Here is a 60,282-nt window from a genome sequence, read left to right on the forward strand (position 1 = left end):
TTTCACCTCCCACCCTGCCCACCACCCGCCTCCTACTCCTCGTAAAACATCATCACATCCATCTCTCGTTGCTGCTTTTCGTCAACACCTTCATCCACATTGCTCTGTATCTATCTGATTCAGTGTGATAGGACACATGTCATCCACTTTGCCAAATGGAAAAGTGTGAAGATTCTGGTTTTCGGTTCATTCAAAGTCCCTGGTAGATATCCATTTTAGATAGTGTATCCCAGTTGATGTATTTCAGTTTTCAATGCTCTCAAAATAATAAGATGAACATATGTGGTATTTATGATTTCTTATTTCGTGTTCTGAATGGACAGTTCGAAATTTCATTTTTTCAGCTTAATTTTATTTTAAACTATATCCACTTCCAACAAGTTAAGAAAATAGGTCAGTGTTGTCTTGGTTGTCCAAAGGAATTTTATTTGTTTCTTCCAGCTCAATTTCATATTTTGCACTTTACACTTTGAATAATTTCAGCCTCTGGGCAGGGCGAGTTCCTATTTCAGAATTGGGGTTTTCTTGAAATGTATCTTTCTACTCTTTGCTTTCTCTTTCCCTTTACTCTTCTGGGTTTTTTTTTTTTTTTGCTCTTCACGTTTCACTAGTCGATGTGTATCTGTGCATTTTGTAAAGTCAGCAACACAGATATTCTAGGAATGGAAATTTCATATGTAAAATATCTAAGAAAATAAAGCTAATTGGAAACAACTTTCTACATGGAGCATAACTAATTTCAAACAAACTTGAAATACAGGAGAGGAAATGGATGTCAAATTGAACTGAACAAACCCAATTTTGGATCCAAATTTGGTCATGCCATTGGAATGTGACCCTTTGACCTTGAGACATTGAAAGATGGATGCTAGTTCAGGGGGACCTTTAGGGTTAGTCTGCAAGTACAGACTTTATTTGACACTTAAACAGACATTCTTAAAGTCTTGAGCCTAGCCTAACTCTGTCAGTCTCTGGTCGTGTCAGGAGCAGCTATTGTACGTTGGCTATGGGGTGATGTAGACTGTGCAGTCAGCATAGTCTCTCAGTTCAGACACTGCGTAAGGCATTATGACCAACAAAGGTCTGTGGTTGCAAACTACTTGTATGGATGCTTGGGGTGGCTGGGTAGGTAGCATTCCCATTGCAAGGGATACCAGGCACGCACCTGTTCCTGTAACCCCCTTTTTGCAGGGGGGAAAGTCTCAAGTTCGTGAGGGGTATTTGTGTAGTGACCTGGGACCCCTCATGCTAGTCTGTATTCCATCAGACCCTTCACAGAAATACAGTCACCCTATTAATTATCCTACGTGTCTGGACATCTTTGAAAAGCTAGAACTTGTTCTGCATACTTGAGTTCAACTCCTGTCTAAACAAACTTTATTTTATTTAAGTTAAAAATATGTGGATATAAAAATTTCTGTTTCTTTAGCCCACTTTGGTTTTCTTGTCTAGAAAATCTTTGACAATTTTCTCTTCTCTTTCGTTCTATTTGGAATAAATGTAGGCGATCAGTTTGAATTTTCATACATAGGGATTCTAGAAGAAATATGGTTTCATTTGTAAACCATAAATATGTAAAATTTAGGCGATCAGTTTGAATTTTCATACATAAGGATTCTAGAAGAAATATGATTTCATTTGTAAACCATAATTATGTAAAAGTAAAACTTTGTACCATGCCTGACACAAGTATTTTCAAAGTTTATCATTAACAAAAAATGTTTGGGGAATGAAGTACTCTCTCAGCAATTTGCTGTATGCCTATCCTGTACTGTAACAGCAAACTTCTAGGGTCTGAGGAGACAAGACTATGGCACACTTGACATTGTTGTTGGAGGAGCTTCTTACTGAAAATATTGCCAACTCCTTTTGCACAATGCATTCACAAGAAAACTTCGCCCAAAGCGGAATCAAACTTGTGACAACAGCGCTGGAATCCCACAAAAGTATTGAAGCAACTGTTCAAACAAGGCACGACCCATGGTAAAGATTCCTATACCATGGGGGATTCCTTCATAGCACTGGCAGTTGTTCCATCTGTAGTTGTTCGGAAGTTGAAGAGGGTTTGGGGTAGGGGCGGTGATCGATGGATATTGGATGAAAGGTTTTTTTTTTTATATTTTGAAGAAGAAGAAGACGAAATCAACATTGTTCAATTCAAGTTTGATATTAATATCATTTTGACAGTTTGTGTAAAGTGATCAAAAGACAATTTTTCATTTTCTCTAATGTAAATGGGTCTACGATATGTAGTGATTACAAGGAAATTAGCTTCTTATGATGAATTTTCCTATCATGACAGAAGAGGAAAAAACAGATGATGTATGTGATATTAGTTTCATTCTATATTTACTCTCTTGTTTTGACAAACTTCCTTTTCTCTCTTGTCTTGCTAGTTTGCAAGTGTGTACCTTTACTCCCAGGGAGTTCAGACCACAGGTATGAAACTCGGTCAAATTGTGGTTTTTAAGGGGGAAAAATTGAGGAAACTTGTCAGCATTTGAGGAATTATTTCCTCATAAAACAAATTTGTCCTCAAGAAATTGATTTTGGTTCATAACTCTTACCTCAAATTAAAGTGCTGTTGATATGAATATTTTGAGAACTTAAATATCATTATCAACATCCCGATTTGCAGCAGTACCAAACAAAGTTGTCTCATTATAATAATAATAATAATAAAAACGTTATTTATAAAGCGCTTACCACCGAAGTCTCTAAGCGCTATACACACAAAATAGACTGATATACAATTACATCTTATACAAAACTAAAAATGCAAATAAACATACAGGTCACATGACCATCACAGCTGGAGATCAGGTGACCATAATTGCCTAGAAAATTAAAGCACCAACAGCGTGTTCGGACAGGTTTAATTATAAGAAGGGCGAAGTGATCCATTTATCAGGAAATTTTTAATGAATCTTCCGGAATAACATCTAATAGTAATATTGCCTGGCATGGGGGTAGACAGTCCCACATGCTGCTCGGGGTGTCATCCAATTTATAAGTAATTACTGAGAGTCACCCCGCCCCTTTATGCTAATTATGAATTTATGATGTTGGCTAAGGGTCAAGGGTACTTATGAATTTATGATTATTAGGCTAAGTATAGGTTAGAAAAAAAACTCAGAATGCATTTAATTACTAAAGCTAAGCAGCTTGTTCTAAATACCTATAATTTAAAAATTATCCAATTAACTGCTCAATAATTTAGGGTTGATGCAAAGGCATGGCATTGTTATTTTATAAGGGGATGGAGAGAAAAGGGTTTGATATTCCTTACTCATTGAAGAATGTGTCTGATATTTTATTCCACCAAAATACCGGATTTTTTTTTTTCTTCAGGTGGGGGGAGGGTGGGAGCGGGGGGCTGACAAGAGTTGTTAAGCTGTCTAATATAAAAATAGACCAAGTGTTCATTTTCTAGGATAGAGTTTCACAGGATGAAATATTTTCCACAGCATGACAGAATGTTTCTAAAATTAGTGAGGTGATCTCAGAGAGCGACTGCCGAGTGCCAGGTGTACCTGTTTGGGGCGTCGTTTTCAGATGTCTAGTTTAGATGTCCTAAATGATTTTGACAATAGTCAGCGGGTAGCCTTCAAGGGCAAACCCCAGCATCGTTGTTGAACCATTTAGCTCCATTTTCACTCACGAGAAATAATGATGTCTTGTAAATATAATGTTTTTGCTGCATGTCTACAATATGCACTCCACTCACCTTCACATTTGGCAAATTACAACATGTATATGAGCACATCTTATTGGTGTTCCATACTTTCTTATACTCCATAATTTCTTATACTGATCAAAGATGTCTCATTTCTGAGGTATACTCTTCTACTTTACTGCAGTGCTGCGCTATCTCGCTTGTACCGATACTGTAATCATAGATTTGAAACGTTAATGATTTTTCTCATGATTTGGTAATAGCATAGTATTACATGTAGGTAATAATCTATCGATGACTACTGTTGTGTGTTATACCTGGTCTTATTAAACCTTGACCTAAACATCAATCAGATTAATGGCTAGTAACTAAACCTTATTAATTAAGCAAATAGTATTCTTTAACATTCCAAACAGTAATGTTCATGAATATGAAAGAATCTTCAGAACATTATGGGATTTCTTCCCGCTCCCCCCTCCCCCCTCCCAACAAAATTCGACAAAATTCCTACCAGATAATTTCTGGACAAAGTCACTACTTATCAATTCTAAAAATGACAAGTGTTACAATCACACCCTCAAAAAAAAATATGGAACAAATTAAATGAATTTTCTTATGAATTGCCACTTAGCCGCTCAAGGTTCTCTTGTATTGTGATCTTTGTTCTTAGATGCATGAAATCTTGTTTTTTCTCTTCAAGATAAACTAGAAGTGTGGCTTTCATCAGTTCTGAGCGGACAGTTTGATTGGGGTTATAAGGGTCAAAAGATGTTCCTCGGCTTCTCGCTTTGGGTGGTAATGCAAGATTCAAAGGAATACTTAGAGTATTATGTGTGAAAAGGAGATAATCAAATTGAAAACTAAGATAAATTTGCAGTTTATAACCCTACTATCAAGAATGAAATTGATGGAAGCCTTGCCGGTGGTCAATGCCATTGTGCTTTGGAATTTTTCACTACTCATCTGAAAACATGTTTTGAATGTGTGATATATAGGCCTGCTCTCTCGTCTGTAGAATGAAGGTGCAGCTCACAATGGATTTTCCCTCAAGTTATTATATTGTAATGTCTCAAAATCTCAACAGACTCGTATTTGATTGCAGTCCATTTTAAATATATGTATACGCAGATGCTGAGCTTCCATTTGAGTATCTTAAGTCGTTGCAATATTTATGCTAATGAGGGCATCTATTCTGGGCACACGGCCGACTTAGCACCCGCGGCGAGGGGTCAGCATGCAGTTTAAATGTGAGTAGGATGAAGATAGATGGGATATTTAGTTCTCAGCGTGATTATCTGGTAGGAAACCATCGTCCAGCCAGTGAAAGTGACAGAGAGGGACACGTCCCCAGCTGAGATAGATATGAGTCATTGGATGGGATAGTTTGGTGTTGTGTTTTTGGTTACCGGACGGATGCAGCATCCCTCTTTTTAATAATGCATGGATTCAATCTCTTGGTATCTAGTGCAGAGGATATAGTGGTGGTCATCAATCTCTATTTACCTCCCTTTCTTTCTCTTCTGTCTCTCCCTCCGGCCCTATCTGTACCTTTCTCTATAGTAGTTTCATGCTCTTTCTAACTCTCTTCCTCTCTATTTCTTTCTCTCTCTCTCTCTCTCTCTCTCTCTCTTGCTCACCGTCTCTATCTTTATCTGTATCTCTCTTGCTATATTAAGTTCTTCTATGTTTCCTTTTCTCTCTCTTTCTCTCTTTCTCTCTCCCTCTCTTTTATTCTCTCTCCCTCTCTCTTATTCTCTCTCCCTCTCTCTTATTCTCTCTCCCTCTCTATATCTATCTATTGCTCACTGCCTCTATCTTTTTTTTTGTATCTCTCTTGCTATCTTAATTTCTTCTACGTGTTCTTTCTTTCTCTCTCTCTCTTTGTTTTTTGTCTTCTCTCAAACTGCACCTTTCTCCAAATTCTTCCTACTTCCTCTCAGAGTTAAGATATTTTTGTTTTGGTCTGTTTATTCTTTCTCCCTCTTCACCCCTATTTATCCTTATATAAATTTGTATTCAACTCCTACATGTCACCCCTACATATTTTCATTTTCAGCTCTTACCTCTACAAAAACTCTGTACATAACCACCCAAAAACCACTTCTTCTGTAGTTCAAATTTACCTTGCTCTCCACTCAATCACGACAATATTTGAAGGCTAATCGGCAACTGAGGTTGTTGTTATCCCTGCTGTCATGAAGCTCTTTAGAAAGCTTGTTTTTATTCTAGGACGTTCGATAGATGTCCTGCTTTCCTAACTGGTTTGTGTATAGAGGGATCTCAATTTTAAATCGTAAACATGACCACGATGGTTCAGTGACTACTAGCAGTGTTCACATCTGTGCTCCAACTGCAGTGATCTTGTAAATTGCTAGAAAGTAGAAACTGGTATGAACATGATTTCCCATTCTGAGTCTCATTGGTATGGTAGGGATTACATTTACATGAAAAAGGTTGAGGGAATGAGATTTATGAAAGTAATTTCTTTGACATGACAAGTGAAGCATGTCGCAAAGTTGCAGGATGAAATTGAATATTATTATCATGTGAAGTGTGTCGAGCCATCACATTGGATTGTGTGCTATATAAAAAAATATTAAAAAAACAATAGTATTTATGTATGTAATGTATGAAAATTACCAAGCATGTACACAAGGCTCATAACAATTTCTCCAGCCAACTTTGAGTGAATTTTTGATGTAGGTATGTCAGTTTGATATATTTCTGTCTCAAATCACTTTCGAGTGCAGAAAATCAATTATTCAAACAGGCAGAATTTCTGATATCCCCTCTGATTGTCAACAAATTCTCCAAGGCAAATAGATGGGTACGGAAGTATATCATTACTTTTCTCCCTGTCAAATTCTCTCCCCCTTTTCTTTGCTTTCTCTTCTTTAATGCATTATTTTGTATGTCTATTGTTTTCTCCTTGAAAACTTCTCTTCACCTCTCTCTCTCCTGTCCCCTTTGCAACCCTCTATATCTCTTTCTCCCTCTCTCTCTCTCTCTCTCTCTCTCTCTCTCTCTCTCTCTCTCTCTCTCTCTCTCCGTTTCATTTCATGTTCATCATTTCCCAACTTTTTTTCAACTTTTACATCCACTACCAATTTCTTTCATTTTCTATTTCCTGCTCCTTTTAAAATGTCTCTTCTGTTTTGATATTCCTGACCTGTTAACATTTACTTTTTCTTTTGTATTTGCTTTATTTGCTCCCTCTCATCTCTCTATCCATCTTTCCCTTACTCCCTCTCTTCCTCTCTCCTTTTCTGTCTATTTTAATCTCTCTCTCTCTCCCTCTTCCTCCCTCTTCCTCTGTTTTGATCTCTCTTTCATCTTTCTATCTATATTGTGCTTTCTCTCTCTCTCTCTCCCCCCCCTCTCTCTCTCTCTCTCTCTCTCTCTCGGACCTGCTGCCAATCAGGTCTATCATCTCGCCTTCCCATCCTGCCCTGTCCTCCGATATGAGGAAGATATGAGGAAGGGTGGGTCGGAGGAAACATGTTGTGGTGTTTTTGATGGGGTTGTATCATCTAAGCAGGGGACATGTTCCGCAGTGGGAGTTCTATCGGCATGCTCATGCATCAAAAATTCATGACAGACTGTGCGAAGAAACCAGTCTTCCAAAACAGCCAGATAGGAGACAAGCAAACCTCCAATATTTGTGATACCGGAGTGGAGCGAATTTGGCCCACATCGGTGTGTATTGGTATGCGAACTTGTGTGTACTTGGCATGGGACGCCAGTCTCAATATTCAGACTCTATCATATCATTTTTCACAACAAACCCATAGATGTACATGTATTACAAATGCGTTTGTTGTGACTACATCACATAGATTTTATAGTTACTGTAGTACCTAAGCTGGTTTGATTAACACACCAATACATACATGTAGCAAATGAAATTATTACTAATTCAGTACCAAGAGAGGTTTCACAAAAGTGTATCTAATCCTCTTTTCCGTGGGTCTACATACCTTGTACTCCATGCCAAAATGAAATTAAAAATCAATCAGGCCTCGAGGAAAAAGACTGACAATTGTGACTGTGACCTCTTGTGTTTGTATGTGTGGGTGTCCCCTTTCTCTTTCTTCCTCTCTCTCTCTTTCGTTGGTTGCCCATGACTGATGAGAAACCCTCTATTACCAGAGAGAGAGAGAATGAGGGCATAGGGAAACCAACCAGCAGAGAGTCCATAGATCATATCTGAGTCATTCGCATCTAGAGGCATGCACGGGGTAGGATGTGTTTCAGTGGCTCTCGGATATAATACCACCACCACCAGTACGAGGACTAACCATGCTGTGATGGAATCGGCAGAGGAGAGAAAACAGTTCTGTGGCGTGAGTACAGAGACAGTTTGTAATATCCTCCTTGGTATAGCCATGGAGATATAAGAAGAGATATCTCCATGGTATAGCGTTGCTTGTTTGGATGGATGGGTATAGATTGAGTCTGTGATTGTGTGTATCGGTATGTGGGACTGTTGAAAGAGACCGATGGGTTTATATATTCTCCATCATGCATAGCATGGTGTAGAAGTCCACTGTCATATTATTTTGTGTAGGGTTGAAAGCTAGTTGTCAAGAAAAGTATGAATATGTTCTTGATGATATATTCGCAGGACCCATCAAGAAAAAGAGTCAGATTTTGGTATCTTTTGATATGGAAAGAAACATGTCTTATGACTTTTCCATATGGTTTTTTGATATTTTTGTACATATAGGCTTATATCCACAATCATTATCAATAACAATATGTTGATAATTGAGCATGGCTACTATGATAACAATGGTTAGTCATGATTGTTGCTAATGATTCTACTAAATTTGTTGCAGTTATGATTAAGTTAGGCATCATAATTTCAAACGCTACATTAAATGATTGATCATTATCATTTTGTTCTTTACTAGAATCTTCTTGAGTACATGTACATATTATAAGTGCATTGTATTTTTTTTAAAGAATTAATTCACAAGTTTTTCCAATTTTGTGTTCGAGAACATGTATCACATTTTCCGTCTGGTCTCACATGAGAATGGGGGAAATTAATGGATTGATGTACCAGGTCTCGATCACCCTTTCTTTCTTTTCTTCCAGTGATGAAAGATGAATTCATGAATGCCAGTCAATGTATGAGTTGATGATTGATATTACAGTCTGCTTTTCTCATACCTATCCACAATGCAAAATGAAGCTTGCATGTTATAAAGCTATGTAACACATGGTACAGTGTAATCAAAATGACATCAGTTTCTACCGAGAACAGTATTCCAGGTTTCTTTCTACCAGTCTGTCGGTTGCAGAAGGAAGTTTATGCTATGTGTAGTATTGACTACATGTATACTGTTGTGCTAGTGTGTGATTACCATGAAGACAACTTCTTTTTATATCGGTTGTTTATAATGTTGAGATACTAGCAAGTATTCCTACATGTGTAACTGTAGGCTATTGGGTTACATCGAAGGAAAGATGAATTCACTGAAAATGTTTCTTTTTAATGCACCACTTGTACAACATGAATTGTATGATGTAAACTACATGTACATGTAGCTGTCTAGTATAATCATAAATAGTGCTGTATAATGTTTATGAGATACTTTTATTGCAGATATCTTGTTGAAAAGTAATTATTGAAACAGATATTATAATCATTACCATACCAGCCATCTATCCGACCATGAAGTCACACAATCAACTTTGCGCGATTCATTGAATTAGCTTTCATTCATCGTATCTTTTCCACGCTACAGTGCATATCACTTCAAGTTTTTCACGCTACGTGCAATTCCATTGACTCATATGACATCATCATGCTTATCAGTCCGGGATATACCAGCCGCCTGGTCCAAGCTAGCTCATTAAAGAGGGAGTGTTAGGGGGGATGGGAAGGAAGATGGTTACTATCTTCTTGAATAATCAATGTCCTTGTATGAGTCATACAGGACTTGACGACTCTTCTCCTCCTCTTAAGCTCGTTATTGATTTGTTAATCTCCCTTCATCCCTTTCTTCTTGGCCGGCTTGGGGTTGTAGATCGACAGTTATAATCAGGCAATTGTCTAAGTGAATTCGCTGTCTGAGCCAGTTACGTTGGAGTTAATTCAATGGATGGTGATACTCCAGAGGAATGGCCTTTCGTACGAACCATAGTCTTGTTGAGCAGTCTTTGAGTCTGAGGTTGTTTCTTGGGACTCTGTACTAGCTTAAATCTGTTAAAGATAAAATCACATACATGAAAATTACAAATGGAAACAGATATTATAAATTCATTCATTTTGTTTGCTCTCATGCATTGATAATGAGTATGAAACCCATAACAGATATGCTGAATGACATAGGAATGTGCAATTTTAGCGTGATAAATCGGGTTTCTTATATTGCAGGCTTATTATTTATTTGTAAAGAAAATATCCATATGCCAAAGAATATTAGGTTAAAAATCACTGGATAGTGCATTTCAAATACAAATGGAAAGATTTCCAGATGTTTAATCTTTTACTGGAAAAGTAGTAACTGCCTATGATGATGTCATCATGACTACTCGTCTGTGACACACATAATGTAGGACTATATTGAACATTTCTATTTAAAATTTTCTCGGAATATAACTATAAAGTCAAAAGGGAGACCCACTTTTACATCTCTGACTAACGCTTGGCTCAGTGTGTACTATGACCCCCTGGTCCACTGAGTACAAGTTATGGAATTTCTACTGAGGGGGTGGTATTCATTCTCTGCCATCCTTCAGAAACTACCAGTAGGCCTTTCCCCTTGTACACAATGACACACAACTTGACCTTTGTATAGTTTGCGGAGTGTATACATGTGGGATCACTATAGTTTGCTTGTAGAACCCATGTTAGTCTTCACAGCTAGAATAGGGTCTGAAATCTGAACAGGGAGACTATACAGAGACTGTAGCCCATAGGCCCTGTAATGTAATCCTCTATTGACATAACCAGTAGGAACCTGGGTTAGGTTTGACTCAAGACACAACATATTTTGAGAAAGTGTCAAAGTAGGGTCTGTGCTTTAGGATTTAGGATGCTGATGATGATTTAGGATGCTCTTTGGATAGTCCGCAAGATGCAGTTGACTTTGTACTTTGAACAAAATCGTGAATGTCATAATTTTGAGGGGGTTATGGATTTTCATGCATTGTGATTATCTGATTTACTGTGGTCGGAAACAATGGGGAAACATGACAAAGGGTTGCCAGACCTTTTTTTTTAAGTCAAGAAAAACAGATTCTGTTTGTTTTGTTACTGTTGGATATTGTTTGTGGATACTGTAAATCATTCTTCCTCAGTCAAAACATATGGTTTTGTTTAATGAAAACAAAAGCATATCATTTGTTCAATATCTATTTTTATGCTTGTGTTTTGATGATGAGTTTCAGTACCGATAATGTGCTCATGACATATTTGTTGGCCTTGTTATGTTTTGCGGTGTCTCACAAAACCATGATCAGAACAAGATCGCTCAACTTCCCCCTGACATCCTTTTTAGGAAAAAGTCAAACGTTTTTCAAGAATGGAGAAAAAAATGTTTAAAAAACGTGGAGAAATAATGAGTTTAGTGCTAGGGCAGAGAGGGAAAAGGGAAGAGAATAGAATAGACAAGAAAAGAAAAAGGGAGAAGGAGAAAAGAAGAACGATTAGGAAGGAGGAGAGGGAATGGAAAGAGATCTACTAGGGAATAGGGAGAGAATGGTTTAGAATTCAGTGGTTTAGCAATCAACATCACCTGTACATTTGTAGAATATTTGTTGGTCAGTTTCAATATCCAATATGAAATCAACTAACGACTTTCAACACCTCCTCGTAAGTGATTAAAGCATTCCAGTACACTGGGTTTACATGAAAAGTGTGCTTTAATTCCTTCTGACAAGGTTAAATGAAGGTATGGCGGCAGCACAGCCAGCATTTTATTACCTGCGAGAGAACAAGTTCATGAGGACTTATTAATAGCAGTGAAGGCTGAAGGTCTTTAATACTAGAATGGACTAATTGATTGCTATACCATTTGGGAGGGGGCTTGTACTTGTACTTCTAATTAAATAAAGGTCATTATACGTGTACGCTTAACGCCAACCCTTACCTCTTTAAGTTGATTGAGTTGTGTAGGGTGATGAAAAACAAGTTGGTTAGAATATTTAATTTCATATCGAAGGTTGAATTGCTTAATTATCATTCCATACTTCTATGTACTTTTAAAGCAATGTATTGCACTTTGCCGAAGGTTGAATATGAAGTCGACATACATTTATTCGGCAGTAGAAGTAGGGGGTGTTTTTTTCCCTTTAATTTTGTTTCATTTTACTCGGTCGACATTGTGGAGGCTTCAATCGTCTATGTCTTTATATTGTTTTTCAAATTTGATGTCATTCATAAATATGTATTCCATCAAACAAACAAACAAACAAACAAAAATGGCAAATTTGTTTTTGTGCATTCATGAGACCAAATATCAGTCAATATGGCGAGAATGTGCGACATCAAATTTTAGGTTATTAACTCTGTCGTGTTTGTTTTTGCTATGCCAATGTAAACATAATTGATCTGACTCATTATAGTGTGTCTACAGCTTTTAATGAAAGTTATTGGTCTGGGAAATTAAGCATGGAAAGAAAATTCAACCCTTTACAGACCCCCAAAGAGGTGTAAGAAATGACTGCTTCAAGCTTCACTCTTGTATAAAAAGGAGTTTTTCAGCAAATTAGAGAGCAAAAATTGGGAGATAATTCAAAATTTGAATTGATGCATTTTTAAATATATGTATATTACATTTAAGTTCGTTTGAGGGTTTCTTGAAACAATCATTGACACAATCAATTTTTTCACCAACAACAAAAACCCGGAAAATTCAACTGAAACACCTACAAAACATTATTAGATATTAAATGGATTGTTTATTCCGGTCTGTTCAATTCTTTTCATGTTTTAATAAAAGAAAAGCATAACTGAAAGTTAGTCAGGCTTAGAGATGGATAATTATGAAGATTATGAAATTGGAGCTTTAAAAAAAAGAGGCATTGTTATTTGTCAACAGCTTCATGGTCAACTGCATGCATATAGGAAGGTATGTACATGTAGGTGTTTTATTATTTTATACATCATAGCTTTTGATGGTTTCTCGTACTAATTGTATAAAATGAGTATCAGTTTAATTTTGTTGTATTTTCAACCGTGAAGGGTATCAAAGTGTGGGAGAGATAAACAGATTGAACGGGGAATAGAAAAGGAAAAAAGGGGGGGGGGGGGGGGGGGGGGGGGGGGGGAGGGGGGGAGGGGGGAGGGGGGCAAAGAAGGAGAGTAATATACATATATTTTATAACTTTATAATTGGACAAATTAAATCATAACTGACAATATGAGCTCCTTTTTAAGCTCAGTCAATTAATAAGTGTATTAATAGAAAGAGAGAGAGAGAGAGAGAGAGAGAGAGAGAGAAAAGGGGGGGGGAAATGAAAAGTTGCATTGAGATATGGACAAATCTAACTTTCATTTGTACTCACTTAATATTTGACTGTATTTGTAAATGTTATCTCATTCAACGGCACTAAACAACCCTGAAATACAAACCCATCCTCAGTGTATTCTGGTTTATCATATCAAAAATATCATATCACTTTAAAAACTATAACCAATTTCCGCTTTCTAAATAAAGAGTGTTAATTATTCAACATGGCAGAGAAAAATCATATCCTGAAACAATTGAACTGGCACACTTTTTTTTTTATTGACATAGGACATTTCCAGCCACACAACCTTGCATTTCTTCTATGAAAAAATCAACCACTGGCAAAAAAACTCATAATAACAGCATAATTTCCTGGTTTCATTTTAGGTTCATTCTTTATTCACAGAAAGAGATAGATAATTTTTTTATAGAAGGCCATGGCATATCCATGAACTCTTTGGCCACTTTTTTGATAGTTTTTGGTCTAAATTTGGACTTCATTAGATGCCAGTATGAAATGAAAAATTAATGGCTTATGACCACTTCACAAACAAATGGCAAATTTGTAATATATAATTTGGATATCATATTAATATACTTAAGTAAGTGATGCTTTGCAAAATAAAAACCTTGTGGTTTCTCATATCTACATGTAAACGCTTCACACAGACAGGGAGATGGGATACAATGTGAATACATTTGTTATCTTTAATTTTTCTTACATCTCATCATTAAATTCAGACTACGGTAGTTTAGTATGGATATCCCTCCATGAATATCAATTATTAGTTATATTTGTAACTTGGCCCTAATATGCATCCATCATCTTTTCAAGTGCCTTGCATAAGTTGTGTTAAAAGGGGACAGAGTTCGCCATAACCTCGTAGCATATCATACAGGTACATAGTATGCTTGTATTGATTTCAATTGCACACTGAGAGCCAAAAAGGCATTAACTCTGTGTTTAAATATATGAGTTAATGCCCTTCTTACTCCTCCTCTGGAAATCAACGCAGTGTGAATGCAAACATTGGTTATAATGGTGGTAGAGACGCGGACAGACATGCCATTGACACAATGCTCACCACACTAACCAAGGCAGTAATCAACCTCTTTGTTAATTGCAAATCGGCATGAATGGGACTTCCTGACTTGGAAGTGCACCATGTATATTCATAGTTTCATTCAAAAAATATACACTGCCGTATTATGACCAAGCACTACCTTCAATTTGTTTGGCAGTCATTCATGCGAATGCTCACTGCCTGTGCTATGGATGTTTTCTAGTTTATTTTCTTGAAGTCATCACTGAGCACTGCACTCAACTCAGTTGGTGGGACTAGGATGAAATATTTTGCAACTATAATTTTGTCATAAAAATTTTTATCTCAAAAAAAGTGAAGAGATGTATAATATATGGAATGATGGAGCAAGTAAATTAGTTATCAAGAATATTTGTGCAGTCATTCAGACATGTGAAATAGTTTCTGAAGCAGAAATATGAATACACCCGTATCTTTGGTTTATTATCTGCTTACTTTTTGAATAATTTTCATTATGATCCTATTTCCTTCAACTTCTGACCTATATGAAATGAAATTGTGCAATCCAACTGTGCAAACAATGTCTATTATGTTTGTGGTTAATTTACTGTATGTATCGTTTTATCGGGCAATACCAAATAAAATGCCACAAATCATCACATCAGTCACGGAAACAACATCCATGAAAATGACCATGTTCTCAATTACGAAGTTCATGTGAACTAGATGGTTAACCACACAAGGACATATATGTCCAGTCATTGCTTTGAATGTTCTGTAATGTTGAATATTAGGTCAAGGTCAGTGGAATGCCATAATCACCAGGACACTAAGGAAAGACTTTCATGATTCATTATCAAATCAATAATTTTATGAATCATAATATCCAATAGTGGAATTGATAATATGGATTTGTCTTTCACTTGAGAGAATATTGAGGGCAGGTTATTTTACCGACATCGCTACCACTGTTGTCCTGATGTATATTAAACTCCGCCTCTTTCAGTAAAGGTGTACATAGAGCGATTTCCGGTTCCTGTACCCTAGCATCATCACGCACGCGTTATAAGTTGGTGATGCATTGTGGGACATTGCTGTCAACTTATCATGACATTGTGAACAGCAGACGGCAGTATGTAAATCTGAAGTAGTGTCAGTAGAATACCTTTCCTTTGAAACAGAGCTTATGGTTTACTTATTTCTAAATGCTAGCTGGAACATATTTACATCATTTTCCTCATTTTTGAGGTTTGATATCTTTTAAAGTATTTAGGCTCCTTTGATTTAGTAGGCCAACATAACATTTGTACATGTAGACAACATAATTACATTATGTAACAAAAATGTGGTTAGGCTTATCTATAGTTACTAGTTAGGAACAGTTCCTAGTTAAAAATAAAAGATTCTAAAGTAAGGTTTACCCTAACCATGAATTACCCCTATCTTTTCACCCTACTTAAACCTCTTACAAAGGTATAGAAAGCCCAAGAATTATTACAATTCTGATTCAAATTATTTTGACTCTAATACGATGTGAATGAAAATGGATATGGCCATTGTGGTTAAGCCTCCCAATACGCATGCACACCTGCTGGGCACCCCATACCAACCGTAATTATGACAAGTCTGATTACTATTTAGATCAATTTCTCAGTTTCATTCAGAATTGAGCAATACTTACTAGGGACTAGGGAGACTACAAGGAAAATCCTGAAAAGCATATCAACTTTTACTCATTGCTTTCGACTTATATGACCTTCAAGAAAATCATATCCCAATTTGATTCAGAATTTAGCGATAGTACTACTAGGGGAGACCATGATCAGAAAAAATCCAGCCTGTGTAGAAATTCTGCTCATTGCTTTCGACTTAAATGACCTTCACAAATGCTTCACCAGCTCAATACGTTGTAAAATTTGAGATTAGGAAAGACATACAAATGATATCCTTTTGTACTCTCCTGCACCAGTTTCTTTTGTGAGATGAGAAATTACTGTAAGCAAATAATTGTGGCAAAGCCATAGGGGTCATCTTAAAAGGTCTATTGATAGAGACATGTCTGAGAAGAGTTAAATAGATGTCTCCACTTTCAAGGCAACAATGAGTCTGTTGTACATATGCCATGGTGTGAGGTGGAAGTGCTTGTGAACTTAGCGGTCATGAAAGAGATCGATAAAAGTGCATATCTATCGCAGAGGGGTCGAAGATGAATAATGCATTTGTCATCCTTCGTGTCTGTTTGAGAGACGGAGAGACAGAAGGGCGTTATGTGATGTGAGTTCATACGCCCTTCTGGCTATCAGCATATGAGGGGGGGGGGCTGTTACAGGCATGCTAGAAGCTAGTCCACAGCCTGGACTGTTTCCGTGTCGCGTGCCCAATCAGCTGAGAAAATTACACACCATCAACGCTGAACCGGAGACAGTCCTTGCATCTCATTCTCTACCCGAGGATTGTTTTGGTGGATCGCGCGATGACTGGAGACACAGCGCTGTGTGTGGGTAAGGGAGGAGATGATCGAAGAATAGAAGATATCAAAACAGACATAATCTGAATCTAATAGTTTGAAGTTTGAGGATTATGGATAAGAGTGTTATATTCTTAATAGTCTTAATTGCTAGATATTTTTCTCCTTTCTTTTAGAATTGATAAGTTGTTGGTATTAAACTGTAATATCTAATAGTAAAACTGACTAATCTTACTTTGAAACAAAATGCATTAACTGTATCAAAGTAAAGCAATTTTTCGATTTACCCCAAGCATATTGAACAATATAAATCAATTGATGAGTTACATTACGACATCGTCTCTATGCCAAGATGACGCGTTCTTCATGTAGCATATCATCTATTTAGAGCCAGAAAGGCATTGACTATTATCATTTTACACATTGTTAATGCCCTTTTTGGATCCCAACAGATGGAAATTTTGGTACATACTACATTGTGCTTTCTCTGATAACGTATACCTATATGCCTATGTTTGGGGATATCACTTTGTGGTTCATATCAGTATATATTCCCAGTAATAATAAAGAAAGATATTGAGCAGCACTCCATCTTGTATATATGACTGAGATATCATATCAGAGCACAAATAGATATTACTTGAAAGGTCTGTTTATCTATCTGGGTGTTGAACCCTTCCCGTACACACTGAGGGGAGGGGGGGGGGCACATCTGGCCTGTGCCCCCATCCCCTTTAAAAATGCAACCGTGTTTATCTTTAATAGACACAAAAAGTTAACCCACATTACCCACCCCTTTCAAAATAAATCTAAAGAATGTGCAGGATTACCCCTTTTGATTTGTTTGGTTTCCTTTTTGTCTGTAGTTTTATTTTGCATTATTTTGTTGTCACAATTTTGGGGTAATAGTGTCCCCCCCCCCTTTTTTTTTAAAAGAAAATCAAGAACCTGCCCCTGAATTACGATTCATCTTACTTTAGGGGCATGAAGGATGCTCACAAATTCCTCTTTATAAGATTAAAAAACACATAGCTACATGTAATATTAGTCCAAGGATTGTAATTAGATAGCATTATAAAAAAAAGGAGAAGAAAGTGGCCTTTTCTGTGAATCTCCAGGTTCCAGTAGCTAATTGAGGCTAATGTCTCGTTTACATTCTCAAAGGAAAGTTAGTATTATTGAATTTAGTGGCGAAAGAAAAGTCTATTGAGCCTTGGAAGAGGTTATCAAACTAATTGCGAAAGAGGGAACTGTTTGTCTGTCGGTACTCTGTGAAGTTGAGTTCATCTAACATGTCAATATGCTTTCAGCTGCGTGGCTAATAGCTTGTAAATAGTGTCAGACTTCATGAAGATAATTATTTCCTAAATTTTGATTACACCCATATTGATATAACTTTTGATATATTGATATGGCTGTAAAGATCATTCTGGCAAGTGTTGAGGATAATAAATTAAGCATTCAGTTGATGCCAACACATGCGGTGTTGTTATTGTATTGAATTGGTAGGAATGAAGTGAATAAAGGATGAGATTGAAATATCATTTCACAGCTAAAAACTTTTTTTTTTAAAGCTTTACCCCCCATGTTTCTTTCTCTTCTTAGTCTTTGACCTTTTAAAGCTGTATGTGAAGCATGATTTCAATCTCTCATCCCCTCTCTCTCCCTCCCTCCCTCCCTCCCTCTCTCTCACACTCTACCTACTTCTTTCTTCCTCTCCCTCTTCACATGTCTCCCTCTCCACCGATTCCATTGCCATTGCCAATGTTCCAGACTAGAATCGAAAGCCTGGCGAACTCATTCATGAATTAATTGGGTAAATAGCCCGGAGAACCTTGCCATTCAACCCCGTAACAGTATCTCCTCTGTGTCTCATTTGAATTGATCAAACTTGAAAGGGCTCTCTTCCCCCCCCCCCCCCTCTCCCATTTTGCATTCTTCGATTGTGGGGTTTATTTCTAGTCTATTATTAGGATTAATCGAGGGGTTTGGAATGAGAGAGAGGGAGAATGTGGCTAATGTAGCTTGGGAACCAAAGAATTTTCCCGCTCCTGGGCTAGATTTTCGTCATGTTCCCTTTTTCTTTCGGAGATGAAGTAAAATGCGATGTAACTCAACCAATCAGGCAATCACATTATATCTTAAGAGGTATTACATTTCAGAAAAGTCTGGATTTCTGAAACTTTTTTGGTTTAATTTTTTCTTCTGTAGATGAAAAATGAGAAAATGTAGTAGGCCTATAGCCCTCCTAATTTTTTAGTACCGATACATATATATACACTGTTCATTTAATTGCACTAGACATTTTGTATGTTTTACAATTTATTTTATACTTTAGCATTGTTTGTGAATAATTGATTTATTTCTCATCAAATTTTGTATTTACTCATCTTTGGTTTTATGAAAAGCTTGCATGAACAGCTATTAAAAGTTATCACTTGAAATATCTTAAACTTTTTAATGTAAACTATAATGAAAATAGACCAACCAACCCCCCCCCCCCCCCCCACCCTCTTTCAGTGATGAAAGTTCATTTACCATTTATACCTTTGTGTTGCTCTGTCTGTTTGTCTGTGTTAAAGACAAAGGTGAGTGCTGGTTAAAAAAAATGAAAATGAATTCTCACAGAATCAAATGAAACTTATACTGAATGTTCAGGATTACAAATAAATGTCATTTGCCAAACAGTTTTTGGTAAAAAATGTATAATGGCTGAGTAATGAGCATAAAAAGATTAGGAAATCAAGGTAGTATCCCCGACACCATTTGTGTAGTCCCATATCATTCTGTGTACAGTGCTTATTACTTTACTAAGACTGGGCCAAATTTATTATGATTTTGATGACTCCAGAACTTTGCAGTACACACCAATACTTACATGCTACATGATCGACTTTTTCTGATCCATTCCACACCTTTTCTTTCACAATGCAATCGCATGACCAGAACTCACCTTTATCTTTAAAATGACAAAATCAAATGCTAAGGATTATCGCATGTGTGCGGATGTCGGGCGGAATTACAAACCGCCAACACGCATGTAACTTCCTTCCTGTAATGCTATCAATCTAATGGCTAATGATCACTTTGGTAACGAGGACATCTACATGTATGTCAGTGTCATAGGTTCATGGTGTCATAGAGGAATTCAAGCAAAGCTACATGGAGCCTGTATAATGTATACAAATATATATGCTAATTCATTCTTATTTTACTTCTCTGACTCGACTTGATATCAGTGTGTGTATAGGTTTTTTGAAATAAATAAGTTCAAAAGAAGAAAATTTAGTTAGTGTTTATCAGTGCACAAAATATCATACAATCATGTTGACAAACTGTTAAAATGACAAGTATACTTCACTGTTTTTTTCATTCTTTCCAGATTAAAATGTCATAAAAAAAGTTGAATGCGTCACAAAAATTTGAAATGTAAATATTTTGATAATTTGTTGTCTACATAAAGCCATAAAGAGGAAACAAAATGTAAATGTATTAAAATCAGCGATCCATGTAGATCCCGAAATAAGTAATGTGCCAAGGGCAACATAAACTAGTTTTATTCACTACAGTTGTACTATCAATCATTTTTGTTATAATTCCAGAAGAGTTCCAAGTGCTATATAAATCATGTCAAATTATACATTCTTTGATTTTCATCTGTTATTTATCATTTAAATTCATTGGTTTTGGTAGATATGTTGACATGAGGCCCTTTCTGTTGGTTAAACAAAATATGGGGGGGGGGGGTGCTCGGTGACGTAGTAAGTTATGATTCGCAGGGGTCCTTAAAAAAATGTTTTTGCACAAAGGATTTGAGGCCTTGACAGAGGATCATAAATCATGCTTGGTTTTCCTGGAGGCTTATATGTTTGGTATTTCTGGATCATCCCTTGAATTCAAATTCGCCCCTTTTTTGTTGTTGGGGGAAGGGGGGAGACGGAAAGATTTGAAAAGCATTAGGAAATAAGAAATGCCTGTGTCCTAGGGGGAGTATGCAAAAGAATGTGACTTATGACCCGTAATGTGGAGACTTTTTAAGAGGATATAAAAGAAGAATTTGAAAGGGGGATAGAGAAGGAAACATGGAAAACAAGAAGGAAAATGAACCATAGCGGATACTAGAGGGGGAGGATTGAGGGAGGGAAAGAGAGAGAGAGAGAGAGAGAGAGAGAGAGAGAGGGAGAGAAGGAGAGAGAGAGAGAGAGAGAGATAGTGAGAGTGAGAGAAAGAAAGGAGGAGATCAGAAAAAGAGAATGAGATGGAGAAGGAAGACAGATAAGGAAAGAAAGGTAGAACAGAAGAAAGAACACATCCTGTAGCTGAATAACCCAAATGCTATGCGTTCCGCCTCTGCCATTGATCTTGAACCGGGACCATGCAAAAGAAAGCTTGACATAAAAAAAAAGAGGAAGATGATTGGGTAACAGCTGATAAGAGACCAATCATTGGACCGGGTGGAATAATGTTTATTTGTGTCGAGTTTGGTGTCTGGTTTCCTGGTAGATCGTAGGAGGACATCCAGTATGACTGTGACACATCCCTTCTGCAACTCTGGGCCATCGTCCTGTGCCGTTGTTGTCTTTCGTCTTTCCCTATTGTCTGTCATATGATCACCAGCTTGTGAAATTAAGTCGTCCTACCTCTTTGTGATTGACGATCATTTGTGGTCTGGTTCATGGATTTCATGTCAACAGTGGGAAGTTTATATGTGACGTAGAAATATGGATTTCAGAGCTGCCAGAGTTTAGGATTTCTTCTAAACCAGAAAGCGACTTCATAGATTGAACGTGGCATGCACATCCTTCCGTTTTCCATATTTTGTCAAAATATTTCTCAGTAGGATTTAAGATTGAGTGTTGTCGTTTATATGGGAAAGCATTGTTGTTCTTTGCCATTTTGAGTTGTGAAGCCAAGTCAGGAACTTATATGTTACGAGCCAAGTTCCCAGGATTGTAACACAGCTGCCTTGTATTGTGGAGTAGGATATCATCAGTTTCTGTTCGTAAAGGATACATCAAAGTTGACACATATAACTTGAAAAGAGGAAAAGTGGCATCTCGTGCGCACTGCAATATTTTTGTTTATAATTTATGTGCCTTTCTTCTGATTTCAACATATTGGAGGATTATTTCAACGTGAATTAGGCCGCTTTTTGTAGAATTCTAACTCGGAAAGGAAGTGTGATTCTTGGAAAGTCTTTGGGAATCCCAACGACTCGGACTTTGACTCTTAATTATCTGGAATATTCAACAATATAATAAATTGTTCCTCTCCGATGGGCAGAACTGCAATAAAAAGTGCTAATCGGTTCTTGACTGTTGCCTGTTCATTTTCCAGCTATTGATGAGCAGATTGATCTATGTTTTGCTTTCGCCTTTGTGTGACAGTCCTACAGCAGATCATTAAATGTACTGGTACACGCGAATACTTGGATAACTTGAATGCAGTCATATATGATATGTTTTGAAGTTTGAGACTTTGAGTTCTGTATGCCTTTATCTTCGCATTGGATATGGAGGATATAAACACTACATCTATAGCTTCCACAGTACCAACAACAACAAGAAGAAGAAAAAGCATGCCCGAATCTGCTGCTATGCCAGTCATTTGTGGCTTCTATTATCACGAGGAGGCTAAAGAGGTAACATTTTGAGCTAATAACTTTGTTTGGATAGATTTATGATTATAAATTCTATATCTTTATGGCTTACAACACAAACCAAGAAAATGAGAAAATTTCTTCTTGTTTCCTGTATATTTACTCAGGTATTATACAAAAACAGCAATGCTTACCACTTAAGAAATAGGCCTACAATGCTCCATAAAATTTTGACCAGCTGAGAGTGCGCTTTCATATGACCCCATGAAAATATTCAACATTTTTCACTGACAATCGCTTACCAGAAAACCATTTACAGTTGGGGGGGGGGGGGGGATTTCAATAATTAATTCTTTACAGCATGCAGTCGTGCGATACGTGTAGAATCAAAGCTTTACACTTGGGATGTAAGCACAGCAACTGGAATATTTTTTTGATTGTTTCTGCAATGTACCTTTGAGCATTTACGATTTACTTTTAATTCTACACATATCGCACATCTGAATAGTCATCGACATTCATTAAACCAGAAAAGCATTTACAGTCCTAGGGGGGATTTCAATAATTAATTTTTTACAGCATTTGTGACGTGCGATACGTGTAGAATCTAAAGCTTACACTGGGGATGTATAAGCACAGCAATTGGAATATCTTTGAATGTTTTTCTGCAATGGACCTTTGAGCATTTACTATTTACTCTTACTCATCGCTAAAGTCATGTGCAGACATTCTTGAAATGGTTTCGGGGAAATCAAAGTTTGGGTTATCGGACTGTCTGCGGCAACCGTCAATGAAACTGTAATCGACAGGAAAACTGATTGCTGTTATCAATGTTAGTTCAGGGATGAATTCTTAGTAGTGAGGTTATTTTGACTTAATCACTTGTAATTATAACAACAACTGTTTTCTTGCATTTGAATTTGACATTTCTTAATTTGTCTGCAAATAAAACAATTCTTGTAAATCAAATTTATTTTTAGACATTAGCCTTGCCTGCAAGCACAGACTCTAATTCTTACACCTCCCCTCAATTCCTAAAGCTTTGAGTAGAGCCTATATCTAACAGTTTCTGGCTGCTTCAAGTGCGGCTAAAGAACAGAGCCTTCTGTAGTCTAGTTACAGTGCAGACACTGTCATACACACTGACCGACAAGAGTTTTTGCCTGCAAACTAACATTAGTCTAAGAGCATGCATTTTTTTTTTTGTGTGGTTGTTGTTGATGTTCCTGTGACGAGCTGACGGCCTGGTCAAAGACGAGGTTATCGTTAATTAAGAGATAACGACCCTACGGCCAGCCGGGCGAGACTCTAGGTTAATGATGGCGCTATCTTACCAGGAATGAAGGAGATATTATCTGGGAGAGCCAGAAGGGCTTTAAGTCTGTATTCAAGTATAAAGGTTAACACCCTCTTCGCCCCAAGTAGAACCTCTTTATGTAGCCAGAAGGGTGTTATGTCATTATATCGTACACCGAGTTAATGCTCTTCTAGCTCCAAACGAACAATATCATCTATTTAGAACCAAAAGGCTGTTACTCTGTGTAAAATGGTTTGAATCAATGCTCTTCTGGCTCCGATTAGATGATATAATCTGTGTGTAGCAGCTGTAGCCAGAAGGGCGTTAAAAAGCTGCGAATACATGAACTCTCTTACACAGCGTAAATACCCTTCTGGCTAAAAACAGACAATATCATCCATTTGAGCCAGAAGGCTGTTACTCTGTGTAAAATGGTTTGAACTTATGCCCTTATGCCTACCAATAGGTGGTATCAGTGATCTGCTTGTAGCCAGTAGGGCAGTGAACTCTGTGCAAGAAAGTATGACCTCACGCCCTTCTGGCTCCAAACAGACCATATCAGGATGTGTATGAATTGAAGACGAAAGCATTATGACATCAGAAGTTGTCCTAATTTGGGTAGATGTTGTCTATGGCTGTTGGTATCTACGTAGGGACTGGTAGGTAGAATGTTAGGGTTTCCTCTCACATAACCACAAGATTGTAATGGCTTCCTTGCAGTGCTGTTGATGTATGGGGATGTGTTCACACAGAAATTATTTATTTTACGCTTTTTATTCTCTTTTCATTACTCTTTTTCCAGATGGTTTCTTATTTATGATTTTTTTAATTTCATGTCCGTAGCCATGAATCTTTTCCTTAAGTTGTCAAATTTCTGTCTTCATACTCGAACTTGATTTTATCTTTTTCATACAAACTTTCTATACCATATTTATCACATTTATTGGATGGTGTGTTCATGTCAGTGTCTAAACCAATTGGCTTCCATGAGTATAGCTAAAATTGGATGAACACCATAACAAATATGTATTAACAATTGTGTACACTGTTGCAATTTGCATCATGTTTGTGCATTTCCTGATAAATACACATAACTTTAAAATATGGTACTGCAAATATAGAAAGAATATACTGTTTGTTGGTTACATTCTTGTGTTAAATTTCAAATTTTAAATCAATATGAACAGCATGTCACCTATGTTACCAACTCACCACAAACCCATAATGACATGTTTGACAAAAATTAATGTATTGACTGGATTAAAGCAGGAAGAAGAAGAACAGAAGATCTACCGACTAAAATTTTTAATTTGCAACATTTGAGAAGTTGTGAACACAGTAAACAAGCTCCCCATTTTGTATTTCTATTCACATTGAGATGTTATTAACTTGAATTCTTTCGTCCCATTTTTCAAAAGCCTTTCCACATAAAAAAACAAAATCATTTAAAGATCCTTCTGGGAATTGCTGTGTAAATTGAGGCCTGCTTCCTCCTGCGTTCATTCTTTATTTTCGGCGTTGGTTTGTTGATCGTCAGGAGATACTTTTGGGTGACAACGCTGGTGAACTTAAGACACTTCCTGGATGTATTATTAACCACGGTGATGGCACGACAAGAAAGTTTGTCCAAACGTCCCAAGGAGCTGCGTGTTTGCGTCACAGGAAGGTGAGCGTAGAGATGTTGCGGCGATAGCCGGTGCGCAGCGCGATTTCTCGGACATTGAGGATACAGGGTCTAATGTGCTGACGGCATACTAACGTGATTCAGCTATCTATCGTGTGTGACAGTCGCTTGAAGTGCATTCAGGTCATGACAGTTGTTGTTGGATTAAGGTTCTGGTGTATGAAGAAAGAAAGAAAGAAATAAATAAGGAAGGGGATAGAGGAAAGATAAATTGAGAATTAGGTAAAAGAGTAGAAAAATAATGTTGAGGTTATTAGGAAGAGAGAGAGAGAAACAGAGAGAGAGAGAGTAACAGACTAACAAACGGCGAGGAATAAGAAAAAGAGGGAGAGACAGAGGCAGACAGAAAGACAGACATAAAGATACACAGAGAGAGAGAGGGTAGGGTGCAAACTACTATCGCATAACCAGAAACTTTTTGCAAATTGGAACTTTTACAAATTATTAAGAATTACCATTTTTGTGACGAGAATCTTTCATAAATTGCAAAATTTAAGTGTTGTGTCAATTATGATTAAATCATTTCATGCATCTGAATCACTTTCAATGTTTGCAAACATTTCAAGAACTCAAAAGTTTCTAGTATTACAGTGTATATATGTCTCGTGTGCAGATCTTTGTTGATATGGATGTGTAAATCGGCCTTTTGGATCTGGACCAAAAAATAGTTTGCCAGTGGGTAGTGATTCACATGTTACTTGTCACTCAAATTGTCATCCTTAATTTATCAATCGAGCAGATAAGATTGACGAAATTGAATTTTACAGGGAGGAAATGTTTGAGAACTACCCTTTTCTGTGAGAAAAAAAATCACTTCTTGTTGAACTTTTCACTCTCAGTTTAAGAACCAGCGACTTCTCAGACTCTTTTTAGTTTTGTTTGTGTTTGACAGCACTTTCTGTTTATCCACCTCAAACATGAAAGAAACATGCGAGACAAACTTGTTGATGTTTTGCCCCAAACAGTTAGTTGTCAGGCAACCTCAGGCAATTCATAGATTTTATATGTGCATCATCATCATCATCATCACCAGGTCTTGTCCATGACTGACGATCAGGACTTTCGCTCGTGAATGTCACCCAATTTGTTGCGGATGTTACGCTTGCCTGTTCTGTGTTCATACCTGTTTACACCCACACTGAAGGGGGGGGGGGGGCTGAGGTAGCAGCTACATTGAACAGTTTCCTTCAGAAAAGACATGCCCTTTTCAGGATGCTTTTAGCTATTTGACAGTGGGTGAGAGAAAGTGGGATGGCTTACAGGGGCTCTGGATCGAAGGACAGTCAAACTTTCACAATGTCTTGAGAGTTGAGACATCAAATAGAAAGAAAGAGGGCGACAAAGAGAGAGGATGAAAAGGGGAGGAGTAGAAACAAGAACAGATGAAGAGACGGGCAGAGAGAATACAAGAAAGTGTTATATGTGAAGGATATGTGAATGAATAAACAGATTAGTAGCTTTTAGAAATGACATGAATAAATTGATTTGTATGAAAGGAGGAGAGAGTCTGTCATTTAGAATTGGAGGATTTTCATTTAGGATGAAAAGGAAGGAAGATGAAATAACAATGAGTAAAGTTGTTGACTGCAAAGTGTAAATTGACAATGTTGAAGTAGTAATAGGGATTATAAGAATGATATTAGCATAATCTTGTAAAGCGATTTAGAAGGAAAAGAGGAGAGGATAGAAAGATAGAGAGAGAAAGAGAGCGATATTTGTGACGTCAGATTCTCAAGAATGACCTAGGGTAAGGGGAAGAAGAAGATCTAAATCTCTCCCGTTTGGTTTGCGTTAGACCTTTTTAAGGAACTCCTGATAACAATCAAATATTGCCTAAACGAGTTAGAATGAGGGATTTGTCGTTAAGTGACGGCGATAGGATGTACTTCGTTTCGAGAGTCTGTGTTTGCGTGTAGGTCTGCACACATTGCGTAATGTACGGCTGTCTGTGTGTATTTGTGCTCGAGCTCTGTGACAGTTCATGTACAGTGTGTGCGTTTGTCTTTGGACAGTGAACTCGATCGCACCCCGCCCTGACGTATAAATATGAAGCTCCTGTCTTGCGGTTGGCACAAGTTTTGCCTGTTGACATCTCTCCTTTTGCGGGACAAACAGGAGATATTTGGAACAGAGTCAAGCAAGTGTTTAGCAGCAGGTGCCTATCTTGTGTTGAGGATTGTCTAAGAGTGGATGAAGGTGGTTGGAGTGATTCCAGATACCTCTGTCATCTTCTGAGGGTGCAATTTGTTTTTCAGAAGAGGTGTTGCTGTTCTCCTTTAGATAATTTGCTCCTGCTGTGCGGGACTGCATCTTGGTATCACAATGGTTCATCATGGAACTCGTTTTGTTTACTATATTCGGGATATTTATGCACATGTGGTGAGTTGATCGATGCCTTAAAAATACTTCTCATTTCTGCCTAGAATCAATATCGTTGGTTAAGGAGTGCAATGTCCAGAATATGAGGACTTGGTGGTTTTGCGTCTCTGGCTGGTGGTAGGATAATTGATTTAATTGTGGTCTCAAAGTGAATTAAAAGTTTATTTTCTCTGCTTAATTGTTGTTTGAGAATCTCATTTTAATCAGACATAGCGAAGATGTGGTTTTATATAATTTAATGTTACTACTTTTCTTATTCTTTTATCAGGGGATAAAATGAAACACATTTAATACTTTCAATGCAAATGTGGTCCAACCTAAAATAGTCTTAGAGGTTAGGAAGTACAGTTTCCTAGAAATGTTGATGACCCTAACTTGAAAGGAAAAGAATGTTTGTTTGAACTTGTGCTATTTCTAAATTCTAAAAGAGATCTCAGCTCATTCAGAACTTGTTTGATTTTATTTTGCTGCAATTTATCCAAGCAGGTGTGTTGTTCTTTTCCATTCATGTGTAAATTTATATACTCCATTGAATTTAGGTAATCTGATTTCCACAAAATGCGGTAATTGCATTATTAGATCTGAATATATTCACCTGAAATCTAGATGGTAAACATGAGGGTGGCATACCAAAGCATAGCATCGATCTCCAAGAGGTCGACGTACATGTACGTCAAGCAGTGATGACAATCACCAACTTGGCAGAACAAATAGAATCAGCAAATTCTGACAAATTTACAAATCACATCATCTATCCAGTTGTATAAGAGGTGGTTTTTCCAAGAAAGTAAACATGATCTATTCTTCTGTTAAAATGTTTTGACGTCTCCCCTCAAATCCATGCTATTTATACCCATTCAACAATTGCCTTGCGGTTAAGGTGTGCTAGGCAGGTTGCTAAGGACTTCTACAAGCAGCTTTCCAAATGTTTATTTGTTTCCTACTGAGTTTGTGTCGCATTGTTTAATGATTTCTTGTTTTGGTCTTGTAGAGCAAGGTACGAGATAATTTGTTTTTCTGATTTTGTTGAGTTGAAAGACCTACTTGTTAAATCGGTGTGGGTGTTGTTATTCTCTTGAAGTGGAAGTGGTCTGGAGATAAACTCTGAGGATCGTATAATTGTAGAAACCTGAGTGGGTAGATTGATTGTATTGTTCTCCTAACGATTCCAAACAATCTTCAGATGACTTTGAGTGAAATTCTATTCATGTAGAGTGATGAACTGCTTTGTCACTTAGAGATAAAACTCACTTAGTTACTATTCCAAATGAGTTTGCCTCCTTTAAAAAAAAATCTTATAAGATTTTACAGGAATCTACAGAAAGTTAGATATCAGAACCTCAAATAAAAATTGATAACAAATTTGATTAAACAAAAATCTTACTTCAACCTGTGTTCTTTCCACCTGAAGTGACTTATCTTTTATATGTTTAATCTGTAATGTTTTGTATACATGATCCACACCCTACTATTTGAATATCCTGACTTTGCTGCATTTTTTCTTCTTCACAAAACATACAATAAAGATAACCGTACAAATGTCAAAGTAAATCTGTTTGCAAAAAAAATGCAGAGTTGTCTCTATTAAGTTGTTTCAAGGCACAAAATTATTATGTTACAGTTTTTACAGCACAAGGGAAGTAAATACTTTATTTCTAAATGGAAAAAGAGGGAATTTTATGTAAAAACTATGTTGAAGTAAACAACTCTACATTGTAAGCATGATTGATAGAACAAAATACATTTCATATAGAGCACTGTGAATATTCAATAACAAAATTATGTTTTGAAAGCTTTGCATGAAGCTACTTTACATTTGGACAAATGTGATCTCTCTCGGTAATATGCAGGCATCAAGTTTTTGCACTCAACTTTTATTTTCCCAAAGCCAGAAGGTCGTTAACTGTACAAAAACGATATGACCAAACGTCTTTCTGGCTCACAGTAGATGTTATATGCAAGTTCCTGCTTAATGTACGGCCTATTGAAGAGTTATGAATGTGGCCTTGCGGGAATGTCAATTTCAGTGCAGTCCAATATTCATATGGAGATGGCGCAGACAAAAGGTCGCTTGCCCGATTGCAGCATCATTCCTCATTTTATAAATCCCTCTATATTCTCCCTCCAAAGATCGCCCCATCGAGAGCTCTCTATCTTTCTCCCCTCTTTTTCTCATATTGGTCCCCATTTACCCTGTCAGATACAATGCAGCTGAAAAGCAATTTCATTTTCTTCTGTTTGCAAATTCATGAAAATTTCAGTACACTCTCAATGTTTCTTTTGTTTGGTAGGAATGAGAATAGGTTGGAGAGACATTTAAATAGATGAATTTAAAAAAAAAAAATTAAAATAAATTGGGATGAATGTAAAGAAAGGGAAAATAAATAATTATCAATTTCAATATTGTATGCAACTATGCAGAAGAAAGAGAAAACAAGTGAGAGAGATAGAAATAGAAGAAGAGAAACGGATAAAGGGAGAGAGAGAGTAAGCTAAATTCATTGGCAATGAAAGTAATCAAATTTGTTTGATGTATTATTTCTGTCTACTCTCAAATATTCTGATATGGATTGATTGGTGAAATGTCAGTGATAATTCCTTTTATTTGAAATTTCTATCATAACTTTTTGTTATTCTTGGTTTGTTTTACCTGACTGCTAAGAAGAAAAACAAAATGTATGAAATATTTTAGGCATGTTTCATTAAATTCTGTTGTAATCTGATCTAAATATTAATTTGTTATATTCTTCTTCTTTTTTAATCTTACAGCATGTACTTGCCAAGGCTCTGTACGACAACACTGCGGAAGCTCCCGATGAGCTAGCGTTCCGCAAGGGGGACATCGTGACCGTTCTGGAGCAGAACACCGGTGGTCTGGAGGGGTGGTGGCTATGCTCCCTCAATGGACGACAGGGCATCGCCCCCGGCAACCGTCTCAAGCTCCTGGCAGGCATCTACGAGAGCCCCAACCATCCCAACACCAATACATCTCCTCACAAGGTATGTTGAAGTTTCCGACCTCATGTGAACAGAATGTTTGGAAGTATGAAAGGATGTGAAGCGATAGTGGGTTTTTTTGGCTGATGGTGAGATGTACAGAAAGGAAAGACTTGAATAAAATCAAACTTTTTAGACTTATGGAGTAACTGCGATTTTTTGCAGATTGATGACTACTTTTGATTGATTTGGTTTGATGGTTTGTTAACCTGACCTCTAAGAAAGCATGGGTATGCTTGTAAGTATTTGCAACCAGGGCCCTCCTTTCCGAGGATGAGAGATTGGCGTACATGAGACACGATCATAAAGACTTTCAAAAAATCAACTAAAGGGCAATTTCAATACTCTATTGTATTACCCATTGCCAATCAAACTTGTGTTTAGATTACATAATATGTTACTGTCATGTTAGTACATTTCTATAGGCGATAAACTAGGCTATTGAAATTGCCTGAGGTTAATTTTTTGAAAGTCCTTGTGAGCGTGTTATAAACGCTTTTACAAAGTTTTGAAGTGCTGCAGATCGGACTGCAGATATGGTATATATATCAGAGTTCCACTACACACACTATTCCTCGTAGGTCTTTATCTGTGCTATTGAATTTCTCCATTGAATTTCTACTAAGTAACATATACTGCCTGGACACATGGAACTTGGAGAGATGTTTATATAGCATCAAATTTTAATTCTATGTTTTAATGAGATATTGATTAGAAATGTTCGAATGACAACCTTGGATAAACATTAGTGGGTGTTTAGGGTCGTTAGAGCTGGAATTTACAGATTTTATATCCTTGCAGTAGATTAACATTGCCAATCCACAGGGATTACTGTTCAAATTTTACTCATACTATTTGAAATTGGATGTTTGATAACTTCCCTATTACTCATGCACAGATTTAGCTTGAGATCTCAATTTATTATTGAGGTATAGGAGGGGTGTAGGAGGGGTGTAGGAGTGGAATTAGGATTATGGATGGAACGAGAGAAGGATTTAAGAGGGTGACTCCTCGTCAGCTGTAGAATCATAGAAAGAGACGTTAATCCCGGCTTTCGTCATCATATTTCCAAATGACGTGGAAGAAGCGGGGGAAATCTCCTGGTTTACGATTCATGCAATCTGGGATTTCATTTAAAGAAACGATGGTTTCCTACGATAGCAGGTGTGTGCGTGTGGGGCTTACCTCTGTCAAGGTGCAAAAGGACAACAACTGGGGAGTGAAGACGTGACCTGTTTTACCTCCGTTGCTTAGCAACTCGGAGGTAGTGATGGATGGGCGGAGTTAGAGCCTTGGTGCTGTAATGAAATCATCTCTGCACTTGCTACAATGGCCCTTGAGAATTTAGCGACCAAGCGAAATATTATCTTTGGGTGTTGAGAAGTGTGATAGATCATTGAGCTAGGGTGTGTATAAATAGGCTTTACTATAATATAAAAGGAAATGGGAAAGTAGGATTTTAGGACTCTCATTTAACAATTTTACATGTTCAATATGCCCTTGTACTAGTATTCTGGAATTTCTCGTCAGCTCAAGATATTTGTTTGATTATTAGCTTTGTTTTTGAGACACCATTAATTTGGGGTCATTATATTTATCATCATCATTGTTGACAATTGTGTATTCTTCATGAAAAATGCTTCAATGCTTTATCAGAAAGCTGATATTTTTCATTAGACTTTCTTTTATTTGAGGAAGGTTTTTGAAAGGATGGCCTTCTGAATGTGGTATCTATAGTTCGCAGTTTTAACTGAAATTTGATTATTTGAAGATGAAAAAAGAAACTTTAGTGGCTACATGTATTTTAACAATTAAGCTTATGACTCATATTCACATGAGCTATTTAGTACTCATACAAGAAATTGAATTCCATGTGACTCTACGGCAGTCTATGCTCATATCTCTTCTAAAATGTGGTTGTGTTGTAAGGTCTTGGATTGTATATCATGTCAAATCATGCCTTGTGATGAATTTAGCGGCTTTTCAAAAATAGAACAGAGAATCAAGCAACTCAGATTTGATTTTCATAACTTAGTTTGAACTAAGCTCCAGCAACACACCTTGAAAGTTTCAAAATATGCTATGTCATGACAGGAGAAAAAAATGAGTCACATGGTCTGTCATGTTTCGAGAAAATAGTGGTCACATGGAATACCATGTGCTTATGACTGGTAAAATAGTAATCCCATGCCGTCATTTTGTTATTCTTCTATATTTTTTAACAATATTTAAGAGGATATGAGTCTGTGAATGTCTTTAATCAAAGTATATACGGTATGACGTGTTCAATATAAAAAACATAATATTTTCATTACCTTTTTTCCTCAAAAGGTTGGTCCATTCAGGATAAAAGATAAACTGTTTTATTTTTTAATTCACCCCTTGCCGCAACTATCTCACAGAATCTCCCATAAAAATGATTATTGATATTAAGGCTCTAGTGAGTCCCATTTTGAATTTGAATATTTCAGTCATGCAAGCAGGTTAAAATTGTAATCTTAAATTCTGAATTTACTAGAAGTCATACTTTAATCGTAAGGTACTTGTATTCCCAGATATTTGTAATATACATCCTGACTTTCTTCAGGGAGGATATTGTGAAAAGTAAATGTATTAAACTCTCTAAGCCTTGGGACATATGCTATGTTAGTTCTTACATGTGTTTCTCTTCAAATGATTGCAACCTCCTGCCCAAAATTATCATATTTCAACGGCTAAATGACAAAACAGCTCTAAAGCTCAGGTATCTTCCTGAGCCTTCCTCACTCGATCAAGTCTAAAATTTTGGTCACGTTCTTTTTCGCAGCGTTTAACTTAGCTGAACTTTTGAGGCGACCTTGAATGCTAATGAGCCTGAGCTGGTTCGCTGTCACTCCACGGCTTAGTACGGTGCAGGACTAGAGAGTCGATCGGTCCCAACTTGTCGTTTGCATGTTCATTAACAACGACATGATAGCTTTACCACCATCTGATCATACATCATTGAGAGTGCGTGGGACCAATAAAGGCCATTTTGTCCCCTCAATTATAAACATGCTCCCTTTTCAAGACCCAATTTGCCAGGAGTTATATGATGCTGATCTATCTAAAGCATGTCTTTTCCTCTTTAATGCACTATTTTTTTAATAAAGAGAATTAATAAGGAAAGAAAAGGACATTTTATAATGGCTGTTGATCTTTGGGAAGACAGATGAATTATTCTGTTCTGTATTTTACTTTTATTTACAGTCATCACTGACACTTCATTACCTGTATTTTCATTGCAAATATTTAGTATGAAACTATATTTATTCCCATCGTCATTTTAAAAATAATCTTGAAAAATATTCATCTACATTGAAGATGGGTTTCCTTTGCAATAAAATAAGCAGAATTTATGATAAAACTAATCACCACCAGGTGTTGTGCGGTTGGAAATGTGATTATGGTTGAGAAAGCAATTTCACTTCAGATTTTATAAATTATAAACCTTTGAGGCTTTGATTTCTATTTGATTTTTTTCCCCTTAACGAGAGTCATAGATGAAAACGTTTATGGAAGGTCACAGAAGCAGAAACATACCGGTACAGAGAGACAGAACAGGAAAGTGTGAAAACATAATGAAGAAAGAGATAAAAGGATGGGTAGAGAGTAAGGGAGAGAGATGGAGAAGGATATAGATGGATAGTAAGGGAGAAAGAGAACAGAGAAGTAGAGAGGGGAATGGGGAAAGGGATAGAAAGATAAACAAATATATAGGTGAAAAAGAAGAAGAGAATGAGAAAGAGAGAGAAAGAGAGAGAGAAAGAGGGAGTAAGGGAGAAAGAGAACAGAGAAGTAGAGATATGAAGAGGAGGGGTTTAAAGAGGGGGATGGGGAAAGGGATAGAAGGATAAAAAGATAAGTAAAGAAAAGAGAGAGAAGGAGAGTAGGTGATATATGGTATGTTAATGAACACTGATAACATCAGGAGTAGATCTGAACATACACAGATGGAACACCACTGCATTCTTCACATACAATACAATTGAAAACGAAAGTGGCACATTGCGATCAGAAAATAGGTTATACAGGATGTACTTTGCTTGCAAAGATATTGAATCTAAATCCTCTTCCATGCAGGCATGTATTGTCTATTGAGAGCAAAAAAGGGCATTATCTCTGTATCAAAGAATATGAGTTATTGGCCTTCTGGCTCCAAACAGACAAAGTCATCTGGTAAGAGTCAGAAGGGTATAATGTAACTCAATGCAAAATGTGAGCTAACTCCCTTCTTGCTCCCAGCCGAAGATTTAGCAAAAACCCTCAATACAACCATAGACGTAATACAACCCACTTCATGAGGCTGTACATTTCATGTAATGTACAAATGTACATATACATGTAGATTTCATTGGAATGCCAGAAATACAATCTGTACATACATGTATGAGGAATGTGCATCGTGCAATAAATACATGTGGGTACTATATGGGAAAAGTAGCTCATCTCTCACAGTGAGTTCCCATTTAGCAAAGTGCATGGATTTACTCCTATTGAACCGAATGCATTAGGACTGGTCTCTATTAGGGAAGAGTCTTGTATGTCATTCTAGATGCGGGAGTATGGTTTCCCCTCCGAATATCTGAAGAGTATCGATGTTCAGTTTGGGGTCAGTCAGAGTCTAGACAGTTTCCCATCACTTACTATAATGTCCTATATCTTGTTCCATATCCCACAGTTGAAACGATGAGAAAAACATTGTTTTGGAAATACTATTTTGTAAACTGAGAAAGGTTGCTGTTATCTATAACCAAAGTTAAAACAGTTTAGTGCCTCTATGTGCCATTAATTATCTTCCTTTATTATACTTAACTTTGGTTCATTTTTTCTCATCAATTATCTGTAATTAAAAGGTGGATTTGATAAGAAAAGACATTTATAATCTTAATTATCCTCAAATATAAGAAAATTATTTAAAGATCATTTAGAGATCAACCCAACATTTAAAGATATGTTTTGTACATTACTGCCTTAAGCATTTTTTGAAAATTTACAAGTGTTACTGGTTAAGTGTTAAGTGTTAATTTTGCGAACCTTTAATTTCGAGAAGTTCAACTTTCAGAAGTTTAGAGTTCATTCGTTCATCCAAGTAAAGATGTGTATAGCGTGCTTCTAAGGCAGCTCTGATTACTAAACCATTCAAAGTCTGGCTGGCTACAAAATTTGATGCTGAATGTTCAAAAATATATAGACGAAGTGGACCGAGAAACAGGTGCATAACTTAGCCCAGAATTTCCTGAGAGAAAATTCTTTGGAATTATGTGAACAGTCTTGGAAGATTCATCAAGGCTTAAGACAGATATGATGTTTGATGTGAGGTTTGAGACGTTTGATGCCCTTCTAGTTATAATAGAGGAAGGTATGGATGAAATGCTTTTCTTCCTATATTTGAGAATCATGGAGATGTGATTCCCAAATAGCAGTTATTTACAAGCTTTGTGCAAAATATGGCATCGCTTTCTACTATTTATCTGGTAATGCACAGCCTTAACATGATTCTATTTTAAAGGGAATGTGTTGGCTGATGAGACCTGGGTTGGTTTTAACTTGAATATAATTTTATGCAGAATCAAAAACTTTCTGGCTCTCAGCCGATGAACTGATAAATTTCAAATTCTCAAAGGGAACCAAATTAAATCTTAAGATGTAAATGTTCTCTTTGTAATTCATTTTCTTAAATATTTGATAATTAAAACTGAAATATGTCATAATAGAATAGCCAAACATTATATCTAAAGACTGAATTTTGCAATATAAGTTAGAGAAGAGTTTCCAAAGTTGTTGCCCATGATACTCTTTTAAATGAAATGTTAGACTAAAAAATATACCACACATTGATATTTATTACACCCTAAATGTGGATATCAAATCTGAGAAGTATCCTAAAATTGCAGAATCCGGGGGTGAATCACTTTATCAATTTAAGTCTGGAGAAGATTTCATCTGAGATTAAAACGGGAAGTCTGATTTTTTCATATGTTTGTGCGGATAGAGATAAGCTTTCATCTTTGATTCTCAAATTCATTCCAGTTTTCAAAACAGGAAAACCTCTGATTTTTTTACCCACTCAGATGACGTGCTAGATGTCAGAAGAAATTATTACCAAATTATTTTTGTCCCTCCTTCAACCACTTCTTAAATTGGGAAATAATTAATTGACAGGTGCTAGGAATTTAAGGTTGTTTTTAGAAGATAAATTGGCAAAAGTGCATGATTGCTTTATTTTTAGTTAGATTATTATTTTAGTAAAGGGTTAGGCTCTGTAGAAAAGAGAGGCGTCATAAGAAGGTGTGTTTTTAACCAAAGCTCAACACTAAAGGGCACTTTGACAAATTGGTGCCCAAAATCAAAATCCAAACCCCAAATTTTATGTAGGTCTCATGCACACAGACCATAATAAGTTAAATCTACCCCAAAAAAAGTTAGTGTGGAACTCTGATTTAAAGGCCCGGTCACACAGCCCTCCACGGGCGTATCGCGGCCAAAAATTTCTGCCCGTGAAGCAGACGCTGTTGGACGCTTTGAGGTCGCGATAAAGACGCGATACAGCCGTACTTTACCCGTCGTTACACGCGGTAAGAAATTCACACGCGGTTGGCCGCGCGAAAAAGTTTTGGGCTGCCCAAAAATTTAGACCGCGGGTAATCGCGGGCGGTACACGTGGTACACACGCGGTAAAGACGCGGTACAGATGCGGAACGAACGTGCTAGGACGTGCTACGGCCGCGGTTAAGACGTGGTTACACGCGGAATTGGACGCGAAATTTTAGCGGGTAATCGCGGGTGGAGCACGGTCATAGCACGTTTGTTCCGCGTCTGTACCGCGTTGTTATCACGTGCATTAGCGTGTGTACCGCGTGTAAGCGTGGTAGGCCGCGGTACCGCCGCGCTTCACCCGTGATAAGGACGCGGAACAGTCGCCGGCGTCTGTTCCGCGGGTAAGCCAATTTTGCACATTTTCCACCACGGGCAACCGCGGGCAAAAAAAAATCTCGAAATTTTACCCGCGATACAGACGCGAAAGGCTGTGTGACCGGGCCTTTACATTATTCTAAGAGGAAGTGTCAAAGGTTACAGGTAATTTTAGGGAATATTCTTTCTGACAAATTGTCTTTTGAGAGACAGAAGGATGTTAACTCCTATATATTTTTACACAGAGTTAATGTCCTTGTTGCTTTAAACAGGTGAAATAATGATAATGTAAAGTTTCAATCTGAAAGAGGAAAAGGAAGTGAAAGACAGTCTGATGGAGTGATCTAGCCATTGATTAGATTTAACGTAAGGTTTTGTTTGAGCATGTTCCCAAAACATTGGTGTATGGTTTCAATCACCAAGTGCATAGGGCACTGACCCATTGGGCAGGAGGTTATCGTCCACCCCTATCTTCTAAACAAATTCATTCCAATTTCCTTCCTAATATGGTCATGTTCCACGGCAGCTGTACTAAGCAGTGACCTAAAGTTATGATCATGTGACCTCCATTTTCTCCCCTATTTTTTTAGCAGGGAATGATGCCAAGTTTGGTATCTATAATTGATTTAGTAAAAAATTAGGGCAAGATGTTTGTGATGTTTGCAGACTTTTTGAGTTAAGGTCTTGAAGGTTGTTCTTTTTTCAGGTTGATGGACCAGAACCTTACATTTTCATGGCATTTGCGAAATATTTGTTAATTTCAATCAAAACTCTAATCTAAGTCCCTAATTAGTTGCAAGGAAGGAGGATTGAGAAGTAGATTGAACTACATGTATATCAGGCTCCTTTACAGAAAGAAAGATTGGTATTTTAAAGTCTGTGTCACTTGCACAAATTATAAGTCTACACTTACAGTTTTATCCTCCACTAGATCCCCAAGGTGTGTACATTACAAGAACAATACTTTCCATTTGGAAACAAAGGAGAGAATATATTATAGGATGTGCTTTTTGTGTGTTTTTATATATGCCTAAATAGGTCAACACGCTTCCTGATCCAAAATGTAAATGATACTCTTTCCCAGTGGTCTGTATCAATGTTTTTAAAGGTCCTCACTCATTTCAGAAATAGATATGATTGAAACGAACTTGAGGCAATTATAAGAGGAAGCGTCTCGCTTGATTTGGAAGACAGAGATCCAAGAACCCGCATCATTGGATACATCATCGGACAGATGAATATCCATCTTGGTTTCCAATGAAGGGCCGCACGATGCAGTCAGGTCCAGATTAGATCCAGGTGTTGACAGCTGCTAGAGGATATCCTGTCAAAGGCATCACTCAGCCTGTCAAGGATGGACCAGCTACAAGCGAGTCCAGAGACCCGTTTCACAAAGCCCTTTTTCAATGACAAATTACATAAATCAGTGACAAATCTGCTGATAGCCAATCAGAAGCAAGGATTTCGGTAGCTTATAACAAAAACTGTCATTTGTCACTGATGACAAGTTTTGTGAAACGCCCCCCAGATCACGTGACTTTCCTCCAGAGGCCTTTAGAGTTTGGACTCTCCATCACAATAGTCTTTCAACACCATCTATGGATGATATCATATACAATGCATGAGGGATACCTGACATTTCATTGTCTTGTTGCCTATACTGCGTATCATTGCTATTTGGATGTGCAGTCGTGAGCTGATTTTTGACTTTGATATTGATGTCATCACAATAATATTTCAACATCTACGGACGATAAGTGATATCCTTGATTGCATGAGGGAAGCCTGGCATCTCTTTGTCTGATTACTTGTTTTTATTAGAGTTTTAATATGCTGGTGCAGGGAAGTTTGTGGACAGCTTTTCCTACCTTTACTATTGTTGATATATCCTGTATATTTCAGGAGGAATGTTGTTTATCTTGTTGCCTGTACCACGGCTGTATTGAGGTACAAGAATGAATCAGATTTGTGAACTTTTAACGAAAGTACACACCCACATTCAAACCTCAAGGGCTAGAGGAGCACAAGAACACCTTCAAGAGTCCACACTAAGTTCACCAACTGACCTTCTGTTCCTCATCAGGAGCTATTTCCAGGGGACGATCGACGTCCCAGGGCTGTCAAGAGAACCCAACCTCACCTGTCATCTGCCCAAAGAGGACAGACCTATCAAGTACCTGCTCTCTAGAGGACATCGTTTCCTAACCTTGCTCTTGAATTTCCCCCCACTTGCTTTCCTGTGTGAGACTTCAGTTCCACGGACATCTGTTCCAAGTTCAAAATTGTTATGAGTGAAAGAAGATTCTAAGGAAAGTTTAGCTTTGAACTTCGGTTGATGCCAAATATAACTGTTTGCTTTGTCTCCTGTCACTACTTGAGGTATAAGAAGTCCCAATTTTTGTGAGTGCCAAATCCTGTGAATACTATTTGTTCGCATTGCATTTGAAGTGTGATCTTGAGATACACCTCTCAGTGGATCAGTTACCCTTGATAGATATCCTTTTGGATAAAAACAAATCCTATCAAATGCCAAGGAGATCGATGAGCAATGTTTTCCTGTAATGCCATTGAAAAACTGTTGTGTGAAGTGCTCATCTCAGGATGTTACTCCAGTCACACCGACAAGACCGAATCCAGTCCAACAGCAGACTAGGAATGAGCAATGTTACACCGAATGGTTAAGAATGTTTGGAGGCAGTTTGGCGGTGTGACTGAGGCATGAAGGAGAGTATTGGCCCACTCTTAAAGTCAAAGTTTAGGTCACCACGTAGCTTGTACCTCCTACATTTGTTCCACTTGTACCTACACAAATCTTTCCACTTGCCATGAATGCTCTTTTGGTCACTCCTAAATGTAGAAGCAATTCATCAGAGGACCATTGGCATGTAGCAATTGATTAAGCAATCAATCACGATAACAACCCATCAAGAAATCTATCAATCATTCTTTCATTCACGCTATCGTGATAACGATCTGATGGTCAATCAATCAGATAGCTCATCAACTGGGCAGTAGAATGATTTCATCGAGATGCGATTGAGTTATTGTTGCCCTAATTAATCCATTGATTGAGAAAGGAACTCTTAATTTGATCAATTTATATAGGGAATGTCAAGTGTTGGTAGATTTATCAATTGTAAATTGTGAGAATGGTTGATTCGGTTCCAGGTAGATACTCTTCATGCTTCATATCTCCCTATAGATCAATTCTTCCTGCTGGACTTATTTCTTTTTTATTCTTTCTCTTTCTTTTTCTCTCTCCCATCTTTATTAGATTTCTCCATCTGTTCATGCCTAACACCTCACTTTTTATATAGTCTATGAAATTATAATCCCCTCTCTCCCTCTCTTTCTTTTTCTTTTTTACCTCTCTCCTTTCTATCTATCTCTCTCCCCTGTACATGTTGTATATCCCTCCCTGCCCCTGTCTCTCATCAAAGTCCACATTAGAGCAGACATATATGTACATCTATCTATTCAAGCCCCACCCCCCCCCTCCCCTCTCTCTCTCTCTCTCTCTCTCTCTCTCTTCCTTTTCTCTCCCTCCCTCCCTCCCTCCCTCCCTCCCTCCCTCCAAACCCCTCAATCCGTCCCTTGACCATCAAGTTCAACCCTTCCTGCATCCCACACCAACATGCCAGGCTGGATCAGCACACCCACTAATCCTCTTTGATGGGGCGCTTCCTCTTTGCCCGGTGCCGCGTACCTCGGCACGTTCCGCTGATTAAGGTGGTAGCCCTTCCTTTAATCGTTCGTGGCATTCGCAAATGCCGACGCAACTCGCCATCGAGTCCCTGTGCCAAGAACCTGAGAGTAATTGGCGGCCATGCATGGCTGCAGTAGATATAAGGACAGCTTGCTTTGCCTGTTTCCTTCTATTTATTTTCTGCTTTCAGTTCTTCTTTCACCAATTCTCCATCTCTTTTTTTCTTTGTCACCACCTCTTATTATTCTATTCCTCTACCTATAATTTTTTTCATTTATTTTTCTTCATATCTATCTCTCTTTTCCACTTTTACTTTCTGTAAGTCAGTCACTAAACATTAATCAAAAACATGATCAAAGATTCGGAAAGACGCTTTTCAGCGAGTCACGTGATTTTCGAGGAAATCCAATCAGTGCAAATTATCACGACCTGCATGTAACTTGAATTCCAATAAAGCCCATTCCCTTCGAATGACACGGTACGCATCCAAAGATAAGCAGGTATATCTATAAGGAGCAATTACATAATGCTTTACCGTGATAGTCACGCCACTGTACTTTTCTCTACTCTCCGATGGGATATCTCGATCGCTTGTCATCACATCAATTTTCGCACGAGCCGATTTGGTTTTCCTTTTCTCGCTATCAAGGAGAAATCCAGAGTGAAATGTCACTTGCAGTCATTGTACCGAGCTCTGAGGTTTCCTCCTTCTCCTCCTCCTAACCATGATCATACGATTGTATCGAAATTATATCTGAGTCTAAAATATAAAGATGTCAGATGCACCATGTTAGTTATGGTATATTTGAAATGCTGCATGTCTTGATGCCAGAGGCCTGTATATTTGGTCTCAAAGCTATGTCTGTGCAACATCCTAAGGTTATATTTGAAAAGTAGCCTTTTTATATAAAGACAGGTGGCCTTTTGATACTTGGTATTGGTTAAGTTGGTAACGGGTCTAATTCAACATTCATATTTTCCTATGGAGGTGACAATGATAACTGTAAATAGTTGTATTTGTTATCTAAAGTTATCAATTGTCTCCTTAGTTTCCCAACTGCCTTTCAAGAGAGGCCTGGAAATAGTTAACATCCACTAGCTACAGGTTTATCAAATAATATATCCTTTTTCTTCTAGCCATGGAAATATCTCTCTTTAAAGTTTTTTGTTAATAGTTCTTCTTTAGCTTGCCTTTGCCTTTGGTTGTTTGGTTTCCCCTCCCATGAATATTTTTTTTTTTCAAAACAAATCCAGCAAACTTGAACAGAGTAAACCTTTGGTTGTACACATGTAAATTGAATCAACCAAGCAATTTAATTTCATTTGCTCATGCTTGTTTAACTTAGCACCTTCTCAAGCACCATGCTACAAATCGTGCAAGGTAGAGCAACTCATCTTTAACTTTTGAGTGTTATTTTTAGCAGCTCCTCGTCGTTCAATTGCTTTTCAATTTACAATCAGAGGACAGGGCAGTTGTATCAGTGAAATAGGGAAAATGGGGCAATTTAAGTTGCAGACACGTCGTCGGACGAAATTGAATTCACGAGCAATTTCGTCGCAGAGAGAGCTGATTTGGGCATATTTATGAGCCACATAAATTGTAAAAAGTTGCTTTATCATAGTGTGTCGCGCTTAATTTTGGAGAGGAAATGTTGCTGTTAGGTGTATAGTCTGACAAAAAATGCCTGTGGCTGTGCCGAAGATGTGATATGGAGAGTATGAAGATTAATGTTCATGTTAGAAGGAAGGGTTATGTTTTTGTAATGGGTGACCTTTTCTTCTCCCATGTTTTAGTAGAGAGTAATTATGACTGCCTACGGTATTTTATATATTTAGATTAGCTAACCAAAGTGAACATCAACTTAATCATCAATCTTCAGTACTCTTTATTTTGTCATTAATTACCTGCTCTAAGTTTATATGAACAAGGTAGTGGAAAAACATACCTCTTTGTGTTTAAAAGATGTAAAGTTTAATGATAATCAAGACTAGAATTTAAGGGTGTTTTATCTTGTATGGATCAAAAACATAATGTCTTTTTATCTAATATTTCATAAGATTAATGTTAAATATATCTTGCAGATAGAAAGAGTGCCATCTTTATCTACCCTAATAGGTAATACTGAATGGATGTACTTCAGAAGATGTTTTGAAGAAAGAAAAAACTTCTTAGAAAAGCAGTTCAAGATACTCTAGCATTGTGTATACAGGTAGACTTGCGATAAGGGAGGCATGCCATACATATCCCAACTCCCATTATACTCCATGTACTATCAGATTGACAGATAAACAAAGTTAAAGAGAGATCCACAGGATTTATTTGCCTTTGGTATAAGACCCAGCTTAACATAGGAGATTACAAAACTTGATTGCAGGATAAACAGTACCAGAACACACCTCAGTATCATGAGTAGGAGTAGCACTTCTTTAACCCTTAGAATCTTCCACTATATATGGCCTTCTGTTGATATGTGCTGTTGCTGTTGGGCATTACCCCTTTTCAAAACAAGTTATCAACTGAGATCTACTATGATTAGTACCATATATAGTGAAAAGGGGGGTTGTCACACTTGGATCTTGCTAATCAAATCAGTGTTTAAAATTTTGAAATACAGACTTGCTTGAACATCCAAATATCTGAACTCATACTAATAGTGGGTGTATATTTACAATGTTGCAGTGGGTGTACATGTGTACATAAAAGATCTATACTGTTCATTTTTGCAAGGTACAACTTTTAAAAAAAGAGAAAGAGGGTCTAGATTCCATGTTTGTAGTTCACACATTTTTGTATAGCCCTGCATGTCGTACCTCCGCACTAGAAAACTGAAAAGATGACTTTTTACTTTTTGTGCTCGCAGACAGAAAAAATATTGGGACATTAATGTAAGCCCTCCCCACAGCCCCCCAGGTTAAAAAAAGAAATCCCTAGGAGTCGATGACAGCCAGCACAGATTCATCACCTTCCAATGATAGTCGACAAAAGACACTGACAATGACGGAGTAGAAAAAGCATAAATGCAATTAAGCTTTAATACCTTGCTCCAACGATGAATATATGAAATCAAAACATGTGTTCCATTGTGAGCAGGGTGACAAATCTATGTTTACTTTGTCAGAAACCGCCAAAAAAGGAATTCTTTCCATGTTTGGATTGTGTAAAGCGACCCTCATCGGGCTTGTTAGATGTCTGCTTAGAGTAATGAATATTTTTATTGGGTAAATTGGTGAATAGGGATAAAGGTTGAGATGAAATATGAGGAGGAAGAAGAAGAATGGGCTTTGATAATGAGGTGGGAAGGAATTCATGTGATGTCTCCATTAATAATGAAGTCCTTTTTAATAACTTGTTTTTGAAGTCACAAAAGTAGTGAGAATTGAGCATAGATCTTTTAGTCTACCATTGTAGATATAACAGCATGATGTTATTGATTTATCCCTTTTTTTGTATGAAGAGACAGCAGTTAAAAGTGTCTGGTGGTTCTTACTACTTGTAAAGTACAATGTTATACATTGAAAAATTATATTGTTTGCATGTCTAAGGAAAGTGAGACAAGGAAAAACAGACAGATAGATTGACTTTTGACTCAGACAGAGATGGAAAAAAAACATTGCAATTCAAGTTAATAATGCTATAAAACAAATTCTGCTCCCACTTGAATTTAACAAAGATTTTGGAAGATTGCAAAAAGGAAAGCTCCTTCAATTTGATCTTCAAAAGTTCACTGAAGGTGAAGGAGGCTGCTCTTTCTAAGCAATGTCTTTACACTATCTTCTTTTTTATTGCATCATTGATTTGAGTAAGATGTAGGATTGTCTAGGGAAACCTTCTCCTGTGTGATGACGTCTGAAAACTACAAGCTTTATCTCAAGTCCCTATCAAGATTCCTGTTTTCTTTTCTGTTCTTTTTGGCCAACCTCACCCTTTTTCTGAAGAGGGACTGGGCAAGTCCCAAATGTCTTGCGCCAGACTTTGCCCTTCTCCCTAATAATAATGTTTGCTATGAAGTGCAAGCATGGATGATGACGTTATTACTACTTTATCACATTTCTTTTCCATTTGACGGGTAGGAATGAAAGTAGTAGTGTTTGAGTGGTAATGGCTAAAAGCAAATCATGGTTTAAGGATTTAAAGAGAAGGTTGAGTTTTGGAAAAGGTGAGAACAAAATTGTGAACTTTCTCATTCTTGTTATGTCCCATGTGAAAGAATATCATAAAATCAATGTTACATGAAAGAATTTCTTATGAAATGCCCTTATATTTTAAATAAAATTAAATGAATAGTTTTAGCTTTAGGAATAAATTTCAATGCCACATGCATGTGTATGTAGTCCAGTAGATACCCTTTTCTGTGTCCAGTTCTTTTTACTGTTTGTGATTTTTCCTGCAAGATTGCATCATTATACTTCACAGTAAACAATTCATAATGTACTACATAATCAACCTCTCCAGTACTAGTTTCTTTCACAATGCAATCACAGCACCAAAACTTTATCTTTAAGTGACTTTACAAATCAGAATGCACACACAATTATAGACGTTTGCAGAATGGATTTGACATTTCATGAAACAACATTTGAACGGACATGTAAATAGATTTGAAAGCAAATTATCTTTCCTGGATTTTGGTGTGGCAATGTTGAATGTCAACAGACTGTGGGGGAGTATGGGACCACTCAAAATCTTCACATGAAATTCCAATATTGATTGTAAAAACATCTTTGAGTACATCTCTCTATTGTTTGGCAATGTAATAAGCATTTGAAGATGCTTGAATTGCTGAAGGGGTGGTAGTTAGTACAAATGAGAGAATGCTGTTTGTGTTAGAACCTTGAAGAAAACTCTAGAAAACTGACATTAGAATAAATGTGATTCCTTCCTAGAAATGCACATTCTCTTGGACATTATATTTAGATCATCACATCTACATTGATAACAAATTGTATGAGTTTTGTTGGTTGAACTTATTTGATAGAAAACAGTGGACTGATTTGCGAGAGATAATTTGAGATAATTTAACTAATTTATCATTTCAGAACATACCTATGTATCTCTATTTTTAGGAGCTACATTATCGAAATTAATTATTAAATGAAGACATTTCCTTCTTTCATTCCTTGTTATGATTATCTACCAAAATTTTGGGGTATTCTTCAATTCAATAGGAAAAATGTGATTATCTCATTCTGAGAATTTGAAACTATTTTTACAAAATGTAGGACATGGATAATGTTGAAAATCTGTTATTACGCCCATTATTTATGATATGATTCATTCGCAAGGGAAATGATTAATGAGATCTTGATAGACAAACACACAGGCTTTGGCACCAAGTCTGTTGACTTTATTGACTGTGCACACTGTTTTCACTAGGTATGTGGCACGCAAACATTCAAGTGCATTTGGCATATCCTGTTTCAGTGTTTGATAAATGGGATTATATCTTTGCTGTATCAAAGGTCTTTTATTTTTAGTTTTCATATCAAAAATAGAATTCTAAGAGTTTCAAAATGAAAGTATGAAGGAAGTATACTAAATTAGCTATGTATCATACAAATGGGGAATGCATCTTTATTTGAATACATTATATTTCACAAATATGATTCAATTATGTCCCAAATATAATGAAAATAATTGAACAAAAGTAGGTGTTAGATTCTGTTTACAGCATTAAGTTAAGGCACTGTAACTATTACTTTTTTTCCTTCTTCATATGATTACACTAATATTAAAGGTATCTGTTTTAGTATCTGTAATTAACAAAGGTTTTAAATAATCAGTTGATAATTATTTTTCTTAACTGCATACATGTATATTACCACACAATATTTCTTTACTTGGCATTTAAAGTACATTATTAATAATGATATCACAAAGGTTATTCTCCCTCAATCTATCGGCTAATACACAAGTACCGAAGGCATAGATAAAAGGCTAGGTTTTGTCGACCATGACTTTGTTTTGCCCTTTCCCCCATGGGTAGGCAGCTGTTCACCGTGTTATGAAGCGAAGCATGAGAGTTCAGACAGGCCGACTTCGGACTCGCAATCTGGACCGCGGAAATAACATTGCGCTCGTCAATTTGGAATATATGAACATGAACTCTCGTGGACCTCCAGAATAACATTGCGCTCATCAGTTGGGGATAGATGTTCATGTACTCAATTAGAAGTATATGTACCGTATATGAACTCAATTTTTAGAGTATGTGATGGGGAGGGAGGAGAAAGGGGCAGAGAAAAAAAAAATGACATTTTGGAGTGGATAAGAGATGTGGGGTGATAATTGATGGGTGGAAGAATAGAGAAAATGAATATAAATAAATATAAAAATATTTAGAAATAAAAACACTGGAGGGAATATTTGGAAAGGGCACAGGGAGGGGGGAAGAAATGAAAGAAGAAAGAAAGAGAGAGAGAGAGAGAGAAAGAAAGAAAGAAAGAAGAAAGAAAGAGAGAGAGAGAGAGAGAGAGAGAGAGAAAGAAAGAAAGAAAGAAAGAAAGAAAGAAAAGTAAAGTAAGTTTGACCTAATTTACAATGTTATTGTTAACTGAACAAAAAAACACTGCAAGAGTCATATGGAATGACGAAGGTTTAAACAAAACAACAACAAAATCTTTCAAATATGTACTTTCAGTTCTTCTCATTACTCATTATTTCATATCCTGTAAAGAAATGGCAAGACTCAGACACTCAAGTGTACATATCATTTGCATGTTTAGCATTCCTGAGATGACCTACATAGTTTTGAGGTCCCTTCTGTCAACAATTGTTACAGTGTTAATGATGTCAACAAGGAGAACACAGAAGCTGAACTTGATCGTCAGTCTTGAGCAACTCGCTTGGTGGAAGGAAAAGATGAAGGAAGTTGTTCATTGCTTCATTTCTGGAAATTATATTTGTTAGTCATAATTGTGTTCATCATGTGGTGATGATGACAATGGAAGTTAAGAGTGGCACCTTCCACAGAGCTATCGAGAGATAGTCTTAGGAATATCCTTTGTGGTAGCACTTATTTTGCCTGCTATTCCTTCCTGAGATGATTACATGCAATGTTTCATTTCATGGAGACATGGATTTAGGTGATTTTTGTCAAAAGTGCACAGAATAAAATCAATCCTATCCTTTAGTGCCTAAAGATGACCTCATAATCTTTTCAGAATTTTCAGGATTTCGAGTAGGTGTGTTTTCCTCCTTTTTTGTTTACTTTTTTGTTTACTTGATACACTCTTTTAATCTTCAGGTTGATGCAAAACAAAAAGTGGATCATCAGAATAATAGGATTCATCATAGCTTGATAATAGATGAATTTTTTGGACTGTGAAGAGTAATGAAGGGTTTTAAAGTTCAAATGTTTACTATTTAGTTGAATATTGAGAGCTGAGGGCACTTTAAAAAGCAATTCAGGATTAAAAGAAGAGAAAGTCTTTCAGGGGAAGAGGGATGGACATAGAGGGAGAAACAGAGAGAGAGGAACAGACTTGAACACACATGTATACAAACAAACATACCCAACATACAGAAATAGAATGACAACACTCTTAGGCTGAAATTTGAGAGCAAATAGAGAGCGAGTGGAAGATCTCCTGAGATTCACAAGAAGGCAATAAAGAGCTGGGGAAGAAAATACCTGGAAATTGTGCTTCCTGAGAATGTGAGAAAGGCAATCACTTCTAGTTAGATCCTGCAATAAAAAAAGCACTTTGAGAGAGAGAGAGAGAGAATTGGGATTCACACATGCACACCCCAAATCCCCATAGCCAATAAAAAAATGCTCTCCTTGAAAATAGGATTTGTTGAATCTACCCAAGATTTGTTGTTGTGTTCTGATCAATCAAGAGGATGCGCAGTCGCTGAAAGAACACATTTTCTGTTGAGACTCGGAAGGGTGTTAACTCAATTTAATGTCCTTCTGGCTTTCGGAGAATAAGAGAAAAAAAAAATGTAACAAACATCTGTTTTTAAAAAAATTCATGAGAGGGGCTTTTCACAAAACTTGTCATCAGTGACAAATTACAGTTTTTGTTATAAGCTACTCAAATCCTTGCTTCTGATTGGTTATCAGCAGATCTGTCACTGATTTTTGTCATTTGTCATTGAAAAGAGGCTTTGTGAAACAGGCCCCACTGGTTCGCTAAGCATATTCTGCCTGCAAGAAGGCTGTAAGAGATGTGTATTATCAATTGCAGTAACGCCATTCTTGCAGGCAGCCATGGAATCGTGTTGTCCCAGGAGAGCCAGAAGGGCATTACCTCTATGACACATGCAGGAGTTAACACCCTTCTGGTTCTCAGGGGTTGATATATAGTGAAACCTGTATATAAAGGCCACTCAAGGGAGACGAGAAAAGTGGTTTTTGTGTACAGGTTCCTTCAGTATATGTTCCAATGAGGCACCATTTTCAAGGGAAACAAAAAATGTGGTCTTTATAGACAGGTGGTATTTCTATACAGGTTGTGACTAAAGCTAGTTTGTTGTATATGTATATGTGTGTGAAGGGTTTCAGCCTAGTTTTTACACATCCAAAGTAGATGTGAAGCTGTTTTTTTCTCTTGTTAATGCCAGGCTGTTTGAGTGAGAGGCAAGGACTTGCTGAGATTTTTTTCTTCAAAATGGAGATTTACTGTCTTGAGGGCTCTCCTTGGTTGTTATGCTTTGCCTCTGGCAACATTTAATTGCAGAGCTGTGATGTTTGCCTCATGATTTACATGGTATTTATGGAAATCAGGACAGATTGGAGTGGAAATAGAATATTTATGAGGTTGGAACTAGAAAAAAAGGAAAAATGATGTGCAACTTGGAAGCTTTCTTGTTTCAGAAGGAACTCATACTTAAAGAGTAACACCAAACATGATTTTTTTTTCCCCACCGCTCCACAGCTGGTAATATCATGAGTCTTTTGTGGGTTTATTGCCGAGCAAGTCTATGTTATATAACGCAAAGTTTTGAGCTACACTTATTACATGTTTCTAGAAATAAAAAAAGAAGGTGTCTTGTAAATCAAGTAGATAACAGATGAAGAAATAAACATGTCAAGTTACTTTTGATCATTAACAGTTTGTTTTGTTCTCTATTTTTTGTCTTTCCAGCATGTCCAGAATGTATCCAGCTCATCTGGAGGATACATGTCTCTGCAAGCAAACACCGGGCTTTCATCGTCCATGGATGACTACGACATCCCTCCTGTTCGGAAACAACCCCCCAACGCCACCACTTCCCTGGCATCACCCCATCAGAAACAAGGCTTGCACACATCACCGATGCAAGGCTTGCACACATCACCGATACAAGGCTTGCACACATCACCGACACACCACGGACGAACAACGCCACCAGGACATGAACTCTATGACACGCCTCCAAGCGTGCAGAGAATCTCCCCGAGTGAAACCTACGATGTGCCACCTCGTGCGTTTGGAAGCGGGGAATCACTGAATTCGAAGAGTGGACAGAGCTCTCCGAAGCAGGAGAATGTCGATGAGATTTATGACACGCCCCCATGCAAGCGGGATATGTCCGGTCAGAAAAGTTTTCCCCAGGATGTGTACGATGTCCCGCCGTCATTGCAAAAGGCGAAGGACGAGAAGTCGCCATCTATGAGCACGCTTTCTATGAGCACGCTAGACTCTGTTGATACATATGACATACCACCTTCCCAGCAAGGTGACAATGATGTGTATGATTTTATTCCTCCGCTTAAAGGCGGCCCGGTGTCGCCACCTCCCGTAGAGCTCTATGATACTCTGCCACAAAGAACTCCAACACCGCAACAACGGGTGTATGAAACACAACTGCAAAAGGACACTGGTGATTTGTATGATGTGCCTCCGAGTAAGCAAGTTCAGCCTGATGAATTGTACGATACACCCGCAAGGCATGGACACGAGCTTTATGATGCGCCTCCTACTGCACGTGGTCTAAGGCCACAGCCTGGTAGCACGCAGAGACGCATTTCTGATCACGTTTATGACATTCCTCCAACAGTAACGCAGGACAGGCCAGTAGTAGGGCCCGTCGCGCTGTCGCAGCATCACCATTCAGCGGATGACATCACAGACGGAGTTGGTAAATTGTCTCTCCCGCAATTATCGAAATCAGCAGACTGTATAGATGAAACTCTTGGGAGGAGACTAAATCTTGATCGCGATGCTGCCATGGACTTGCTTATAAAGCGGCAGCAAGCACTTGATTCAGCTGTAGCGTACATGCTTAGTTATGTCAGTAGCACGTGGAGGCACCAGAACAATCTGCAGCCGCATATTCACGAAATCAGAGCGGCATGCAATCAGCTCAAGTTAGCATCCAAAGAGTTCATGGAATTCTGCGATGGTGTGTTGGTAAACGCCCTCTATGTTTCGGATCATAATCTTCATGAACAACTGAGCAAACAGTATAAGCCCATTCAGGATGAACATCAGGTCATGGCCAAAGCGTCAGCGTTGCTAGATGAATGCAACTGGGATGTGAACACGCTCATGCACAAGACTAGCTCAATTCCCAGCAGCAATGAGCTGGACACTTTTGCAGCTACTGCCAGGAGTCTTCCAGATGATGTGAAAAGGTTTGTGGTGTTTGTCCAGGGTAACTCATCCCTGCTCTTCAAAAGGGCAGGAATCATCCAGAACAGACCCTTGCCAACACCACCTCCCAACTCCGCTGGATTGTCCAGCAACTGGATGGCTGCAGAGAAGGAGACCCTGGTGACCACCGCGCCGATCCAAGCCACCAGGGAAACCATCCGCAGCAGGCCGCTACCGTTGGTGCCCAGCGTCGCAGTGGCCCCTCAGCAGCAGATCCACGCCCAGACTAATGGAAACCACATCATGCCTGAAAACGGCAAGATGCCGGAGTACGGATACGTCCAGAAGCCACAGTCCATCAACAACAGGCAGATCATCATCACAACAGATCAACCTCCAATGTCTCCTCCCCTCTCTCCAGGAGATCAACAGCTCCTCACGTTCTATTACACAGAGGTGGAGACACTCTTCACTGCCTTGCACAATGCCATCGATCTCTTCTTCTCCTGCATCGATGGCAACCAGCCACCCAAAGTGTTTGTTGCTCACAGCAAGCACATCATCCTCCTGGGCCACAAGCTGGTGTTCGTAGGCGACACGCTCCACCACAACCTTCACAGCCTGGAGGTGAAGAACCGCATCATCCACCACAGCGACTCCCTCTGCGACTGCCTCAACGTGAGCGTCAGTGCCACCAAGAACGCGGCCCTCCAGTTCCCTGCGGTACAGCCTCTGCAGGAGATGGTGGACAGGATCACCGATGTTGCTTCCTGCAGCCGAGATCTCAAGGAAATCATTCTGATCAACACTCCTGCATGATGTCAGCATGGAGGCTGGAACAACAACCGATTGAAACGTTCTTGACCTTCAGAAACAGTTCTGTCCAAACAAAGCGTGTGGATACAATATGAATAATATCTATATGATTAGCTAGGAAAAACGTTTGTACAATCAGAGCTGCTTGTAGCCACATCAACGAGAGAAGTAAACGCGTTCAGCTTCAGTCAAATCAGAAGCCCTTGAGCTTTATCGGTGACACATGTATTGGAAGGTGAAAGGACACTTTTCAGTGTGGATCATTATTGCTGGTACACCTTTCTCCAATCTTGTTAATACCTACATAAAGGACGTGATTGAAGTCTTCTATAATAGAAGTAGTGTGTCATTTTTTATGATAATATTTGTTGTGCATTAATGAAAGTCGATACTTACAAGACAAACTCCCAAAACAAACAATATACTAATCTTCTAAGAAAGGAGGACATCTGTATAATACGCTTGGCATGGGTGTGCATGGATGCTTGTGAAGAAATCTGCTTGTGTATTTATATGATGTTTGCAAGAGGCCCAGAAGGCATCACTGTCTATAAAGACAACTGCCACGACCAGTTGTAACACAGGTAGTTCACTTTTGCTTTTTTATAATGCATGGTGCATGGTTGAGGCAGTGAACTACTCTAGTACAATGCAATCACTTGGTCAACTCATGAGCTCTCGTAGGTTTCTTTCAAAGCACAACATATACAAATTTATCCAGCAGATAGTCATTCAAGTCTGAAGATAGAATAAATGTGCAGTATGTAGCCTAAATACCATTCTTATTTAAACCCAATGATAAAGTTAACCATTCTTAACAAGTTACAAATAGTTTTAGGTTTGTTTTTTCAATCACTCTTTTGGCTTTGCAGAACAGTTTACAAGCATGGTTGTTTCATTACTTGAAGTATTATATCTCTTGTTTTTTTTTTAAATATTCTAAACTGTACAGAGAACAACGATAAGCTGTGCTGGTCACAATTTTGCTATTTCTCTTTGATGAAGTTTTGATATTAATAATCCCTTTTCTAATGTTGATTATGTGATTGGAATGTTCATTTTTGCATTGGTTTGGTGCTGCATGTCAGTTTCTACTATATATAATATTGAAAGTGTGGAATGTCACAATAATTATACATGGTATTTTGTACAGCATATGCAAACCTCATTTGTGAAACATCAACAACTTTTCTTGGATTACTTAATTTTGTAACTAGTTCAGAAAATAGGAGAGATTTAAGAAAGATAAATGGTGTTTGTTGAAGAAGGCGAAGAAAACAAATTTATATGACAACTTTACCAGTGTCCTTCATGATATGGACAGTTCTTTTTTCTCATAAAATATTACTACAGGTGTGAATACATTTTAACATCCAATCTGTTGGAAGAAATGACAAGTTGGATGGATTAGAAAGTTCTAAAGTAATGGAATCGTCTTCTTTTACATGACTAGAACAAGGACAATAGTTGTTAGGTAATGGTTATTAGATATCATCAAGGGTGCTTGAGACAAGCAGAATTAAAGGGAGGGAGTGTCATCATGGCGCAAATGTCAGTAACCCCTCGTTAGAGGGAAAATGCTGGCTTAAATAAATAAATGATGATGATGATGATAATAAGATGTAGTTCAAAATTTTACTAACCTTATAATTTACTGGGCAAGCTAAGGATAAATCCTTTGTTGTAAAGCCTTTAAGGGACTCTGGCTATTCATTGGTCACCTATCCTGGCTCATGTGATCTCGAGGCAGCACACAGCAAGAAACTGTGAATAATCATTTGGCTTGAGAAAGTCCACAGGAGTGTCCAAAGACATGCCTAGACTAAATTGTAAGGTTGGTAGATGGTTAAACTACATCCTATGAAAGTTTTCTGTATGAAGATGATGATGATTAGTGATAGTGATTCATTAGGAGAGGCTTGCTGTGATACACGTTTGTAAATAGTGAAGCCTACAGGTATAGGAAGATGGTAAAGTTAATATGTAATTTTCAATTGTTTAATTTATTGTTTTATATATATTTTATGAGGATTGTTTCTCTATTTTTCTCTTTCATATTTTGTAAAGATAATTTATATATGATACGGATTTCAGACAGCATTGTGTTGTACAGAACATTTCTGCATTAAGTAGAAGTTTTGGTTTGCGACCAAAAGTTAGTATTTTCACTTTCGCATTCCAAAAGTTTGAAAGAAGAGGTGTACATTTTTTGGAGGACTGGGTTTGCTTCAGGAATCAGAGCTTCACGTAAATTGCTGCAAAATGTCATATTCCAAAATGAAACGTTAAAATCGGTCAGGAACATGAGGAAAATATTATTCATACAGAGTGCTTTGGTAGAAAATTTCACATTTTAGGCTGAAATTGCAACGGTTTTCATATCAATTCTTCTCTGTTTAGTGGGATTTAACTTTTATGATTGGAAGAGAAAGTGAAGGAGTACGTTGTGCTGGACAAAAATATGCTAGCTATATTTGATGTTAGCTCATTTACTTTAACACAGAGATAACGCCCCTTCTGCCTCCGAATAGATGGAACGTGGTTGACACTTGACCTCTGGTCACATGGTACACCGAGAATCATGGGGATACGTACGGACCAGATTGATTCATCTACTGGGTTTACTTTTTAACTTTACAATCTAAACAATATCACCATGGGTACCAAACTTCAATTCCTATGCTCTCCACTAGTGATATGTGGTACATATTTGAATAGTTGTAGACATTTGTATCGTCTTTCCTTCGCTTGCCATGATAAGCTGTATCGTTTGCCAGACCAGCAATTAGTTTTGCACATATTTGTTTCCCCTCATATTTATTCGTCTGTACTTGGAACTGGTGGAGGGGAAAGAGAACAAACAATAACAACCAGCTCCTTTACACTCTTAACTTGACCTTATACAATCATATTACAATGCAGGCATTTTTTTTTAATCACAAATTTTCTTAGAGATTCTTGATAACAGTTGGAGTTGAAAACAAATTGTTTAATCCTGAGATTTTAGTGAAATATATACTGACTAAATTATGATGAAACAAAGACAATGTTTCTAGAACGATTAAAACCACTGCCCTGAATCCCTGATTACTTTTAATTTATTAAACTTAAACCATATCTGTTGGGCAATTGCAATTTCTTGAGACAAGTTTAAACTCCTTAAAAATCTGTTTACATCTTAGGCCCTTAATTCCTTCTAATTGTACTTCTCTCTTTGAATTTATGACACATTTTGAAACAGTAATAGTGATCGAGAGTTGAGTTAAAAACCCAATCATTAAAAACCCTTTTTCAGAACTGTTTCATTTGTATTTAACAATGAATTTTGACTATCTTATACTGACATGGTATTTTTGCTTAAATTTCAGCTAACTGTGTTTGATAAATAACAAAAGCAATGATGATACTTTTGATTGGGGAAAGTTTGATTGAAGATATGTATTTCTTTGACTGGTGAGATTTTTGTCACTATAATATATATTCTATAACTTGAAATCTTTTTTGCTACAACTATTTATTTGCCTTTCATTTCATGAGCTTTTTTAAAATCAAGGAATGTGAAACTTGAAAGGCACAGAAGATATCTTAATGTGTACATACATATTTGTGTGTATGAGCTTTCCATGTATAAAGACGATTAAGTGTATTCATTTCTTTTTGAGATTTGGCCAACTACAACGCTAGGTGTTTAGCTGAAGATTATGTCTTTAAAATATTCATCTTTTATAACTCTGGAATGATTAAATGAATTCTACTTAAGAAAAGCATATTATGTACTTAAAAGATGAAAGTACAGGAGGATATGATATGGAAGGTTTGTTTTGTGAATGTGTATGTAGATATAAACTGTGTATGATGTTACATCAATAAACAGATATTATTAATGAAGAATGTTTCTCGTCAGCTTTACATATGGTGTGATGTTTAATCAAATTGTTTAATTTAATGGTTGAGAAATATAGATAGAATAAAAGTAATGAAAAGAGAGAACAGGAAAGAGGGAAGGGAGAGCATTGGAAGAACGTTAAAAGGGTAGAGAGAAAGAGATAGATGGACAATGGTGGATGAAGAGAAAGTAAAATTGAGGGGAGAATAAGGAAGAAAAGAGAAAAAGAAAGGAAAGTGATAGGAGAGAGAGAGAGAGAGAGAGAGCGGGTGGAGGAAGGGAGAGAGAGGGGGAAGGAGGACATGTGAAAAGAGGAATTGGACAAACTGATGAAGTATAAGGAGGGGGAAAGAAGTGTCGGTGAATTCAGAGAGTGTTGGAGAAAGAATGAAAAGGAGTCACATATATGAATAAAAATAAAAAGGGGCAAGAGAGATAAAGGAATTATCAATAAGACAGCAGAAACATGCATAAGCAATGAATAGAGATAAAAAGATCAACAATATAGAACAAAAAGATAGGTAATCAAATAGTATAAGAAAATAATAATATTGCATGGATGAAAAAAGAGGAAGCATACAAGCTGTCTACGGAAAGAGAGTGGGGGCAATGATTTACATGCGTGTGAATGAGTAACCTCTGGGCAAAAAACGTCAATATACTACGCTCTGAATGAACATCGGGGCTGGAAGTCGACACATTCCGGAACTGGAACTCGGTCAACGACTTCGCCACGGGTTAATCTCGTAAGTGGTCAGAACTCAGAAAGATATTAATGAAACCTCACACTCGGTGTTCACAGGGCCGTAAACATAAAAATCACTACCTCAGACCAATTTCATTGAGTAATGATTTCACACCTCGACTCCAGTTCCATGAATGTTCTGATATGTGTTCTCTGACAAGACCAATGGGAATATGTTCTAGCATATACATCTATAAAGGCCTATTGTGTAAGTTCATATTGTACAATGGATATTAAAACCTGCAATCCTTAAATTTGCCAAAGATTGTTAGAATCCTTTTTAGTTTAAAGATATTTCATTCGGAATTAAGTTAAGCTCATCAATCCTTCAATTATGAGGCAAGTTAAAAGTGATAAGAAAAAAATCAACAACAAAAAAATTAATCAAAATTTCCAACGTTTTAAAAGGCTGTATCTATTAATTTGTTTAATTTATAGGGTAAAATAAATGTAGATCATAACTAAAATAGAATGAATGAATATAAGAGAATTCAGAGAATTAGGAAGAGGCTCATGTACATGGTGCTGTAGGGATGGCTGAAAGGTAAAGTAATTTTTGCTCATTCTATGTGTAATGTAGCAATATTGACACAAAATGACTTCACTAACATCATGAATAAAACATAAACATGACGATGTTCCTCCACTTACATTAATGAAAATCTGGCAACCTTTCTATCCTCTTGTCATTTTGTTTCAGCAGTTAAGTGACATTTTTTTAGATGGGTCATTGCCCAAAGCATCACTTGTTCCCATTCTTCTGTGTGAAAGGTAACAATTTATGCCCCCAAATGAAATGCTCCCCCACTATCCCCCAGTGTCTCACTTTTATATGCCACTGGACAAGACACTCTGATTAATTGGTTTCTTGCTCTTGTCTTATGGCTAATAAGCTCAAACATGGCATCATTTATAAAAACCCTATACCAAAGAAATTTTGAAGAACAAATCTTAATTAGGGGGAGGGGATTGAACCCTCTCAGAACCCTCTGTAGGTACCTGTTTCATCAATATTTTCTTATACTGTACTTTTTTAAAAATGTATATATTGTTTTATTATCAATTCTAACTTTTTAATCTAATCTTAAGGTGGGGTGAATTTTTATACTCAGGAACATATTCCAATTGTTTTAAATGAGTTGTAGTCTTTTTATGTTTTGTTTCGTTTATTTATAAAATCTGGGTTTGCAGTAAGACAGTAAAAAATATTGATTGCACCTTTAAACTGATAGTCTCATGCATGAACAGTTGTAAGTAAACGATGGACAAGCCCTAAAAGAAAGACAGAAAGGAAAGTAAAGGAAAACATTAATTAATTAAAATGTATTACAAATCTGCAAAATGGTAGAGTATCACTTTAAAAAACAATTATTTCCTTCAATTCAGAAATAAAACCTAAATTTGCATTACCTTTTCCATGCAAGGCTAAATTACTATCAAGTTTACTTTTTCATGAGTAAATTTTCCTCATTGAGTTTAAATAGAAATATCATGTTGTTATGCCTTTTTGTCTTCACTGCATATGTTTCATTGCTAATAACAACTGAGGCATTTTGTTTGTCATGGTCATGGTCTTTGACAGATAAGAAATAAATAACGATCTACTTCAAAGACCACAAGTAAATGGATCATTTGAAGACATATCACAGACACCATTAAAAAAGAATCATCATATTTTGTGTATCGGGTGACACAATGTTATTCTGAGAAGTTAGAACATTCCAGAACAGTTATCCATTCGATACATGTATGATGGAAAATATTGACCTGGGCAGGGCAACATGACTAACAAAATATATATGTGTAGACATTCTCATTATCTCAAGGGAATCAACAATTTAATTTCCAAGTCAATGGATTCAGAGGTAATGAAAAATCAACTCTGTTCAAAATTCGAGTTATTTTGATGCATTTGGCCCAAGAAACCACTCCTTATTAAAGTATTTGGAATGCTTTATTAAGTTTATAATAGGAGGTACACTGTATGTGCAGATTTTTTTTTAGAGAGAGTAAAAGGAGATATGAAAAGTAAAGAAAAGGAAAAGAAATAACAATTTCTGATGGAATTGAAGAGTGAAAGAAGGGAGATGCATACAGAGACAAAGAGAGAAGTAAATAAAAGGAGGTAAATTGAGATTGAGAGGGGAGGGAGAGACACACTCACAAAGAAAAGAGAGAGAGAGAGGGGGGAGGGTCCAATTCTTTAACATGCAAGTACACAAAATAAAGCACGATAACACAGGGATTTGACAAATCACTGTTTTTTCATTATAATAATCACATTTCTTAACATTTGTACATATTTCGAATATCATATTTACAATATTACATGTGAAGGAAAAAATAGTAACACATACAATTCAAGAACTGAATATTTTAGCCCCAAATATATACGAAGAAAGGTCTTTATCTCCCATATTTCTTCACACTGCATAGAATTTAATATTAAATGGCAAAACATAGCATACTATCAACAACAAAAATAATAACTTGTTAATCAGCAATCATTAACATCTTTGCTGTCAGCCAATATCAAACACATTTCACTGAATAATGAACAAAGTCATTCAAATGACATCACATGAATAATTATAATATTCTTATTATACTAAATTAGCAACATATGTCATGCATTTGTGTGCTGTGAAAATATAACTGTAAATACAATTTTATTAAAATGAGTAGCCAAAGGCATCAGAGGACTTGTATGGACTTGCAACTTATCTAGTTCTCAAGCAACATCAGCTTTCTTTCCAGTGATTTCTTTCCAATGCACAAAGACTGCTTAAATACATCAATTACTGTCAAATAGCAATAGAACAATCAACTTTATGAGCACAAAGCAAGTACCGGTACATTTTTTGCATAATTCACCCGGTCACTGAATCATAAATGTAGCACTTATCTCAATGATTCAGCATCTCATATTCTCTGGCTTTGTATGAGTATTCAGTTCACAAGTTCAAGGGTATCTTAATCTCGTCTTGTCTAGGCGTTTCTTAATGAGATAAGACAAGTGCTCATACCACAGATATTAATTCATCGCTGTCAAAAACTTCAAAGGCAGTA

General features: G+C 37.2%; 1 protein-coding gene across 3 annotated transcripts; it reads left to right on the top strand.

The window, feature by feature from the left end:
* The first annotated feature begins 7,835 nt into the window (after positions 1–7,835).
* LOC576962 (breast cancer anti-estrogen resistance protein 1) lies at positions 7,836–56,470 on the top strand. 3 transcript variants are annotated; one of them, XM_003727809.3, is made up of 3 exons: positions 7,836–8,019; positions 30,379–30,609; positions 50,336–56,470. In XM_003727809.3, exons 1-3 carry the CDS (start codon positions 7,906–7,908, stop codon positions 52,583–52,585), a joined length of 2,595 nt encoding a protein of 864 aa, XP_003727857.2. In that variant the 5' UTR covers positions 7,836–7,905; the 3' UTR covers positions 52,586–56,470. The 3 variants fall into 3 exon arrangements, with proteins under 3 accessions (XP_003727857.2, XP_003727858.2, XP_011680927.2); XM_003727810.3 differs by lacking the exon at positions 7,836–8,019 and adding an exon at positions 22,124–22,291; XM_011682625.2 differs by lacking the exon at positions 7,836–8,019 and adding an exon at positions 26,656–27,609.
* Positions 56,471–60,282: the final 3,812 nt, after the last annotated feature.

This window comes from Strongylocentrotus purpuratus, unplaced genomic scaffold, assembly GCF_000002235.5.
Source record: "Strongylocentrotus purpuratus isolate Spur 01 unplaced genomic scaffold, Spur_5.0 spur5_scaffold_8, whole genome shotgun sequence".
NCBI lineage: Eukaryota > Metazoa > Echinodermata > Echinoidea > Camarodonta > Strongylocentrotidae > Strongylocentrotus > Strongylocentrotus purpuratus.

Excerpts from the sequence above, each read along its gene's own strand:
- LOC576962 (XM_003727810.3), top strand. The coding sequence starts at position 22,163 with ATGGAGGATATAAACACTACATCTATAGCTTCCACAGTACCAACAACA. Across the intron at positions 22,292-30,378 it reads ATCACGAGGAGGCTAAAGAG|CATGTACTTGCCAAGGCTCT; the intron begins GTAACATTTTGA and ends TTAATCTTACAG. Across the intron at positions 30,610-50,335 it reads CCAATACATCTCCTCACAAG|CATGTCCAGAATGTATCCAG; the intron begins GTATGTTGAAGT and ends TTGTCTTTCCAG.